This window comes from Erithacus rubecula (genome assembly GCF_903797595.1).
Source record: "Erithacus rubecula genome assembly, contig: SUPER_Z_unloc_6, whole genome shotgun sequence".
Classification (NCBI taxonomy): domain Eukaryota; kingdom Metazoa; phylum Chordata; class Aves; order Passeriformes; family Muscicapidae; genus Erithacus; species Erithacus rubecula.
Window position 1 is genome coordinate 80,269 of NW_027635650.1, and position 72,089 is coordinate 152,357.

Consider the following 72,089-nt stretch of genomic DNA (forward strand, 5'->3'; position numbering starts at 1 on the left):
CAGGGCCTTTGATCATAGGGGATGAATCTGTTGAATAAATGTTGAGGAAATTTTAATAAATGCTGAAGAAATTTTTATCCAGTCTTTGTCCCTCTGACAGATTATATAATTTGCAGGTAGCACCTGAATAGGAAATGTGGAAAAGATCCTGACAGTGATGCAGGGTCTGAATGAATGTTAAAATACAATCAGAAACTTTATTTGCTGAAAACAGCTACCCTGCAAAAAGCCATGGGATAACATGACAGCTGGTGGTTCCCCTTGGCAGAATAGGGAGGGATTTGGTTCAGGAATTCACAATAGAAAAACCAATGTCCTTACCAGAGACATAGATCATACTCTATAGTTGAAGCCCAAGGACTCCACACCTCGTGATCTGTTCCCAGTGTGTTTAACAGGAAACAGTGTTATCCCTGAGGATAGCCTTACCCCTGAAGGGAGCTGGGAGCATAGAAGAAACCAAGTGCAACAAAAGAGCAAGAGAGTACTTAGGAATCAATGACACACATTTGGTGAGAGTCTGAAAACCAGAACTGCACAATCAGGTACAACGTGCTGCTCAGTGTTACTGCTGGGGCTAAACAAGCCTCCACAAGGAAATATGTAGCACGGTGTGTTATGGTTACTTGGTGTTCAGATGTAGCTCATCCACAAGACCTTGCCTTAGTCTTATGTTCCCATAAATTATTTCTGTTATGGAAAGCTACCAGCAGATATCAGGTCAGCTTCAGAAGCAAGACAAACTCTCAGAAACTGCAGCATGCCCAAGCACCCCATCTGTTAATACACCAAAGAATGAAAGACATGTTTGTTTACAACCTGGGGACTCTTAGACACAGTATCCTTGGAAACCACACAATATTATTGGAAACTGATATTTAATAGTAAATAAAAGAGTACAAAAAAGGACCACCTGATAGTTTCAAAAGGAATGACAACTGCAGCTCATCCACCCAGAAGTTGACATAAGCACCCTGGTAGACAAAGTTATTTTTCAGACAGTCTGAGCTTGGTCAAGGGAGTAGCATGCCAGGTAGGAGTCAGCAGAGCAGTGTCAGTGACCTCAGTAATTCACCATGAAATGCCAGAGGACCAGCCAGAAAAAGACAGTTTTCATCAGTGTGACACAGGCTGCTTATAAGTTACTCCACAGGAAAAAAAAAAACAAAACAAAAAAAACCAAACAGTTTTAGAAGCCCCCTGCTTAATAGGGTCCTTGGAGGCTTTTGGCAGGAGGAAACACAAGCTGATAGCACTGAGCCAGTACTCACCTGTGAGTCAAGAGCACATTTTGTCACACAGCTACAGCAGAAGCATCTGCTGGGGGAAGTGCACAGTCTGCATTTCAGAGGCAATTGCATTCAGTCCTTACTGCCTTCTGGCTGTCAGCACTCAGCTTCAGCAGAGCTGCTGGCCCTGCAGCTACCCAATGTTCCATGGTGCCTTCAGTCTCGGGAAGTGGGTCACCAGCCATGGGGGAAAGCAGCAACAGCCTGAAGGATTAGGAAGCAGAGGGCAGATAGCTACAGCAAATGAAGTCACACTTGATATTTGCTGTAGCTGCTTGCATCCAAAAAGGCTCAGACAGGACTGGGAAGGATGTGTTTACACACAGCCAGCCAGAAACAAGGAATAAAAATCATTACGTGTGTGAAGCCCCTACAGCATAGCTCTGTTGCCATGAAACAGGGGAAATGTTCCAAATTCTGGTCACACAAAATTTCTGGGAGTGATGGAGAATGAGGGAGCAATTACAAACAATTAGGTGCTGAGAAATGCAAACTGATAATCCCACTCTTTTTAATTTTCACTTCCTTTGTGTTATCCTAGACAAGAATAAAGAATAAAGAATATAGGGATTTTAGTTTGGGATAGCATTTTAGAAAGAAAAGCACAGAAACACTCTTCTTCATCAACAAACAATGATGATCTGTGTGCCTCTGAGCAGTTGGTTCTGAGCAGATAACTTGTAGGGAGGCATTTCCAATAAAGTTATTTATCCAAATTTTAACCAAACTTGGAAGGAAAATTAATCTCTGAGGTTTTAACCTAAGTTTCTGATGGTGTTTGAAGATAGGGAACTGGTTAGTTTCCCTTCAGGGAAAAAGAAGATATATTAGATGTTTAAACACTCATTTCAAAGAGACCCTCCCAATTAATTCTAGTGACAATGAAAAACCTGATCTCAGTCTTGTGGAGAACTGTGTCCTGCTGAAAATTACAGGAGTATTTAGTTGCTGCTGGGGCACCACACTATTGCCCTGGCAAGGCCTTTCAGCTCAAGTTCTTTGCTCTCTTTCCCCACCCAGAGCCCCAGTCTTCTTTCCAAGCTGTTCAATCATATACTGTCTAAAGTCCAACCTGTCATCTTTGCTGTCATCCACTCACTCCTAATTTGGAGTCAAATATTTCACCCTTACAATTGTAGTTTGTGAACATGAGGTAGTGCAGAGACAGTAAAGGGAGGTAAAATCCTCCTACACGTTTTCCCATTAGGACAGATTGCTTGGAGAAAACCAAGTTGCTTTGAGCTTCATTTTCAGCTCAGGTTCCTGCTTTGGTCCAAACTACATCTGGCACTCCTGTAGTTTCCAAAAGACAAACTGCATTTTTGCAGCTAGGTAGGGTCAATTTTAACATTTGAAAGTTAAGGTAGAAAGGAAGGACACTCCTTCTTGCCATTCAATGGGTGTAGGAGCCTTTTCTGATTCTGTTAGGCTTGGTGAGAGATCCTGTGGAAGCCTTGGACTTGCACACATATTGGCATTTTCCATAGTCACAGATGCAGGGTTTGTTGGTCTACCAGGAAGTTTGGTTCCTCAGTGTTCACTGAAGGGCTGAAACAGCCCGTGCAGTTAGAACTCTTGGTGCTCAGTCTGCAAGCACCACAAATGACTCTGAGGGGCAAATCACAAGCATGCCACTAATCGATTCCTAGAACCAGCACTTACAAGACCACCTTCAGTTTTCTAAACTTCTGGACTTAGGTTAAGATAACATCTGGAAACAAATAACATGATACAAAATATCTGAAGGAAGCATGTGTTTTGCCTCAATAAAATTAGTGCACACTTTGGCAAAACTATTGACTTTTGGAAGTTGGGAATTCAAAATGTCTGTTCAAGTTCCTGGTATTTGCCACACATTAATCTAATGAGTTGCTGGTGAAATAAACCATTAGAAAAGCCCTTGTTAAATTGCATCAAAGTAAATGGTTATCTAAAATAGATACCACAGGGAGGTTCTTAATTAGTCTGTTGTCAGCTGAGACTGGAAATGCTTGCAGCAGCATGAGGCTAATTAATTTCTCATTCTGCCACATTGCAGCTTCCTGTCAAAGCAAAGGTACAATTCAAAACACACCAATGGCTGGTTGCCCCTTTTCAGAGACCATGACAGCAGCAGAGGAGCGTTCTGGATTGGCCTGTACTCACTTCCCATAAGGAAATGAGTCTAGGGGATATCCAAGCCAGGTGACTGTGCCTGGGATAAGCTGTCTGTCTAAAAAAGGAGTCTCTGAGGCCCATATTCTATTGCTTCAGCTGAACATTGCTTCCTGGATGGAAAATGAAAATTAGTCTTGGGAGGAGAACATTTGGAATCAACTGGAAGCCCCAAGGATGTGCTTATGTAAGGGTCTTTATCCTGTGTCAGGGTGACACTGAACAAGTTGTGCCCATCTGCCTGTAGTGTGGGCACAGACCTCTGACAGCTGTCCTGGTGAAATAGGACTTCTGGGAACAGGCCAGCTAAAGAGACAGTGCCCACACTCCCTGGTGACCCAAAATGCCACCGGAATCTGAAGAATCAGTTGCACTTTGCAGGAAGGAGCAAAAAGTTAGAAAATTTTTACTACCCTGTCTTTCCTACCACCATGCCAATGAAAAATGTATTCTTTGGTGGAAGTGATTTAAACAGTTTTGCCTGTGCTTTGGACAGTATTTCACCTCTACCTGCAGACCAAAAAATAACCTGCCATGTGGCCTTCTTTGCTGGCTGGAGATCCCTTGCAGATGACATAGGGCACCTGAGGCTGATAACTGGATGTAGAGATGGGGCCTCAACCTGGGAATGGCTGGTGATGGGCTGTGCAGGGCCAGTAACAGCAAGCACATTGGGTAAATATTCTGCAGCAGCCTCTAAACCCAGTGTCCCTGGGACAAGGTGAGGAGTGTCCCTGCTCACACAGAGCTGGCCCAAGTGGCCAGCACTGCCTCTGCTCCAGGTGGAGTGCAGGGGAAATGAGCTGGGCAGAGGAACAGGTCTGGCCCTTCTGAGCCTGTGCTCAAGGCTTGGCACCAGCCCCTCACTCCTGTGGGATGGCTGGAGACCTTCAGATGCTCTGCTCCTCCTCTGCAATGTTTGTAGCTGTTTTTACAGCATCCTTCCCTGTTTCTTCAGAGACACAGGTCTGTTCTAGGGAAAGGGAGTGAAAAGCAGTGTATTTACACCCACACTTGCAATCAGGAGCCATTTGATACCTATCCCCTGATATCAGCATGCAAGGTTTTTAGCAACTCTAAATGTTGCAAGCACTCCAAGAATACAGCACTCCAAGTATATATACAATTTTACTGCACCTCTGCATCAAATGCCTTTGAAACACAAGAACACCCTACTACACTGAAATGTGCGTCATGCTGGCAAAGTCCTCTCCCATCACTGTCCTTCACCCTTTGTGATTACATACCTCCTCATGTAGTAAACACCAGTAAACACAAAGCATTCACAGAGTTGTGTTCCCAGCACAATGAACATACAACCTTTCCCTGACACAGTACAGCACTATGACTGACTCATGGTTGTTGTCATCTCACCATCTGTGATGGCTCAGGTAGATAAAGGATACTTATGGGTGCAGCTTATGGGAAAAGGGAAACAAGTTCATGGAAAGGAAATATTACCATCTGTAAAGCTGCCCCATAAGCTGCTTAACTAGTTGGTAGGGCACTAAGGTTAATCAAATACACATTTAGCCACTCTTATGAATGAGGTCTGTACAAGTCATTTCTTAATTTTCAGACACGGGTGGCATGCAAGGGCCATGGTGATGTAAATGTATTTTTCTTTGCACAACAGAGTATCGGATTTTTCCCCACTTCATCACATAGGCCTTACCACTACTATCACTCCTACCCATTCATTGCATTGTCCATGGAGGAAAACAGCAAGGTCTTCCTAAAAACTATTTCTGCATATTCTTCCCCATAACTCCTCATGGAGGGTACCTATGGCCACAAACTCAAACACTGTTTCCTCTAAAGTCAGTCTTCAGCAACATGTTCACAGTGTTGGAAGGAAGCCTGGACAGACTTCTGTCACTCCTTGGCCTCCGGTGCACCCAAAAGACAAATTAAAAAAAAGAAGTTTTACAGTGTATATGTGCTTTGGTCTGATCCACAGCTGTGCTTATTGCTAGGTACTGATCACAGCAGAGCTGGCAGATACCTATCTCATAGCTCACCTCTCTGCCCTGGTCTTTAGAGAGGCTCTGACAGCTCTTCACAGCAGCCAGCAGCAGCAGCTAGCTGGGCTGAGGTGAGATGTCCCTGAAGCAGTGTCTGTGGCCCCACAGCTGCTGGAGGGGTTGAGAAACCTCCTCTCAGATATTTGGCTTGCTGGGCAGCAGAGGATGAAGCAGCACGTATTTCCTGAGGGCAGAAAGAAGTGGGGCTGCCAGGGAAATGCTGAGAGTGAGGGGCTACCACTGGACTGCAACAAGCCACTCCTGGTGCCTGCAGCCATGTGATGGCTGATCACCTGCTGGAGCAGATGGTTAGGGAAGCCATCGTCATTTCAGAGGTATTAGACAGGCTTCCTCCTAGAAAAAAAACAACAGGTTTCATGTTATTCAAGAACACAGCTGACCTGTGATTTATTTGCACACTTTTTGTCCCATTGTACACTTTTCCCAAGAGAATTCCTTGTGTACCAAGCAGGTTTTGCTCATTCAAAGAGAACTGCTTGCATCCTCATCTCCAGTAAAAAAACGCTTTGCCTATCTCTCTCCAGCGCCCCTGCACACTGTGATGAGAGAGTGCTCAGTCTGGGCATGCACACACGTTTACACTCATTCATTATTTTCTCTGCCATAAAAAAATCACAGAATGGTGCAAGTTGGAAGAAACTTATAATCAAGCAGGGTGGAGACTGCACCACCCCTGTGGGCAACCTGCCCTAGTGTTTGGTCATCCTCACAATGAAAAAGTGTATTCTGAAGTTCAGAGGGAACCTCCCGTGTTTCAGTTTCTTCTTGCTGCCTCTGGTCCTGTCATTGGGCACCACTGGAAGGAGCTGTGCTCCTTCTTTGTGTCTTCTCTGTGACCTCCCTTCATGCACTCATAGTCATTTGATGAGATCCCTCTGAACCTTCTTTCTTCAGGCTGAACAGCCCCATCTCCCTCAGCCTTTCCTCACAGCAGAGGTGCTCCAATCCCTCAGTCATCCTAATGACCCTTCCATTCAAGGGTCCATTGAAGAATGGATTCTCTGCAATATGTTCATGGCTCTGTTCTGCTGAGGAGTGCAGAACTGGATAAAGTACTCTAGGGATATCCCCACCAGCTCTGAGTAGAAGAGCGGTATCACCTCCCAGCTGGCTGGCAATACTCCTAACATAGCCTAGGTCATCATTCTCCTTCTTTACCACAAAGGCACACTGCTGTCTTTTGCTTAGCTTGGTGTCTCCCAGAACCCCCATGTCCTATTCTGTCAAGCTGCTTTCCATCTGGGCAATACCTAGCATATATACATTTTTCTCCCCACATGCAGGATTTGCCATTACTCCTTGCTGAATTTCATTAGGTTCCTGTCAGCCCATTTCTCAAGGCTGTTGACATCCCTATGATAACAACATGACTCTCTGATATCAGCTGCTCCTCCTAGTTTAATGTTCTCTGAAAAATTCCTGATTGTGAGCTCTGTCTCATCACCCAGATCATTAATGAAGATTGTTGAAGGACCCAGTACCCCCTGGGGTACACTGCTAGTCACTGGCACCCAGCTAGGTGTTGCACCACAATCATCAGCATTTGGGTCTGCCCATTTGAGCAGTTTTCAGTGCAGCTCACTGACTGCTCACCTAAACCGTACAACAAGCGCCTGTCTAGGAGGATCTCATGGGAGACAGTGCCAAAAGCCTTACTAAAGTCCAAGCAGACAGTCGCCATGCTCTCCTCAGCCAGCAGGCCAGCTGTTTCACTGCAGGCTATCAGACTGATCAAGTATGTCTTCCTTCTTTGTGAGTCCATGCTGACTGCTTCTGATTATTTTCTTGTCACTCCTATGCCTGGAAATGTTTTCCTGGATAAGCTGCTATGTCTTAGCAAAGGTGAAGATGCGACGTGAAGATTTCATTTCTTCTTTCATATCCACAGCATAGGATGATTTTTTTTTTTTTAAATACATATTTGCATTGTTTAAATGAGCTACAGACTTTGATGATATCCCCATTTAATTTTCTTCAAGTTTAATTGGCTTGGGAAGTTCCAGTCTTCCAGAGCCTGCAAGGAACATGCATAGTCTTTTGATCAGTTCCCTTAGTTTTATACTAAATTTTTCTAAACAGACAGGAAGGATGACAGCAAGCTTCACAGAAAGAATTAGTCATTGCAAGTACCCTAATACATGGTCATGATTATGCTTAAAACTGCTTAAAAAATGTTCCAGCATATCAAAAATTATTAGCTTCTTCAGCAGAGGTAGGTCAAGACAACCTATTTTCCCTTCCTCTTTCTCCACAGAGAAGCAACTCAATTACAGACCCCTTCAAGAAGTGTTTGCTAAGTTCTCTGGGACAAAGCAAGCTACCCAATATTCACCACTGTGCACACCACACAGTACTTGTGGGTGACTCCCCTGAGTTTATTGCATCTTTTGCGAGCAATTTTCGATACAAGAAATAAAGTATATTTAATCAGAAGCCTCCCAAAGGGAAAGAGCACATCAGGCAGAGCGATGCAGCTAGATAAATTTCCCAGTGAATTATATTGGCTAATTTATTGCCTGATGCCGTGACTCATACAGCAGCCTGTACCTCTTCCACAGCAATCCTGCTAAGTCCCCGAGGTCACCTCAAGACGGATGCATGACTCACTACCAGGGTTTCTGAATCCCACTCCTGGTGTGATGGCTCAGTGACAAAACACAAGCCCTTCAGGCATCTGATATTTCTCTTTTGCCCCCTGTTTATTGATCAGATGCTCTCATCAGCAAAGTCTTTCCGCATCCGGCCAATTGGCCAGCAAGCTGAAGTCAAGCACGAATGTTTGTCTACAAAGAGCAAGACCCAGGGGCTTGAGTGAACAGTCAGAGACCAAAAATCTTCCCTAAGGTGAACTTCTTGTGCATGAGGACATGAAGACACAGAGAACTTTTGAAAGCAGTCCAGAGGCATGGAAGAGGCATCAGAAGTGGCTACACAGTCAACCCAAGAAATAAAAATAAGGTAATTATGGTATGTGAAGCTAGGTAAACAACAAGCATTATTGAATAGAGAAAAAAATCTTTTAACACAGATAAGTGAGGATCATAGCACATAGTTTCACATTACAAAAAAAAAAAAAAAAAAAAAAAAAAGTCAAGTATTTCCTTTTGTATATGCTGCCAAGAAAACACAATGTACTAAAAGGCCTGGAGATGGATGTTGCGCATTCAGCATCCACTTTCAGAAAGGAGCACTTGTTGCAGACAGGAAGAACTTCTGTGAGGCAGCTCTTGAGCAGGTTTGAAGTGCTTGCCAGTGACCTCAGCAGAATGACTGTCTCCTCAAGCTGATGGGGTGGCTGAAATATGTGCACAAGTACATTAATGTAAAAGCTTGAAACTTGAGTATCCCAATCCACACAGAACTTGCTAGCAAAACAAGCCCCACGTTCCATATCCAAATTACAGATAGGACTTACATGATCCCATACTCAAAATAGCATTAAGTTTTAGTGTTGCCTCAGAGCTTGGAAGGTGAAAATTTGAGTCTAATTTTACCTATGATGTTATTAAGGGCTTGTGGAGTTCTTGCATAGTATAGCTGAGATCTTATACCTACGCCAGCTCACAATTGTAATGTATTAATTCAAAACTCCATCTGTCAGAGCTTTTAACTTTAGGATACTAAAAAATATGGTACACACATTTTTCCATGGATTTTACAGTCTGCCTGGTCAGAGAAAGACTTTCTTCTTGCAAAAAGCCATTGACTGAAGCAGACAATCATATCAGCAAAACAGTAGGTTCAGAGACAGGGTTTAAGAAAGAAGTACCAGGAAAAATTACCTGCCATTCAACTGGTACCCTTTTCACCACATCCATCTTGGTCCATCCTTTTCTGATCTCTATCTTCAAACATACATTAAAAACCAAAGGAATGTAATACATCTTATGCAGCTTATCCAAACAGATGTTTTGGTTGCTACATGGTAATTAAGAACGGTCAAAGAAAACGTACTGCTCTGATGGCATGACTAGAAAGCTGGAAACAACGGATGAGAGAAGGCTGAGATACTCAGCAACTTTTTTCATTGTCAGTCTTTCTTCCCACACCTCTTGAATGGACGGACAGCAAGGTGGAGGCTGGGTGAGAAAAATGCTTTACTCCTTAAGAGATCAGGTTCCTGATGGCCTGAGCAACCAGAACATGCATGTATCCACTGAGATGCATCCCAAAAAGTCCTGAGAGAATTGGCTAATGGAGTTGCCAAATCACTATCCACTGTATTTATAAAGTCATGGCAGTCAGGAGAAATCCCTAGTGACTGGAAATAGAGAGTGGAATAGACTGGAATAGAGTGACTATATCTGTGGACAAGGGAAGGACTGTGAATGTAATTTATCTTCTGTAAAGCCTTTGACATGGTCCCTCATAGCATCCTGTTCTTTATATTGGAGAGAGATGGATTTGATGAGTGGACTTTTAGATGGATAAGGAATTGGTTGGACAGTGGCATGCAGAGGATAATGGTCAACAGCTCAGAGACTCAATGGACATCAGGACACCAGTGACAAGGATAGTCTGTCCCTCAGGGGTTGGTATTGGGACCACTGTTATTTAATATCTCATTAATGACACAGTATTGCATGCACCCACTGCAAATTTGCAGTTGACACCAAGGTAAGTGGTGTGGTTGACATTCCTGAAGGACAGGATGTCATCCAGAGGAATATGGGTGAGATGGAGAAGTGGGCCCACAGGAATCTCATGAGGTTCAACAATTCCCTCAGCCTTTCATTACAGAAAAGGTGCTCCATAGCTCTTATCCTGGTGACCTTACTCCTTACTCATGCCAACAGGTCCATGTCCTTCCTGAGCTGTGACCCCAGAGCTGGATGCAGTGTTCCAGGTGGGGTCTCACCAGAGCAGAGCAGAGGGGCAGAATCCCCTCCCTTCCCTGCTGCCCACACTGCTTTGGATGCAGCCCAGGATGTGTTTGGTTTTCTGGGCTGGGAGTGCTCATGGCTGGGTCATGCCCAGCCTTTCATCCACCAGCATCCCCCAGTCTTCCAGCAGGGCTGCTTTCAATGTGTTCATTCCCCAGCCTGTGTTGATATTGGGAGTAGGCTGATCCACATGCAGCATCTTGTACTTAGTCATGTTAAACCTCAGGAGATTCCCATGGGCTCAGTTCTCAAACTTGTCCAGGTCCCTCTGGATGGCATCCTGGCCTTCGGGTGTGTCAACAGCCCTACTCAAACCACTCCAAGCAGGTTGGCTGCAAACTTGTCTCTCCATCACTATCGATCACTTAGGAAGACATTAAACAGTACTTGTCTCAAGGCAGATCCCTAAGGGACACCATCTATTACCAGTCTCCATGTGAAGACTGAGTGATTGACCACTACCCTCTGGGTGCTACTATTCAACCCATTCCATATCCATTGGACAGCCCACCCACCAATCCTTCTCTACACAATTTAGAGAGCTACTCGGTAGCTTTTAATAGCAAAGTCATTCCAGGGAGGCTGAGAGATCAGTAGTTCCCAGAGTTCTCTTTCCTTCATTTTTTAAAGGTGGGTCCAATATTTCCTCTCTTCCAGTCACTTGGGACTTCACCTGACTGCCAGGATGTTTCATGTACCATGGAGAGTGGCTTGGCAATTATGTCAGCTAATTCCCTTGGGACTCTGAGAAGTATCTGTCGTGGTTTAACTCCAGCCAGCATCCAAGTCCCAGCAGCCACTCACTCACCACCCTCCACCACTGGAAGAAGTGAGAGAATCAGAAGGGTAAAAGGTAGAAAAGTCAGGTTGAGATATAGACAGTTTAATACGGACACTAAAGTCTATGCATGCAAGCAAATCAAAACAAGGAATGAATTCAGTGCTTCCCACGGGCACGCCCGTGTTCAGCCATCCCCAGGACAGCAGGGTCCCGTCACACCTGACAGCGACCTGGGCAGACAAACATCATCACTCCAAATGCCCCACCTTTTCTCCTTCTTCCCCCCACTTTATGTACTAAACATGGTGTCACATCGTCTGGAAATCCCTTTGATCAGTTTGGGTCACCTGTCCCAGCTGTTTCTCCTTCCAGCCTGCCGTGTACTCCCAGCTTCCTTATCAGCATGGAAGTACAGAAAGCAGAGACAGCCTTGGCTCTGTGTAAGCCCTGCTCAGCACTAACAAAAACATCTCTGTATTATCAACACTGTGTACAAAACAATTCCATAACACTGCCCCATACCAGACACTGTAAAGATAAATTAACTCTATCCAGCACAGCATCTCACCAGATCCCATAGATACACATGTTCAAGTTCTTTAGGTGATCATAAACCTGATCTATTACACGGAGAACACTTCTTTCCTTCAGTTCTTCCTGCTACCCATCCACTCAAGAGGGGGGAAGACAGGTTGCCGTTGAAAAGTGAGGTAAAAATGTGGTTGAGTACCTAATTTCTGTGTACAGCACCAGAACAGAAACATACTTCGCCTTAAAGGAGTAATTTTTTTTTTTTCTCTAGTTATGAACAGGATGGAAAATTCAACCATTTGCATTGTTGCTCAGTTGTGTTAAGTGGCACTTCCTGGTCTCTCGATTTCTAGTTTGGAAAGACAATTTTAACAATTGTGGCATGCTTTCCTGGAATTGGGTGATTGTTTTCCCTTTCTATCCCCTCCTGCTGGAAGCATACAATCTTGTCTTGAAATCACTCACAAAGGGACAAATTGAAGACATTTAGTTCCACCTTTGTCCTGACATTTTCTGTGTTTTTCTGTCCACTAACAGCATTCTGTTCCAAAGTAGATGTTCCCTCTTCCATCTCAGTAAGCCTGTCGCTTAAATTTGAAGGGCCATTTTTACTCCTGTTAGATATTCTGACATGTACTTCAGCTCTAACAGCAATTTTCCTCTCCACAAATGCCACTAATATTTACATTTCTGTGTCCTTTTTCTATCTCTGAAGGACTGTTGATGAATGCAGCTTCAGGTAATTGCTTTTCCCAGGCATCATAATTTGTTTCTCAACAAAAGAACAATTTCCAATTTTTTTAAAAACTATTTAAATGCACTAGGGGAGGTGAAGGAAGGTCAGGGAGCAGGAACAGTGACTTTCATGGCATTAGTAACCAACATACCCATTACTTCATAACTCACACTTTACAACATTTTAGTTATGTGGGACAGGCTTGATTAAGGTTAATTACTTCCTTTCATCCAGAATCTAGATGATGGATAAAAAAAAAAAAAAGCATTATTCATTCCAACATGAGGACATAAAAGCTGTGTATCTGAGTAACAGCAGATGGAAAGAAACCTCAAATTTTCACTCTGGAAAATAGGAGTTGAGAACGGTACTGTCATTTCTCATGCTACTATTTTGCAGAGTGGCAAAAGTAGAAGTTAACTTGTGCTGGATAGAAGGTTTTGGTTTTTAAATCTTTCAGTCAAGAAAGGTATTTGCAACAGAAATCAAAACATTTCTGTTTCAGCCCACTCTGCAACAGGTGAGAGGTTCAGTGTGAATTTTCCTAGACAATTTTCTAGAGGACAAGTTGAAACAATGGTTGTGGTCCATTACAAACTTTTAATCTCAAACACAGGCCATTTCCACTGACTTAAAAACTCTCTCCATTGTGTACTTCTACTCCCATTTTTACCCATCCTTCAAATGAAACAGTAAATACTTTAAGTTGAAGCTGCATTAGGTGTCCTGTAAGGCAGGAATTGCTCCCACTTACAAAATTATACTCTTGAAATTGCTCTCTGCAAGGCAAGTTGGAAATCTACAACACAGAGGTGTTCCATTGATGTTGTAGTGCAGGGATGGTAAATAAAACCCATACTTTTCATGATCTGACAAACTGCTAAGTGTTTTCTAAATTGGCTTCTCCGAGCTTCCCAAGTTCATAGGATGAGGAAAACGAATCATGTTAATGAGAAAACTTAAATAAACCATGACTTCACAATTTTAGTTCAGAGTGTCCTTTTCTGTTACCTTAATTTTCTTGGAAGCCTTCTGGTATGACTCCTTTTTATCTCCCAGTATCTCTACCTCAGGTGAAAGTACTTAGTCTTTTGTATCACTGGCAACCTGCCTGAAGATGCTGCTGCCTTTCCACATTCCCACCTATTTGAGATCCTTTTCTATACTTATTCAGCTGGTGGTGCTTACTTCAAATTACCATCATCGAAGTGCATCAAATCACAGGGACAGAACGTCACCATCACAGTCGGCAGGCCATGGATACCAAGGGAACCCCAACACCTATGTTCATTCTTGGGGAGGGAATAACATCAGGAGAAGCTTTATCCCTAAGGGCCACCTTCAGGATGAAATCCAGCTGCCACAGAGCATCTCCTGAAGCTTTACTCTCCACTGGTGCCTAACTTGGGAGAAGACTCCAGGCAGGACTGCTGTCTGCCCGGGAGAGGATTTACTTCGCAAGCCCCGTCCTCACCGAAGAAGAGGCTTTAGGTGCAGGGGCCCGTGCGCAGGATGCACATGCCGGCTTCCCGAGGAAGGACGCCCATCGGGGGTGCGCTCCCCTTCTCCCGAGAGGGAAAAGCTGCCCGGGAAGGCGGCAGCGGCCGCCCGAGCAGCGGTGGCCATCAGGTAGGGGCAGCCCCGCCGAGCGCCCGCGCTGGCCCCGCAGCATCCCGCGCCGGGCGGTGCGCGTACTCACGGCTGTGCGGGGCTCCGGCGGGGCCGGGCGAGGACGAGGAGGAGGAGGAGGTTGAGGCCGGGCAGGTGAACCCTCGCGGTAGCTGTCTCCCCGGCCGCTGCTGCTGGAAGTCCGGTCTCTGCACCCCCGGCCTCGGGCAGGCTCTGAGCCCCCCGCGCCCGCCGGCAGCGTGGGAGGGAGCGGCGGGGCCACAGCCGGGCGAGGCGCTCCGACCGGCTCCGGGGAGCGAGGGAGCGAGCGCGGGAGGGAGGGAGCGAGGGAGGAGGCAGGAGGCAGGACAGCTCCCGGCCCCGGCCCGCCCTCCGTCTGCGGCTCTGCCGAGTGGAAGCCGAGCGGCGCCGGCTGTCGGGGTCCTCCGCGCCTCGCTGCCCGGGAAACTTCGGAAGCTCGCCGGGGAGCGGCTGCCCACTGCCCCGAGGGGCGCTCCGGGGGACGGCGGTGTCCCCGTGCGCACCAGCTGGATGGCGCGGACCCTGCGACCCGACGACATCAACCCCCGCACGGGGCTGGTGGTGGCTCTGGTCAGCGTCTTTCTGGTGTTCGGCTTCATGTTCACCGTGTCCGGCATCAAGGGAGAGACCCTGGGGGACATCCCGCTGCTAGCCATCGGGCCGGCCATCTGCCTGCCGGGCATCGCCGCCATCGCCCTCACCAGAAAGACCGACGGCTGCACCAAATGTCCTGAGAACATGCGTCCGTGCTGCAAGGAGGTCAAGGACCGGGATGTCATGGAGCTGCTAAGGACCCCCTCGGACCTGGAGTCTGGCAAGGGAAGTTGTGACGAGCTGGCCAGAAAAGCTTACCGCAAGGACAGGAGAGGGCTGAGGGGAGAGGACACCGTGTTCATCTGCACCTCCGGCACCACCGCCGCTGCCACGGCAGAGTGCAAGAACCTCGCCAGAAAGGTGGAGCAGGAGGAGATGCTGAAATACCTGGAGAGCTGTTACCCAGAGATGCCAGAGAATGTGTTCGTAGGAGATGGCTCCACATACAGTGCCTTGGAGAAGAAGAGCTCTTCTCCCAGCAGGGACAGCACTCCTTGCCCTGACATTGAAGACAACATTTTTGTGGCTCCTAAAGATAGTATCATTGTCTGCTCTTACAAGGATAACAGCCCTTATGACAGGTACTGTTGTTACATAAACCCCACTGGAGTCAATTCAGACCAGGAGACCATTGTGTGAAAGATGCATACTTTATATATATGTATGTATACAAAAACTGCAATGTCAGCTTCTTGATAGGGGATAATATAGCTGACTGCATGGGACAATCCTGATACTATTTCAATTTAAAGTGGTATGTGACTGATACTCAAACCTTTTGTGCCTGAAGTACGCTTTCTGTCAGTAAACAAGCATGTTTAAAGGTTAAAGAATTCAATTTTTCATTTTTGGAAAAAAAGAAATTGCATTTTAATACTATTTGCTCTCTTTCTCTCCCTTTGGTTTTTCTGCTGCATATTGTACCCAAGCACACTGGCACCAGGGCAGCAGTAGCTGTCAGCTGAGATCAAGAGCTGTATGAAACTCTGGAGCTCTATGGGAAAGAATGTTGTGCTCAGTGGTGGAATAAGTTTTTTAAATACTGTTACTTCATTTTGGGAGGGATTGAGAGATGTCAGCACGAACTCTAACATCTGACTGATGTCAGGGAGTATAGAAGTAATTTGTCTCCCTTTGTCCTGGCAGGATTTTGTTTTCCTTTGTGTAAAGGAATAGATGTCCTGACCCCATGAGCTCTTCTGAAAGTCTCCTAGAAACCAGATAGGCTCAGGAGAGTTTTTGAAGACTAGCCCATCATCAATAGTACAAGCATAGACGTGTTAGCTTAATTTTCCACTGGTCTTGAGTTCACTGGAATGTTTCTAACACTTCTGGATTTTAGATACGTACTTGACATGGAGAATTCAACATGAAAACAACACAGTTCTTGCAGAGACTAGGAGTAGATGTCAGTGAACTCAGGTCTTTAAAATATATTTCAGTACCTCAAAAATTTCTTCAGGAATAGACTTCTGTGTGTTATGTATAGAGTGGGATCTGACTCTTCTGAAAATGCCATTTTCTTGTGCCTTTTCTAAAATGACAGATATTTCTGTATGGGGAATGCATGGTGACAGTCCACTCAGGGGTCTCAAAGCCATGCTTTGCTGGGAGAAGGATCTGACTGACAGATGGTTTTTTCACAGCTTATGGATACATAGCAAGAAAATGTGAAGTGAGTAGTGAAGATTAACCATTCAAACTCAGAGCCTGCAGTTTACATACTGAAATACAAATCCTGGCTATTCTGCCCAACTCTAAGTTGCATGTTCCATACTGTGCATAGACATCTTACCTGACCTCTACAGTGTAGGTATCAGAGATGTGGTATAACAGAATGTGCATGGTAAGCAGCTGCTCTGAGTGTTCAGGTCTTAGGGTAATGGTTGCTAAAGCATAGAGTAATTTGCTAGCATCTCACAAAGCCCCAGTTCCTATAAGTAAATTCCCAGAATGCCAAAAAGTTCCTCTGTGATTAAAGTCTTAATAGCTATTCCTACTTAGCTGGTTTTTGTCAATCATAAGTTGTACCAGAGAAACATACTGAGTTACCAGAGTAGGAAATAAGAAAAGCAGCCTTTTGTTTATAGCAACCTGAGTTGTTCTGTAGAAAATTTAAAGGGAATTTTGCACTTAAATGAGGCTTTCCATGCCCATGGAATTGTCTGGAAAGTGAATGTAAATTTTATACATATACTTATGTGTGTATTTGTTTGTTTGTTGAGAAACCTATGTCAAATTGTAACAGACAACCAGTCTCTGAAGATGTTTCCAGAAGAAGGAAACAATTTTCCAGCTAGCATGGTGTCTTTCAGACCAAACCCTTTGGCCAAGTTTTGGTGGGACTTCTGGATACTATTAGGATAAATTCAGAAAACAGTAGCTAGTTGAAGGTTAATCACCTATTCAGGCAAAAACTCTGAATTGGTGGTTCCAGGCAGCTCTGCTGCTCAGGCATGCAGGAACAGTACTGCGGTAATAAATGAACACCTACAGACTGTGCAGCCTAGGTTTTGTCCGAGAGTAGAGGAACTCCACCAAAACACACCCTCTCCTGACATGTTCAACTTCCACATAAAAGCACTCAGTTGTTTTCAGCAGTTTGCCTCCTGCTTAGGCTTACTCACTGCAGGATCTTGTTCCTCAATGTACAGAGCAACTCTTTAATGGCACCAGGAAGTCTTATTTCCTGGCCTCCAAAGCCAACAGCTAAAATAACTGCTGATGAACATGATGGCAAATAGGGTCTTTTGCTTTCTGCTTCTAACCAGAGCAGGCGAGGGTCTCATTGCATGCCCAGGGGTGCTCATCATTCCTGGAGATCAGACCCACCATGAGAAAACAGGCTACTGGGTCCTGCCTGCTGCCTTTGACAGGGTTGTGAGTAATCGCTTGCTTTGCATAAGAGAGCAAGGCACCAGCCTGCTGGGAACCTAGATTTGTACAGTTCTGCAAATATATATATAGGCAGCAGTCAAGTTTTTCCATTTTGTCTAGGATTAGATGTTCTCTCTCAAAAGTTACACAGGCTTTTTCAAGAGAAGACAGCAAACTTTAGTGACAAATGGAGTAGTAAATATATAACTTCATATACAGACATGCAGATCTGAGTCATGTGCTTTATTCCATTCTTAGTGTAAAAACATGAGAATTCTTGTATTCAAGCAAAGTTTAATTGGAGGGAAAACTTCCCACAATACAGAAAATGTGTGTTTAAAATTTGATATTGTCATCTCTCCATTCATTCAGCTATGATTTCAAAATAAAATATAATTTTAAGCAATATTTCTAGGCTAATATACCATAATCCTCTATTTTTTTAATTGAAGTGTGAGAATTTGAAATTAGAGAAATAAATTAGTGCTGCCTCTGAAACCTCTTTCTTTTTCTTTCTTTTTCTTTCTTTTTCTTTCTTTTTTTTTTCTTGCTGGTTTCATAGAGAATAAAATGGAAATTAAGTTTGCCATTTTAAAAATATGAATTTTTAAATTTGAAAATGAAAGGGTTTCATTTTGTTGTTGTTGTTGTTGGGGAGGTTAGGTGTTAAGGTTCATTTTTTGTTTGTTTTTGTTGTTTTGGGAGTTTTGTGGTTCTGTTGGTTTGTGTTTTTTTAATAAAGTGACATTTTTATAGTTTTGCCAGTAGAAATCTAATGCATACTTGATCACAGACATCATGACAGTATTTTCAAATTTTTTATGCAGATAGCATGCCCAGATAAGAGAGCACCTGGGACTTTATTTTCGTTCAGCTCATGCGGACACTAGAACTTCTGGTACCAGTGCTGATCTTAGAACAAGCAGGAATAATCACTTAGCTTTTCAGAGGCAGCTTCTAATCTGAATTTGGCTTCAGAATACCACAGCTTGGGTTGTGGTTCCAAGCTGTGACCAGAGATAAGAGCATCTTTCTGTTCTTGCTGCTTTAAAAAACCTCTAGGTTAAAGTCCCACTTCTCTCCTCAATGCTCTCTTCCAAACAATGCATGAAGCTGTAGGGGAGCTCAGTTTCGGGGATAAATGTCTTGGGGGATAAATGTCTTGTGAACCATATATTGCTTGCTCCTAAAGTATGGGTGGGAGAGTGTATAAAGTATTTAATGGAAAACAGCAGTTTGGACATTTAGAGAAGTTCCTAAGACATATAAACTTTATTTTTGCAATAGCATTTATCATAGTGCTACAGCATAGTTTATTGTCTTTTAAGAGACAATGTGGTATGCGGATCAACAAGAGGCAATCTTGTGTTGCTTTGTAGAAATTTCTGTTGTCACAAGCAGCATTTTTACAGTCATACTAGCTGATCACTACAAAGTCTTTAAAAGACAATTTTAAGTTTTAATCAGCATGCAATTTGTCCTCCTGAGTGCAAAACAATACCTGGTCGTTTTGGCTTGGAACTGAATAAGCAAGAGGTGAGTGTGCTCAGTGCGCCCTTCTGGACTGGTATTGTATTCTTGATCTGCGTTCTGCAGAAATGTCATACTCTTGCAGAGGCAGTTCCTCCCCCTCTGATCCAAACTCTCTGCAGTTCTGGCTCCAGTAGCTATTCATTATGTTGTAATTACCAGAGCAACAGCTACTGTGACCCCCTCTCACCATCTCTGCCACTACCAGACTTTGCAGAGTGAGTTCCTGTGTTTGGCCAGGGTGGTAGAATTTGACACTACATCATCCATCCAGTCTAAGCTGTTATGTTGAGACATTCAATATATCGTCAGTTCTTGCAGCACAAGCTTGGGATTTTGCCATGGGTTAGAAGTGGGTGACTGTCATGCTACCAAGCACTGCCAATCTGATTTTTATGTGCATGTAGGGACTAACCTATTTACTTGCAGAGCACAGTCAGCACACAGAACCTTGGCTCTCAGCATGTTGCCAGTAAAGCCATGGCATAGGAAACTTTTGAGTCGTGAAAGGTTTCTGTCCATGCTTCTAATATAAATTGTATTAAAACTTGTAGAGGAGTTTCCTAATAAGTAGGCTAGATGTGTTCTCTGGACATGTGGCATAGGGCATCAGCTGCAAAGTAGCTCATGCTGAGCCCGTTTCCACTCTGCAGCCAGTCTGAACATGCAATCCCTACAGGGAGAGGTGTTGGTGGGTTTGCTCCTTCTCTGGTGAAATGTCCTCTTTCATGTCTCAAAACCACAGAGTGAATTGAGAAGTCCCTCTTCAATTACCTTGGCAAACTTTTATATGTAAGCATTGCCTTTAATTTAGGAGTCCTATCGATGTTAGATGTCTTTACCAGACATAGAGATTCAGCTTTCACTAGTTTTTAAATCTTTGTGTATTTTGTGTTCAGAACAGTTGCATGGATTAGTCTTGTGTCAAATACACAGAAGTGTTTATGCTTAATGTTTTTACTTACAAACTGCACCCTGGATGGGGGTGTGTATATATGCTATACATATGTCTGCAAGGCAGGTAACAGAATGCACAATCATAGCAACACAGTAATTTGAGATCTCCTCAGAGGTGGTTTTCCAACACCTTACCCAGCTTTTCTGCCTCAAATCTATTGCTGCAATTTAAAATTCCTTCTGTTTTTTAGGAGAAAAAACTTCTAAGAACAACTCTGTTGTGGCTCTTCAAGAACACACAGTTCTTTCAACAGAGTTAAGACATTCCATGTCTGTGTTTCAGTATGGCCCCTGTGTAATCCTGGCAACCGAAATCTGAATTTTTCCAATGCTTTGCATTCAAGCATTTCCCCAAACCACTGGTGTTTCACCAACGAACCTCTAGTCAATTCTGGAAGATAGATTTTTTTTCAACCTCAAGTGTCCTTTTCACTCCTCAAAGGAGTGAAAAAGGGTCAGACATCTTGAAAATCTGGCTCTGTACTCTCACATCTTCTAGTGAGAGTAGAACAGGACAGGTCTTCATAAAAGCAAAAACAGACCAATAAGGCATCATACACAGTATTTCATTACTTTGTCAGGTTAGCTGTGTAGAATTCTGGTCACAAAAGCAGAATGTTAAGCACTGTTCTATGTGTATTCTATCTTAGCTTACCCAGATGGCTCCTCAGGTAGGGAAAGGATGTGTTTTCCTGCCTGAAGGCATGAAAAGAACTACAGGAAAAAAATTGCTATATAGTGGGGATCCGATTTTAGATCTCATCAAAACACTGATTTTCACACCACTGTATTTGAGTATGAAATGCAGTGATAATGCAATTGTGCACAGTCATGAACATAAGGATGCTTCTGCACAAGCTTCATATTTGGTACTCACTGGTAGGAAGTACTTAATTTGTTGCTGTTGAAATCCAAGGCAAATTGCACAAAGGTGTAACACTAAACATTTTATGTGCAGCTTCCAGGTCAAACTTAGTGCTGTACAAAAACTATTGAATCCAATTTTTGGAATTCAGTTCCAGAAAGGATTGCATATGTGTTTAAGACATAGAGCAGTGGAAAGATGGTGTACAAATAAGAAAGTGGGGTGGGTTGTTTTGCTGTGTGAACCAGAGAACTGTGTTTACTAGGCTGTGGGACATTAAATAATATCACATATATTCATGGGTGTTCTTTGGAAGGCTTCAGTCATTAGGGTTCCCACACAAACAAATTCTAAACACCCACTCTGTCCCATTTCAAACCCTGGCAGTTTTATATCTCTTAATCTGAAAGTGCATTTAAATTTAAACCAAAATTTACATTAGGAGGAAAGGCAATTTCCCCATATTTTATTTGGAGAGAACATTTTATTGCAAAATATTTTATCTTCAAATTCCAATTTAGAATGTAAAAAAAAACTACAGTGCAATGTTTTATACTGAAGCAGGGAAGAATTGGGAGAGGAATTAGGAGGAAACGGTGCTTATTAGCTAAAAAGCAGATGGTACTCAGCTGGAGTATAATCAGAACAATCTTGCATAGCCTTGTCTTTTTACAGGTTTGAAAGGATAGCCCCAGAAAGACACTCTTTTAAAAACCAAAGATTCCTACTTTTGAGGTAAATTCAGATGGAAGGTCTATTAATTTTTAAGGGTCTGAGTAGGTGGGAGAGATGTTCTACAAGTTGGGGAAATCTTATACTAATCATACATTGATCTTTAAGGGACGCTGCATCCTTCAACTTCCCAATTGGGCTCAACACTCTCTCCATTGCTTGCAAAGGACACCTGATTTCACTTCACTTTTATTTAAACTAATTGATTTATTTCATTTGACTGATTTTCTGTACAAGGAAGCAGTTAACTTTTCTGTTTGCAAATAAAAAAGAAAAAAAAAAACCACCCCTCAGAATTGGAGACCCCCTAAACACACCAATAACAAGCTAAGTAAAATATGTTTGCTACCTAATCTTGGGGATAAAGAATAACTTCTTGGTGGCAAAACACAGTCTTTTTCCAATGCCCATGGTTTGAATAAAATCTGGGAAGTTTTACACTTGGAAATACATTAATGAATTTTTGGCTTTACTTGTAATTTTTTTAAATATTGTGATTATTCAGTCTGTTCCTCAATATTCAAGTTGAAACAATATAGTGAAGGTTTATCAATCTAATAAAAGACTTTCATAAGTCAGTTTTTGTGTTGTGTGATTTTTTTTTTTTTTTAGTGTTCTTGCCTGCATTCTCACTGCTAGGTAGCTGGAGCTGCAGTAAACAATAATCAGAATGCACAGTCTTTCTATGAAATCACCACATCATGAATAGAGTCTTAGCATCCTCTGTATTACCTTGCACCACTGTAGAAAATGAATGGCCACTGTGTAAAATGATCTATAAATTATATATCACCTTCACTTCTTCAGCTCTATTATTGCAATTGCTTTCCCATTTTCTGGCATAGATAAAATCACCAAGAAAAGATAGAACGCTTCACATACTTCTAGTATATAGTGCCATTTCAGAAAAGAATGCTTGCTAGATTAGTTGACTGGCTCCAAATTTGGGACGTGAATCTCTGAGGATTTAAAGTATCTCACAGATAAGCACTCTTCTGGTTATCATACTTCAGCTTTACCAGCTGGTAAATGCTTTCCTGCAGCTGAAACATGGCCGTTGCCATTGACTACATCTGTCAAAATGCCTGACATTACTCTTAAAATGCTTGCCAGTTGACTGAGGACACTTCTGTTTGTATCTGTAATGTTCACTACCATACTTCTATCTTCTGAAGTCAGTCCCATCATCATAGTCTTCAGACAAACTGACATTAATAAGGACTATTGCTTGAAGTTGCAGGAAAGACATGACAGATTCAACAGTCTGTAGAAAGTAATTCTCATTCTGGAGATGCTCTGTTCAAGGAGAGGATCAGGAAGTAACAATAAAACTGAAGTAGGCTGACCCAGGTGCTCTTCAGGCTGTGCCTCTTTTATAGAAAACTACCAGGCTCTAAACTGCCTGAAGTCAGCAAGAGTCTCTGCTATCTTCAGCATAACCTGAATATTACCCAAGGACTTGTCAGTGGTTAAAGCTGTCAATACAGCAAGCTTGCTGTTAGTCACTCATCACTCATTTTTATTTAGAAGATTTTAAACTGATAAGATGCTTTTAAAAAGTCTTTTAATTCTATAGACAACATTAAAATAAAGCAGAAGAGTTAAAACTGAAATACTATGGACAAAACACATACTTTCACATCCACATTTGATAAGGATATGCATCTTTTTAATAAAACATAAGCAAATACAAATATCATTAAGATAATGTAAACTAATACATCATGAAGTACTAAAACAGAGCAGAGAGTTTCACAATTTCTAGATAGCAATTGGATGAAGGAAATGGTTGTATTAGAGGATATCTCTGGGCTAATGATAACTGAAAGGTTTGTTCTGCTAAGATTGCAAAACAAGTACTTATACTATACCTTCTAATACAAAATTTTAAAAAGAAGAATGGAATTTTTAAGCTTAGAAAAATATGAAACAAATTAAAAATTTGGCTGGACATTATATTGGGATCTCATGTGCCAAAATATGATGTGTCTATGCCCCTTGCTGCAATTTTTATTCCATTCAAGTTGCATATACATTCTGAGACATACACAGACTCAGAATTCCATATATCTTTTCTGTGTAGCTAAAAAAAAATCTCCAACAATTTGAATGTGTTTAATTTTCTGCCTCTCTTAGGCATTCCAGAAAAATCTATCATTACTGCTGCCTTTACTTCTCACAGAAGATGAAAAAAGATCATAATATGACAGTCCTATCACTATCACACAGCACATATTTGGAATTAAAGGTTCTAGCTATGTAGCTACATAGGAACATGAACAAGTAGTCAACTGCTTGGTTTAACTACACAAATTTATTTAGGGTAAGGGAGCAGAATAAGCAGGAGTAAGGGGTGCTATATCACTCAAAGTCCTTCCTTTTCATCTCCTCCCCTTTAGCTTTATCCAGCCTAGTTCACGTTATGGTGGAAATGCTTTGACACTTGACATTCTCTGTCTCTCCGTTTCATTTACTCTGTTAGATTGCTAGCCAGTTGAACTAGAATGGGCTAAACTCTCCAAAATAGATTAGCCCCAAAAGGTAAGTCTTTAAATACAGCCAACACCATCAATGCTCATGGAATCACGCTCATCTAGAGATTACTCCACTTATAGTGTTGGTTCTCTCTTTACAGGAAATGCTGGCTCAGGAATGACCTTTCCTAAACTGTGTCCTAAATTACACAGTGGCTCAAGGGCTGCCTGATTTCACTGACAGACAACTATCAGCAATAGTAGGTTCACTGCCACTTTTGTCAAAGGAACAACATCAACTAATGTTAAGAGTTGTTTTTCAGAGAAGTCCCAGAGCAGCCAAAGACAGAGCAGCTGTAGTGAACTTTATCCTGTTTAGCAACAGCACATAAGGTCTTGCATTCCTCTCCCAAGATTTTCAGGTCTCTGCAGCAAGATGGCAGATGTCACTAGGAAATGGCTGTATAGAAACACACCAGACTTTTTTTCTTAATTCTTCTTTCTATGCTCCAGACAGTAAGGATGAAATGGAAGTAGGAGTACAAATTCTTGTTTCAACTTGTATCCACTATAATTTCTCTGCTCCATCCTCCTCTTTTGATGGATCTTACTTCCTCACACAATACACACCTCATTTTTCCCTTTCACAGCACAAAACCAACCATGCCCCAGGGTTTATGATATCACTAAACAGTAACACTACGCTGTCTCCTTTCCTGGGGGAGCACCTCACAGGCTGGAATGTCCCAGCAGCTTATTTTGAAGTCATGGTGGCTGTTGGCTGAGAATTTCCCATCAAAATCACATCAAGAAGAAACACTGGGAGCTACCTTCTGCTCTGGTAGCTGCTGGGCCATTTCTATGTATTACTCCATAAAACAGGCATTTTGCTTTTTTTGTATTTTCAAAGCCACTGCTGAGAGGAGCATCTGTAAATAGAGCCTGAGCTCATACATTCACAAGGCCAAAGGGGTGTATTATCTCTTTTCTAATTTTCTAATTCAGCAGGATGACCTGTAAGACTGAAAGCAGAAGGGATAGGGGAGTTAATGAGTGACTAGGAAGCAGGACTTCAGGGAGGACCACCGGGAAGAACACCTGGTATTGGACTATACGAAACTCTGTTCCCATCTTGAGGAGTCCCAGGAGTGCTGGTGACTGCCTGCTGGGTGACTGAGGCTTTCTTACCTTCAAGCCAGTATGTGACCATGTCTCCTTTCCCCTAAGGAAGAATATTAGTCACAGGGTTACAACACTGGCATTTATGAAATAATTTTGTTACTACAACTCAAACAAGTCCCAAAAGGAGAAACATGTGCATGTCAGCCACTTTACATTGAGGAAAAATGAGGCATAAAACTTTTCCATAAAAGATAATAGCAGTAATATCAATTAAAACAATTTTTTGAAGTCCCATCCAAAACTGGATCCACAAGCATGCTAATTCTCTTGTGGAACTCATGATGATTTGTGATGTCTCTGAAGGACCTTTTTTGATTTCAAGCAGTTGTGACAGTGAATGTGCCATGGAAGACTTCCAGGCTTGACTAAGTCCTTCATCTCTGACCTACCAGGTTTGTCCCATGAACAAGTCCATGGAATTGATCCTGGCTTAAAATCTGAACATGCTCTCTTCAAGTATGGGAATTAGTCTAACGAAAGCACTGTGAGATACAGAGGACTAAAAGATATAGGGGACTGCATGGGTTAAAATTCAGGGACTCCAGAGTACTTTCACACTCTCCTCTCTGAAAAGCTGAGTATAAATGTTGCATACACACCTTGACTTGTAAATTCCCACGGTATACTAACACATACTCTCCAATCTGGTCCAACAGCTGGTATGCACTTGAACTGCACTGTATTTTAAGAGCTGGAAAGAAAGAGAAAGTCCATATTAGCAAACAATTTATACATCTAAGAGAGATCCATCTCTAATAATGTGTTAAAAATTTCAAGACTCATTAATGAACTCCCCCTTGGGTATTTTTTTCAAGTCTTTGTTTTCATTCCTTGTTATTTGTTATTCAAAATGTTTGCACACAAGCTCCAGTATCCTGGCCTATTTGTGAGAGCATCTCAGGACAAATATGGGTCTGTCAACAAACACTACTTCTGCACCTAATATTTTTGCATTCCTTGCAGTTGTCTATCTGTGCTACTGATGAGTATCCTTTTCATTTGGTGAAGAAAACTATACACAGTTCTACCTCCTAGTCAATAAAGAGCCAGGTCTTTCTCAGCATATTTAGTTTTCAGCAAAGTCTAAACAATAAAGAAATAGCCATCTTTGCTCTGACTCCAGAATGAAACCTGTAAATTAAGACAGTGGGAATAAATTATATTCACCAAAATTTTTAAAAATTTACAAGAAGATTTTTTCACCTATAATGTTCTGTGACACAGAGCCAATCATTATGCTTCTTTGCTTAAAAAACATCCCAGATGATAGCAGTACTGGCTAAGATTGTCTAACTGATTTTTGTTAAATTAGAAAATGACAGTTATATAACATCCACTTTTATTTGTTTAAGCACTGCCTGCAGTATCAACATATGTAGATACATATCTCAGAAATATCCTTTGCAGTAGATGCATTATATTTCAACTTGTTATCTTGCTTGAGAAAAAGACACTAGCACTCAGATTCCTGGTGATAGCAATTTTTAATGCACATTGCTAGTAATCAATTTATTTCAAAGCAATCATCTTAGGGTCAAAACTTGGTAATGTAATTTGAGGTCCTCAGATGTATGTAGCCAAAAAAAAAAGAGGAAAAGAAAATAAAGGCTTGAAAGATAAATGTTCTTCTTCATTTCAAAGTCTGTAGTGTTGATGCACCATCTGAGAAAGAGACTGACATACAGAACAAAAGATAATTCATGAATGATGGAAGCAGATTTTGGAGGTATTAGTTGTAAAGGAGTTCAGAAAAGATGACACAATGAGCATGAAAGGAGTTAATTGGGAGACTGACAGAAAGAAAATGAAGTTATAGGTGTTCCATCCAGGTTAGCATTTGCTTTGGAAAAATAAAAATGGTGAGAAGGAATGGATGCTTGTGATTCTCAAAGCCTTTCAAAATTTTCAAATCCATCATTTAGAACCATTTCCCTGCCTTTCTGCCTTGCTTCTAGTGAATCATGATAGATGTTGAAAGCATTGTTTTTTACCACGAAATTAAACTTGAAGAATCTTGAGTGTGCCTAGTTAATTTAAAACAGATTGCAGTATGAGCCATAAAACAACTCAGCTTCGTTTCATGAAGGAAAAGAAACAAGACATCACAGTTCTGTGACATTGAATCGCTCAGTCTTTTTTTTTTCCTTTCAGTTCATCTAGATCAGCTAAAGTATTTCAGAATCTGAGGCTCCAAATATTCATACTGGCTAAAGACGAAGTTTGCTAAGTAAACTTGGAGCTCTGTTATCTCTTAGGAAGAGGTGGTGAGAATATCCCCACAACATTTCTGTTTAAACTGTTTTCTAGAGGACACATACATCATTTTCTATACTGCTTAGACACAGACACAGCTCCCATGGTGTTCTACTCTTTCTTGTGCTTTCCATTAGAAAAAATTATCAGCAATAAAAGAGGAGTAATTAAAATATTTTTGCAATAAATCCAGCTGGGTGCCAGGAACAAATAGAAATAGTGAAAAAAGCCACCTGCCTCTCATTCTGTTTTATTCCTACCTTTTTTTTTACTGTAGAGAACACCAAGGCCACAAAAATCCCTTTCTGAGACTTGAGAAATAAGGGGATCTTGTTACAAAAATGGTTGTAGAGAATATCACTCAAATAATTTGTCCCTAGGCAGACTGGACCCAGAAATCAAAAGCCTCTTGATTGGATTCAGAATCATTTGAATAGGTCAAGTCTCAAGACTCATCCCAACATTTTAAAATAACTAATTCAGGGATGATTAAAATCCCACCTGCAGTTTGTTCCTTATTACCTTCACTAGTAGATTCCATCCTGGAAGCTGTGTTCACAGTATCTCCAAATAAACAGTACCGTGGCATTTTGGTTCCAACAATTCCAGCTACAACTGCCCCTGTTAGGAAAAGGAAAACAAGGTATTTTATGTTTATAAATCACATAATCAGTTATGCACCTAGTGGCTGTTTCCTACCCCATCTTAAGTCTAATTTGTTAACCAGATAAAGTCTAAGTGTCTAAGTATGGTCCTTACATGGATTACAAATCTGTCTTAAAAGTGATTAAAGACATAGATTATATGACTTTTTGTTAAGATAATGTACGCTGATTAGTTAGTTGGCAGAAGCTGGCCTGCACAGGACATGTCCAACTCTGTCTATTAAGAAAGAATTGCAATCATACATCAGATTAAATCAGGGACCTAAGATTCTGAGAGTAAAGGCTAGATCAGAGTGTCAAGAAACAACTCACTGTTTTGAGAACAGCTGATAGGGAAAAGTAAGGGACACAGAATGGCAGTTCTAACATCAGCAAGGGCACAGGGGCTTTGGGATGTTTCCAATGTTGTATTCAAAACTGGGTACCAATACCCCATGTGTCCAATAAATTATTCTGTTGGGATGATCTCTATGTTTGTTCCACTGCATATCAAAAAATTAACTTCATTTTTAATGGAGAGGAAATGGCCACTACAAAGGGATTTCTAAGGCCAGAGGAAGACTTTTTCAGCTATCTCAACATACCTGAATGTATTCCTGCTCTTATCTTTAGGAGGGTACTGGGCTTGTGAGGGATCTTAAAAGTCTTGCAGACATCCAGAAGGTCTAAAGCCATGCTTGCAATCTCACCAGCATGAAGGATCCCATTCTCCTTGGGTACTCCTGACACCACCATATCTTAAAACAACAATGCAACTGTGTTAACCTTTGACATTACACATAGATTTGCTAAAGTAAGCTGCCTACAATAAAAAAAAACTTAAAAGAAATAAATAAGTCTTATTCATTCATATCCCAAGGCACAGTTGTGCCTGCTGAGCAAAAAGCCAGAAACAAAAGAAGGCTAGAGAAATGGCTCAAGAATGGAATTACCTTACGTAAGAAAAATGTTATATTTCCTTCTTATTTTTACATAAGATTTACTCCCTCTAATCCTTTCTTGCTTCATTCTCCCCTCCACTGAGAATGCCTAAAGTGGGACAGACTGTTCAGTATCTTTTGTTATTGGGCAGATATTGGACAATATTTGTCATTGGGCAATGACTCCCATTAGGCATTGTCCTAAGCATCCTGCACTATGCTTTAAAAACTGATGATTGGTTCTTTGGGTCTTAGAGTGCTGAGCTGGACAACCATGACTGTGAGAATGATAAACTCCCACTAAACCCCGAATTTATGTGGGATTTGCTGCTCTAGTTTGATCCCTGTAAATCTATAATATCTGATGGGATTCATTCCACAGTACTCAAATAACAGGTGAAGTCATTGTAAGATCTCTCAAAATGTTTTTTGAATGGCCATGGAAATCTGGAGAAGTTCCAGTTTTACTGGAAGCTGGCCAATAGTGTCCAAATTTTCAAGAATGGCAAGAGGGATGACCCTGAAAACTACAGGCCTGTCACTTTCACTTCAATGCCTAGCCGAATTTCAGAAAAAATTTCCCTGTGAGGTAATGAAAAATATCTGAAGGACAACACAGCCATTTGTCACAGCCAGCAAGGCTTCATGAGTGGAAAGCCCTGATCATCAATTGTGATTTCCTTTTATGATAGGACAACCCACCCTAGTGATCAAGGGAAGACAGTTGATGTAATCTTCTTGGATTTCAGTAAAGCCTTTGATACTCCCTCTCCCAGGATCCTTCTGGACAAACTGTCCAGCTCAGAGCTAGATAAACACATCATGGGATGGGTGAGCAACTGGCTCAGGGGTCAGGCACAAAGAGTTACAGTGAATGGGGTGACACCAGACTGGTGACCTATCAGTGTGGGGTTCCACAGGGCTCCATCCTCAGCCCTGTGCTCTTCAACAGCTTCATAAATGGCTTGGACTGGAAGGGATACCAAGTCTAAATTCTGATGCTACTAAATTCCTCACAAGCAGAAAGAGCCTGCTAAGAGACCTTGAGAAATTTGAGGACTGGGCAATCACCAGCTTCATGTTTAAGAAGAAGTGTTAGATTCTGCTCCTGGGATGGGACAACCCTGGATGAAAAGACTGACTGGGAAAGAAGAGGCTGGAAGCAGAAATGAGTACAGGAAAGGGTCCTGGGGGTCCTGATTGAAGTTGAGCATGAGCCAGCAGTGCCCTGGCACCAGCAGGACCAAGAGTGTCCTGGGGAGCATCAGGCACAGCAGCACAGCTGGGCAAGGGAGGGGATTGTCCTGATCAGTCTCATGTCCAGTGCTGGGGGCAGCTCTGGGTGCCACAACACAAAAAAGACATTGAGCTGTCAGAGAGTGTCCAAAGGAGGCCATGAGGGTGTGAAGGGTTTAGAGTGGAAGCCGTGTGAGGAGTGGCTGATGGCACTTGGTCTGTTCAGCCTGGAGGAGACTGAGGAGAGACCTCACTGTAGTCACAGATTCTTGTGAGGGGAACAGGAGGGGCAGACACTGATCCCTGTTCTCTGGTGACAGGGACAGGACCTGGGGAATGGCCTGAAGTTGTGCCAGGGGATGTTTAGGTTGGGTATCACGAGAAGGTTTTTCACCCAGAGGGTGGTCGGATACTGAAACAGGCTCCCCAGGGAAGTGGTCACAGCACCAAGTCTGACACAGCTCAAGAAGTTTTTGGACAATGTTCTCAGAAACATGGTAGGACTCTTGAAGATGGTTCTGTGCAGGGCCAGGAGTTCGATTCTATGATCCTTATGGAGGGCATTTGTTCAGGAATTTTATGCTCAAGAATGTGTTCAATAGCTCCACAGAGAAAAAAAGAGTGGGCTTTTATTCTCCCATATGTCTTATAGGAATTCTGTCTGTCTCACCTAAAAGCCCAGTTAGATGTCCTTAGTTTTTATGGAACTCAACTTTAATCACTGTCTATCCCCCCTAGATTGCCATGGTAGCAAATATAAAGACATTTTCCTACAAACTCAATGAGAAGAGGAAGTCAAGCCCCTATAGTCTTAGAAGAAAGATTGCTGTTATGGTCTTTGCAAAAAAGACAGATAAAAAAGATTAGGGTATGACATCTATGATCCCATGTAGAAGGTAATTTTTTTAGTTGTGTTCCTGTGATACAGAAGTTTCCAACTGGGATTAATCTGATGCCAAGACTTAGAGTTAGACCTCACTAGTCACAGGAACCAAATAAACAGCAGCGGTATTTTACTCAATTAATTTGTCCCATTCACACCACTTATCAATCATACAGATGATTAAAGGAATGCAGGAAAATGTTCCTAAAACACTAGGGGTCTGGTAGCATTCACATCCTAATTGTTTTATTGGGTCTTCACAGTGGTAAGAAACTTCCCAAATCTCCTTGAGCTGTTCCTCCTTGTCATCAAAGAGTCTCAGTCTTGGTGCCCTAGGCCCATCATTGTCCACAGCTTAAGGAACTTACAGGCATCTCCTATTGTCTCCACCTTATAGACATCATAGTTATCTATGATTTCATCGAAAGTGGTATAAAGCTTGTTCAAGAGATCTACTACTTGGTACGGGGTGCTGCTGCTGGACAGCTCGGTGAAACCAACAATGTCACTGTTAAAACACAACAGAAAGAGTACAATCATCCACTGTCCTAATCACTGCTGATTAGTAATCTTAAACACACTGCAAAAAATTTCTCAATGCAATTACATCAGTCTTCTCTTTTCAATAATTCTTTTGCAAATATTCTTACTGGATAGCTTTGTCTTCATTCATTTAAATTTACAAAAGAGTCCTTCCATTTGAAAGGACAGACTGACCTAAGTCTTTTTGCTTAGCAATGCAGTAAAGCACTTTTACAGGTAGACTTTAACCTGTAACAGACTAAGCAGTATTCTATACGTATAAGTGAAAAAAAGAGAACTTGATATCTGTTAATTTATGACAAGAGAAGTCATGCTATTTATATGTTGCCTTCTGCACATATAAAGAATTAAAACTAATTAAACCCAGGTGAACTCTAAGGATAGACAAATTTTCTTTACACAGGCTAAAAGGTGGATTTTTTACTTAGACCTATCTTATGAAACATACATTCATGCATGTGTAACATATGTAAAGTGACGTGCTACTGTTTGTTGGAACTCCAGAGTAATGTAATTTTTAAGTAATTATAATGAAAAATAGGGAGATGTGGGAATTTTGAAGATACTCTTTAGCAGAGCTACCTGTTACAATAGGTGGCAGTTTAGACAAATTCTGTACTCAGTTAGGAGCTTCAACTCCACTAGAAACCTAGAAGTTTCCTCTGTAGGATACAGTTCTAGTCCTATCTTTCATTTTTATTTACCTGAAGAAGATGGTGGCACTTGAGTAACTCTGAGCTTGTGCAGGTTTTCCCTGCCTGAGATCATCTGCTACTTGCTTCGGCAGCATACCTGTTGTAGAAAGTAGAGCATTGTAATCTTTTTACGTGGATAAAAGAACACATTAAACATAATGTGCTTGTTTAAAAGCACAAAAATTGTTCACAAATGCAAAATATTATGAAGGCGAAAATGGACTTTGGCATCAAAATCTGCTTTGCTATAATGTGAGAATTTACCATAAATCTCACTGATAACCCATGCAAATTTTTCACATGTTCCATAACTTTAAGACCAAACAAGCCAGTATCTATACATTCCAAGAAAAAGTAAGGTTAGATTTTAATGGTGTGATCTAGGATTTTACTAATTCCTTCTTTGTCAACTCTTTGCTACTGCTCTCTACTTGTGTTAGGTTTGTTTACTATCATTTTCCAGTTTTGTTTTGTTTTTTAAATCATCTTTGTTCCCCCTATTTTGCACTTTCACATCCCTTTGTTTTTTCCTCTCTTATATGCTATTCCCATCTCTTTAAGCCTTTTTTTCTTACAGAATTTTGGAACACACACTGTCAAAAGCAACCAGCTACAATTCCACAACATTTATGAGTATGTAAAAGGCCTGCCACACATGCAAAATCAGAGCACTATGAATTTTGGGCCATAACTCTCAGATGAGCATACTGATCTCTAGGGGGGAAATACAGTACAGAATATAGCTATACAGAAAGTAGCTAAATATCTTTCCAGATTTTTATGAAAAAAAGTATATTCATTCCTTGCTAGCTAAACATTACCTATTAAATAATCACTTATCAAATGGTTCTTGTTTGTAGTTAGACAGCTGAGATAAAATTATTATTGAGAAAAATATCCAGTATTTTTTTCTTTATAACTTACTATACAACAGATGATCAGTCTTCTGTTTTTCATGCATTAAATCCTGGGTTCTCTCAGCAACTAGTATCTCCAGATGTTTGTTATATTTCTCCATCTAAATAACAGAGAATTTTATAAAATTTATTAAAAATCAATCTTTTTACTGAAACAAATGTCTAGTTGGATAAGATTTAAGTATTTGAATGATTCTGCTTTGAAAACATTCAGAGATAAAAAAAGGCACAAGTCTAAGATACCTAACAGTTTTTTACAAAATCCAAAGATTAGATTTCTCCTTAGGTAATTTTATGAATCTAGACTTGAGGTTGTTGCTTACACACAAGACAGCAGAAGGCAATTTCAGTCTTTTCAAATTTCATTGCAAACTTTAGGGTCCAAATCCAATGCAGAGAGCAGCCTACAGACATGGATAAAAAGCTTAACAAAACAAGGTCTCAATCTTTTATCAAAATCCCACAATGCTCTTTCATAAAAAATCTTACTATGCTAATCTATGCTTTGCTGTTTGAATCTCTCCTCTATGTGAGACAATAGTCTGTGGAGCCAGGAATATTCTCTGCTGATGAGCTTCAGATACATTCCTCAAAATTATTTATAAACATGCTATTTGTAGCATGAAGGTATTCTATATCCCTGGTACTATAAGACCACTGAGCCACAGGAAAGTGGGAATATAGTTTACAAACAACATTTGACAGACAAAGAAAATGTTCAGCCCAAAAAGAAGTTGAAAAAACTAAAAAACTGGATGAGAAGGAAAGCTGGGTTTCAAACTGAACTGCAGTTACAGTCAGCCCGACAGAACGAAACAAATAGTAGTGGATTTTTTCACCAAGCAAGGGGAATAAGATTTAAAAAAACAACCCTGAAGGACTGAGGCAAAAGTTATTGAAAGTGAGCAGAACGGGTTGGATTAAAAAGCTAAATTTACCAGAGTCATCATCATGTCGACAGGGCTAACAGGATTCATCTTGTACAACATTTTCTTGACTTGTTCAAATGTAGGCCTTTGGGATGGATTATTTCTTCTGCACCTTTCAATTAACTGCAGAAGAGAAAGACAGTGAGCAAAGTAAACAGCCTTTTATTATTCCAAGCACAAGCAGTATTTTAAGTTAATACTTCTGTTCTCTTGGTGCCAACTGGCTGTGAAGCTCTACCTGCAAAAGTGTCAGAGATGTACTGAAGCCTCTGGAGTTCTACCGGTTTTTGCTGAATGAAGGATATTAGTTCATGAAAATTCTGCAGTAGGAAAGCATGAGTAAGATACACAGTTCTTTCTGCTGAACACTCCTTAAGCTCTTGTGCTGTATGGGAGTGTTACGCTCTTTGAGTCACATACTGGTTTCAGAGGACTTGCCTGTACATAAATTTCACAAAAAATTAAGAGCTGAAGTACGCCTTAGGAAAGTTAAGGTCTGATTAAAAACCAGTGCTGCTAAGGAGAAATTTTTTTACATTTATGTTTCTACAAACCAGCAAGGGTAAATTATACTGTGCTTAAACTGAAATGAGAATGATCCTATCTTGTTCTGATTTAATTAAACTGGGAGGGAGTGTACTTTATTGAGACTATTGAAGAGAAAACCTTGTTGCATAAGAAACAAACCAAACTCGTAATTTGCCTGAGACAGACTTCATTATGTGAAAACCCTCTGTCAGTAAGCTAGATATTACTAACATAAAATATGTATGGAATTCAACACTTTATAATAAAACAAAATTGCACAAAAATCAATTATTGAATATTAAAAACATAATCTATTATACCAGCAGTAGGAGGGGACAACTGAATCTTTCACTGCCACTATGAGAGGTTTTTTATTAAGGATGTTAACTATTATAATTTTGACTTGTTTGAGGTGTACTTCTTGATTTCCAGGTCATTTATATTTATCAAAAGTAATGTTGCCATAAAACTTCTATGATGTATTGTAAATTCACTTCAATAAATTATTTTAGTACACAATATTGTATTTTACTCACCTCTATATAATCTCTAGGACATGGGCAAGAATTCCCAGCCTTTCCTGAAATTAATTCTGCCAAAGGTGGGCACCAAGAATATTCAGCTGAATGTGCATCATCTTTCTAAAGAAAAGGGGATTAAACAATGTTTATACAAGTGTTGTTTCTCATGACAGCCACTGAAAATATATTATTATTATCAACATCACTTTTATAACATCTTCTCTATCACCTCTAAGTCAGCTTTTTTTTTTTTTTTTTTTTTTTTTTTTTTCATAAGAGCACAAGGGAAAAGAAAGGATAAAAAATATATAACCCAGTCTAAAATGGGTCACCTTGTCTAAAAGTTTTTTCAAGGCTGGCAGGCCTTAATCTCAATGTATATATGACATAAACAATTTTTGAAACAAATGAATACCTGGCAAAATATTGCGAAAATTTTAAGAGAACACAAGGACTGTATTAGTCTATTATCACAAACTGTCAGAACTGGAAAAATAGTAGTATCAAGTCTTTATTGTTACAATCTTGTTAAACAAATTACTTCAGAGAGAATGTGGTTATGTATCCAGACCATCTGTTTGCAATTTCAAGGCACATTCTTTTTGTGTTTGCTATTTATCGGTGAACAAAAGACATATTCAAAACAGATATTTTCCTTATGCAGAGCAACTAATTTGCTTTTCCAGGTTATTCTTATTATTGTAAGATTCCACAAAAAAGGGCCTGTAAACGACAGGAAAAGGAAGAAGCAAGAGAAAAAATAAGATATTAATACATTCATTCTCCCTGCATCCACCTAGTCATTAAGCCTCACAAAACTAATTGAAAGGAAGTTTTGGAGCTACACTATTTTTATCATATGCTCTCCTTCAAAGCTCTGAAAGGGAAAACTGGTAGATCTACAAGGAAACCCTGATTGCAAGTTCCATGGAAATTGAACTGGCACCCATAAAATCATGAGGAAAATACATGGTCAAAAAGTAACTCTAAGATTCAGTAACTCAAAGTTTGGTTTGTGTCTTCAGTAGAAACAGAATCAAAGTTTTCAAGCAAATTCTATAGATAGTTCATCTTTACTTACTGCCAGAAAGTCACTCCTTGTGGCAATTTCTAGTAAAATTATGGCATAACTGCAGAATAAAAATGAAGAAAAATTGTAATGCAATAACAGTTAATTTAATCGGTGACTTCTTTTCATTATTTCTTATTCTTCCCCATTCTATGACTGAAATCCCAGTATCTCAAAAACAAAGGATGGCAATGGTGCTGCTACTTGTTACTATTGTGTTTTCAGAGATTTGCTACTGAATGTTCTTTGCATTTCTCTCTCATGGTTATAATCCCAGAGATGTTTGAGTTTGATGGTCAGCAAAGCAACTTTCTCTGTAAGAATTAATGGAATCCAGAGGTGATAGGTGCAGGTTTATGTACATGATTCCTAACAGTTAAACACAGATGTCTGATTTTTGCTCCAATCAAAGGTCAGGAGCAGGTTCATAGGAATCACCAGTGGGAGGAGTGGCTTTTTCTCAGCCACTGAAAAGATCACTGTTCTAGAAAATGTCCATAAAGTCTGTGTTGACACACTGTGTCCAGAGAAGATATTTTATAGTAAGCATTTCTGCTTGTTCCTTCTGAATTATATTTTTGTGATCATTATCTTCCTCAGTTGAACTAAGGTCAAACACATTCCTCAAGGATGAAGAATGGAAAAAGACAGTGAAAACAGAGAATTCAGTCTTTTCTCTGAACTCATTGGAGATCTTTCAGAATAGTGATCTCTCAGAAGCAAGCACCTGCTCCAGACAGCAATCTAGATAAAGATGCCTGTATATAATGAGACTGTAATAATTTACCCCTACATGCCTCTCAGCTTAGTAACATTTACTTGTTTGGAGAATATTGATTTTCAGTCTGTTGTGAAGCCAATGGTTGCACTGTTCTGTAAGAAATTCTGCTGGTAACAGGGTATGTTTATCTATCTTTCAGCCCACTTGTGGACCACCATTGGAAAATAAAATTACGCATATAAAACATGATGAATAATTTAGAAATTATTATGATGAGATTTTTATATTAATTTTGTGCTGATTTGGTAGGAGAAAGCAAATCAGTCCTGGTGAGGCAGTAAAGCTGAAACAGATTTTCAAGGACAGCAATTAGATTATAGTAAGTCTGATGAAGCAGTATTGATTTAATTCATCTTCAGCCACACTACCCAATAAAATTAACTTATCCACTGTGGATAGAGAAATTCACATGATGATTACAAATCAAGAAGAACCAATCTAGGAGAAACTGTGACTGAAAACAGCCTCTTCAGCTCAAAACAGGAGCTATGTTCATGCTTCTGTTCTCATTTCCATTTTAGCTTTCCCATCTGACCAACACTTTCCATAGAGAACTTTAAAAGCAAGTGATTCATCTGGAAGAGCACACTAAATCACAAGTCCCACTCCTGCAGTTTCTACTCATTTTTTATTTGGGCCTCACTTTCAGGAATATTAATGAAATTTCTGCACAGATGAAAACTGAGGATTTCAATACTCGATCAGTGCTGCCTGGCCAGTGAGTCCAAATACATGTATCAGAAAGGCTTACTTCCTGCTCATATCATCAAACACAAAATTTTTTAAAATGCAAATTCTGAAGAACAGCCCAGATAAGAAGACAATGTTTTTAATTTTAAAGGGTGTTTCTCCAACTTCCCCGTCTGCATGTTGCTCTTCTCCCTTTTTTGGTGTTATCTCTCACTGCTTTTACCCTTTTTTTTAACCAAGACATTAATAACTGCAGTGCCACAAAAGAAGGTGTGGATTTTGTAGGTGTGGGTGGGATAGCAAGATAAATCCAGGAAATAGTCACTCAGTCTGTCAAAAGTTTATTGTAGACATATATGATGTGAGCAAATCAGATCTAAAGACTTTTCAAAGGGGAATCCTTGGCAAGAAATACCTTTAGGAGGCAAAGTTGCCTGCAAATTCAAATGATGATACCTACCCAGAACAGGAGGAAAGTGAGAACAACAAGCCAAGGAAACATTTTTGGGATGCATTTTGGCTGCAGGGAAATGGTAAGTTGGAATCTATAAGACAACCCTAAAATTCTTGCTTAGTTGGAGCACAGCTCTTTCAAAGTCTACTTGCAAAAGTACAGAGCAACATAGGAGAAATGACTGTAGCCAGAAGTACCACCAACACAATCTCAAACTGCCTTAGCTGGGCTATTTTGGAGCAAATTCTAAGGACACATTGAAGCCTATAGGCAGAAATACTACAGAGACTTCAAATTCTTGCACAGTAAATCTGATAGAATAGGTAAAAATTAATGATGTTCAAGCACGTTGTATATGCAGACTTTATTTACAATTGTGTTCCCACTTATCTGAAAAGTGGTTGGATAGAAGCAATCACCACTAGCAGGGAAAGCCACAGGAAAGCAATCTTCTATAAAGGTTTTCAAAAGGAAAGGAATGGAGCTATTTTCTGGTGTATCCATTTTTTCCCCCTTCTCTTTATTTTTCCTCTGTAAACCAAATATCATCAACATGTATATGCCCCCAAATAATTGTATTGACATTCAGTTATAGAACTACAGGATGCATATGTGCATTATGACATCCTAGAACACTGATGCTATTAACTTTTAAGGTATTGCCATTGCTGAAAATAATCTATTTTTCATAAGGCATAACAACAGAGAAAAGGATAATTAGATAATAGCAGATCTTCATGCCTTTTTATCTTACTAGTCAAGTGGCTCCTTATAAATCATTGGGTCAGCTCTGTTTTTAAATAATGTCGGTGAATTCAGTATTTGATTATCTACCTTGAAGACCCTGTGATATCTATGCTGCTTTATATTCCAGGATCAATCCTTTTAAAAATACAATCAAACATGTACCTGGAGTGACAACAGACTTATGCCAAGCCAACAGTCATTAAGGAATACTCAAGATTACTTAAAGCTGAAAACTCACTACCTGTAGACATCTGACATCGAATTGGGTTCAAAATCTGAAAGAGTATGTATTTCAGGAGCTGTGTAAATCAAATGCTGCTGGGATGAACTTGATTCATCAGGAGAATCTTCTTTTCTGTATGACTGCAAACCATAATCTAAAATGGAAGAAAACAGGAAAACTATTCAGTGGACACTTCCCTGAAATATGTACAGAAGTACACAGTAACACAGCTAGTCTAAAGAAATTAATTTTCTCTATTCTAAATGCACATTTTAGTCTAGATATAGTGGGGTTGAATGGTCTTTCCCCACTAAACTATTGCAAATACAGCATCTGGAAAACCAAATATTTGGGCAAGTCTGAATGACAGCAGGAAAACTAAGCTATGTGATCCACCACAATCAGAATTATTTTATGATTTTATCAAATTATTTTCAGATAATAGTCTCACCTCAGTGCAAGAGTTAGCATGTAAATACAGGTTTCTGTTTTACTTTGTCCCTTGCTCCTTATCTCTGGAGGCAGGTTGCTCAAGTAATTACTAGTTAGACAGACTAACAACTGAAAATCAGATGGTGGGCGTTACTTGAACACCACTAGCCTCAGAACAAAGGCAGCATAGATGTGAAACATCTTTACATCTATACTTCTAGCCTAATATAGAAGGAATTCTTAGCATATGACTCAGAATCAGGAAGAAGGAGGAAAAAACAACTGACTTCTGTTTTCTTTCTTACGTAAACAGCACTCTTCTGAGTGTGTGGAAAGTCTGGATGCGGACATCTGGTTTTATCTGGAGTGACCTCTAATTAAGATGTTCCTAGGAATTGAATCTTTATGTGGAGATCACTTTCAAAATAGCTCCCATATTTGTTATTTGTGAGGTCTGTTTGACATTATTGCATCCAGATAAACCATGAAGATTTGAAAAAGCTACAGTTTGATACAGAAAAAAATCAAAACAGTAGTTGCTGAATGATTTCACAGATATCTTGTTTAATTGAGAGGAGCTGAGCTAAGGTTATGCAGTTGATGTAATATAACTATGCTTAATTTTTATGTTTTTCTCCAGCATAGGCTCCAAGCAGAGTAGACAGCTCTGAAGGCAGAAGGATACTGAAGGAGTTGGAGAAGCAGGCCTGGCCTCATGTAGGAGCCTTAGTCATAGGATATACCACTGTAAAACACATCTGCTGCTGCTGCTTTTAGGACGGCTATAGGTTACAGAGTATGATCACTACTTGGGCAAAAAGTAGAAGAGATGATAATTGCCTTAATTCCCTCTGGAAGCTGCAAACTAAACTAGACTCTCCAGTGGTTTTCTTGTCCCCACAGGCTGTCTTCTTGTACCAAGAGCAGACCTGACCTGTAGCTCCATCTCTGAGGAAACACAATTGAGTGCTGTGAACAAGACTTGAAAGCACTGCGTTGAGACTGCTTTTCTCCATTAAACTACCTTGTGCTTACCAATCAGTCAGCATTACTACATCTCTTTACACCATTGTCCATGCCTCAAGCTTCTCTCTCTACCAAAATACAGAACAAGGCAGAGTTTCTGCTCAGATATTGATAGACTGAAAAAATTGTAGGATTTGAACTATGCATCCATGGCATGTACTACATGACTTGATAATGTAACATGAAGCTTGCTTCAGCATAAAGTGCTGCTAGTGAAGTCTGGTACAGTCAGCAATTTCACAAGAAATGTCAACATGAAAGCACTTTGAAAGAGTGTTCTGCATGAAATCTGTATTTAGGGGATTAGCTGGACAGTTTTGAAAGTTTTTTCTAGCTTTCTCTTTACCTGCAATTTTACAAACCCACCGGTCATCTATCACACAGTTATTAGACTTCAACCGTCCATGATACATTTTGTGGTGGTGGAGATAAGCCATTCCTTGAGCAATATCAGTAGCAAAAGAAAACCTGAAAGTCAAAAGTCAGTGAGCTAGTATTTTCACTTTCACTCAAGGATGGCTCCAAAGCCTACTAAAGCTTACAGAAACTATAGCTTTCAAATTGTGTCCCCATGCTCATTTTTCCAAAACACTTAAGGTGACTGTTTGAAAACCTGTATCTCTCTGAGCTCACAGGCCAAGACCATGAAGTTTCTTATAAAAATCGTCAGTACTTTTTTATCCTAGGGAGTGCTTTCACATGTTTACAAGTGAAACACTTTTATTATCTTGCTTGCTTTATTTGGAAGGCTTCCTCCTCGAAAACCATTTTTCTTTGCTGAAGGCAAGCATATAGCAGAAGCAGAAAGGAGATGTCAAGATTGATCTCAAAAACAATGTCACTGCCTTTGTGAAGGCTTGACATTGACAATGTGAGCTCATTTCCTATACTGGAAAGAATAATAAACCACTTGTAGGTACGCTAACCATTTCACCAATATATCTTCACAAACAAAGATGTAGTGGGGTTTAGTTAAATAGGGATACCTAAGATATTTGGGGACTAAGTAAAGTTATATGGCAAAAAAGGGTTTAAAAATAGTTTTGCAGTATAACTAGAAAAAGAGTTGAAAACTCACTGGCTTAGTATTGCAAGGACTAAACATATGATTTCTCAAAATGCCCCAAAGGCAAGTTGGACTGGATATTCTTATTTCCTCCCTCCCATCCATGGGTTTTTTACCTGAAACCCCAGTTCAAAGGAATATCTTCATTAAGGAGCACATCGTTCAGGCTGCCTTTGGGGCAGTACTCTGTGACAATGGCAACATTTGGAACTTCTATGCAACCTCCAATGAATTTGCAAAGATTGGGATGATCAAGTTCCCTGTGAAAATCAACAAAAAATCACAGCTCGATGGTAATTTTCCCAGATTGCTGTCCTGGTTTTGTTGCACAACTGGAAAACCAAGTGCCTTGTCTCACAATGTAGAGAAAAAGTAAAACAGACATAGGAAAATTTTGATCTTTGTTCTCTTTCAAACAAAGTTCAAAAGAAAGTGGAATATGAATTTAAAATCATATTTGGAAAGATTTTTAAGCCCTAAAAATGAGTACAAAAATGGAACAACATACAGTTCTAAGATTTCACTTCTTACCTCACTTGCTTTACTTCTTTACGTATGGTTTTAGACAATGTAAATGCCTTCTTCATTATTTTCTTTATGGCCACTGTTCTACCATCACTGAAACAGAATGAAATGCTGGTTGCAGTTTTAGGGCAACTTCAGAAGCCAGCAATGCTACAAAAATGGGCTGCAAATAGTTTGCAAAAGGGAACAGCTTCACATCTCTACAGATGAGGAAGAGAATTCAAGCATGTCTACATGTGGTTGTAAATCTGAATCTAAGACAAGTAACAGGATCCTGTTTATTTTGATAAAGGAACCATTAGTGATTATATTCAATCAATCTTGATATGTGGACAACATCTGGAATGTGACTCAGTTGAGGCAGTTGAGGCAGTCTGACGATGGAGTAGCAGCAGAGGAAGTATCAATCTACAGAAACACATACAGCCACCTTCCAGCTATCCATTACTTCTGGCTGCTGTTCTGCAGACCCTTCATTGACATTTAACATACTTTTGTACTCATGGAGTTGATCATTCTCAGCAAAGAAGCAGCTGAGTTTAGTATAGAGCAAAGCAATTTTCCTTTTCAGAGTAAAGGAACTCAGTGGAGATATCTGCAGGAATTTCATTGATGACTACCATATAAATACAGAGTACGAGGTGTCTAGTGTAGCACTTGTATGAGACTGAATTCCCCCATTCTTACATTTTTCACTCTTGATAAATGTTTTTGACTTTGAGTCATCTGAGGAAGGTGATGATGATGATTATAATGTCACCATCCAGAAAGAAGCAAAAAATATCAATGCTGAACACAGTATTTCATCAATGAAGTGGCTGTGATTTTCCACAATTTGTGCTGAAGGCACTTTCTCCCCCAGCCAATGATACTAAGTAAGCTTCTTTATCCTGAAAAGCACAGATCCCTCCCTGTGTATTCAAGTGATAAGTACTCCTTCCAGTTTTGCACATGTTCTTTTCCTACCCATTAATTTTATCACTTCTATAAAAAATTGCTTTTTGGATGGCAGGATATATCTATATCATTTGTCCTTATAGTTACATGATATGCACCTTTATATTTTGGTTCAGAGGTAAAATGCTCTGAACCATGAATCGTGCCAGCTGGTTAAGGGACACGATTTCTCATGTGCTACTGTAGAGGATGCCCTTTTTTAGAGCAAAGAACCTAGTTTGCTCTGCCTGCATTTTAGAATAAAGGGTTTTATAAAAGTCTTGGTTACATTTGAACAGCAAGGGCCATTCAATAACAGATGCAGGACATCTTATGTACCAACAATCTTTTAACAAGACCCTAAGAGAAAAGGAGAAATGAGTCAACCAAGCCAAAAGCCTGGCATGTAAAATACGACACAGTCAATATGCAGTATAGAAGTCAGATGAATGATCTTAACTTACCAGATTAGGCCTAACAAGATAAATTCAAGCTTTTTCACTGCCTATCAATGCAAAGTAGCAAGAACCAGAAATCAAGCTGGAACTAATATAGTAGATATCGCAGTACATGAGTAAAATATTGACTTACTATCTCCCAGTCTGGGTGAAGTATTTCCCCCTGGACATGTTGGCAGCTGCTGTGCAGGAGCTCAGAGCAGTAACACAACTGATGCTGGAGTCACTGGGTGCTGGGGGAGCACTCATCATGCTTCCTGTAGCTGTCTGTATAATGCAATCTAAATGGGATGTGGGATGAGAAAAGGCACATGAAGGTTCCTATTTATGCACAGGTGGAGACTCCAGAGGTAGAACATTAGGGAAGCCTCAAAATCTTTGCATCTCATCTACTCTTGTTAATACTTAAGAGAGAAAGCCATTGCTTGGAATGCGACTGCTGCATAAAAAGTTAACAATTTCAAAGATGATTCATTGGCAGAGATATGTCTCACTAATCCTCAGGATTTCATGCACTTTGCATTTCTCTGCTCTTGAGATGATTAGCCCTTGCTGCTACATAGAAGCTGAGGACAGAACCCAGGGAAGGAGAGTAAACCCTGTGCCATACTTTAACAAGTCTATTTGAAGCTCCTAGAAGACTGTAAAGTACAGGAATGTGGGAAGTGATTCTGACACCAGAGAGAAGTCAGAGAAGAGCAACAATACAGTAAGAGGAAAACAAATCCCAGTGATGTTCAATGTACATTTTTTAATGTCTGTTGACCAGCTCACAGTAAAAATAAAGACTTCAAAACTAATTCAATGAACGACATATCATGTAAAAATCTCCAATTAAAATCCAGATTTAGCCAATTACTCTCAGAATTGCTGAGACCTCTTAACTCTCCCTAGTAGAAATATCTTGCTGAGGAAGTTCAACATCTCACCTTGAATCAGGACTGCCATGTTCCCACACCATAGTATTATCCATATGCAGTTCAAAATTGCATTGACATTTGAAGCTTTCTACTGCATTCCACCCAGAAATACATTACAGATACCTGAGATAGCTTTGAGAATAAGACTGCATATATATCTGTATTTCCATACATAGTGCAATACACTAAAAAAAGAAGTTATCTTTAAAAAATAAAGCTAATTTTTCATAGTGAGTGCTACATATGGTGTGTAAAGGATGTGCTTTCATTTAGATATCTGTGCATTTCAGGATACTGTGGGTAGATCTGAACAACTCTATCTAGAGAAGACATACTGTCTGCAACCTTATAACATTATCAGTCCTCATTAACTTGTTAATCATCACTCTTAGAGTAATAGTCTCAAACAGTATTGCTGCTTTGCAGGGTTTTTTTCACAACAGCTACATCTTTCCTCTTGGAGTATTCTAAGTAATTTTAATCAGTAATTTTTTTTTTGATCATGCTTCTAATTTGCCTCAGTGTTTTCCTATTGCTTTCCCTCACATGTGATGTTATGGCATTTTCTAATTTACTATCAGCTGAAAATTTTGCTTGTGTTACTTTTTGCTGTATTGAAAAACACTTTTCTCCACTTCTGTTTTCTCAAATCTGGATTAAAATTAATTTTGGTTCCTGTAACCAAATTGATTCCCAAGACAAAATCTCTTATTTACCATAACAAGGATATTTTATCAAAAGTATACAGAAATTAATGTTCAAGTCTAAGGGTGAAAAGTATCTCTACTATTATCACAAGAACATCTTGACTTTGGCAACCCAACAGAACACAGGCGAAGCAGACACCAGTGAGCAATTTCTCCCAGAGGCTGAAAATGAGAGTGTGTACAATCAGCAGGGCAGAGTTGTATAGATTTACCTTTCTGAGGATCTAGGTATTGTTTTCCTTCTGAATACTAAATCAACGAACAGCAAAGCAAATAGTCTATATGTATCTTAAGTACAGCAAAATAAAACATATAACACCTGAATTTATTCTTAACTTGTTTAATTAGAACAAATTAAATAATATTTTATAACCAGAAGATAAAATAGAAAAATCCCCTCCAAACCTCTGGCCAAAATTAATTTTTTATTTTTTAATTTTTTTTCAGCAAGTCTGCCACAGACAGCATACAATGAGAGAAGTTAAGATAGTGCTATATCCCTCAATATATTTGTGCAATTCCAGGGCAACTTAATGAGATGAATGATACAGAAAGGTATATCCACTGAAGAAATTGCAATTTATTTCATCCAATTCCTGAGTTTATCTGTTCATTTTGGGATAGGCTTGTCTTTTTCAATTAACAACATAAATAAAAAGAAAGAAACTATCTGAAATAACTTTTTCATCTAAAGTTCTGATAAACAAAAATATGAGTGTGCACCTCACAGAAGTTACAGAGATGAAGTATTGGATACATCTTTCAAAAACAGCTTCACTTTTTGCAAGACCATTAAAATATGAACAATATAATTAAGATTATTTCTCAAAATTAATAAGGAAATTGATCACACTTTCAAAATTACAAGTTACTAACCTTGTTTGATGCTGGTGAAGTCTATAATCCAGCTTTCATCCCAAAACATCTTTTGCTTCTGATATTGAAACCACTACAAAAGTAAAAAAAAAATCATTTCTAATGCAGCCCTCCTGTCTTTGAAGGAATTGAATCAGCGATTATTTTTATAAAATATGAGAATTTAAAAGTATCCAAACTAAATCTGAAGTGCAAACATTTAACATATATCTTACAGTAACTTTAGAACCAGAAGCATTAATAACAGGCTTAGAAGAAAACAGTATCTAATAAATACATCAAAAACTGTACAGGCTATATTCCAGGACTAATTACATGTCATATTTTGCATTGTCTACAGACTCTCCATTATTGTCAACATGTATGCACTTACATTTCATCCTGATCATCAGATGAAGGGCTTACATTGTGTCATCTCATGGAAGTGCCCTATGTTATGGAAGTGCACGACAAGAACACACTTCATCCCAATCCTGAGATAAGGAGCAACGTATCTTTTGTCTTGGAATAGAATTAGCCCATGTCCTACAAATTAGCCCATATTATCTCAAATACTCTATCATAAAGAATATTAGGTAGGGATTCTGTGGCTACTTTGTAAAGAAGGCATTGAGCTAATAGCTGATTTTTTTGGTAGAGCTGGCATACAAAACTAACATTTACAAAGTGTAAATACATGCTTTCAAATTAGATAAAATCATGCAGTTGTTGACTACAGTCAATGCCAAAATGTCAAATCCAAGCAGCATTTTACCATCATTATACTATTTTTTAGTGTGAAATTTAATATTAGGACTGATGCATTCATAAAAACAGGTAACAAAAGCCCAGATAATGGACAAGGAACAGGTTGTGCAGATTGTGTTGATATATTGGTTGAAATGGTGAAAAATACAGATCTCACTGAATCAAAATTAAGTCATCCCATTTATTTCAAAAGGCTTCTGAGGAAAGAAACCTACATTTTATCTAGCAAAGGTGTGACTATACAAAGATGTATTAGCAAGAAATAAATACTAGGCTTGCTTCCTTTGACACTAATATTAAAGTATTAAAGTATTAAAGAAGGCATTCGTTTCCCAGCTAGTTCCTTTTACATTATATCAATTCCTGAATTAGATAAAATAATCTTTCCTATCATATTACAGTAAAATAACCAATAAACCAACAAAACTTAAAAACCTCATGATGATGCTGCTATTGAAGAAGTTAGCAGGAATATGTTTACAGAAATGAAAGAAGGAAAAAAATCAAACTACTCCAAACCTACAGAGAAACAGCAGAAATAATAGATTAATTTTGCTATAAGAACTTCGAATAAACAGATGCAAGGACATGAATCTCCATCGTTCTTTCTAAAAAGACAGTTATCTAAAACTGTCTAAACTTCTCATCTGCCCAATTGAATATTTCTATTAGCTCATGTGGTTTTACTGGATAGTTGCTATAGTTATTGTCACAACTTCCTTGTGGATCATGAATGCTCAGTTAGCTTTCAACAGGGCTTCTGTTCCTAACTCACAAAGTCACACAGTGAGGCACAGAAAGACAAATATAACGTGATTCAGGACTCCCTTAGAGCCTCAATTTGTGGGCCATCAGCTTTCTCCTACTCATTCCCTCCCTGTGAAGCTACCTACCTCAGGTGTTCACTGCAATTGCAGCATCAGATGGGAAGAGAAGGAATCCCTGAGACAATCCTTGTAGTTTTACAGGATATATGGGCCAACGTTTAAATAAATTACCCATTATGAACATAGTCAAGAAAATTACTCTAATACTGTCATATTCACCTGCTAAATCTCTGCTATGAAACTCAGAAATGCATTTTTTTCAAGATGCAGACACATAAGGAATGTAGATCCTCTTTCCCAGAAGTTCTCTTAAGGAATAAACCATAATGTCATTCCCTCTTTATACAGACATTTTCATTCAAAGATACCCAAAACTACTTCTCCAATATTGATACACTCTTCTCATTCCCTTTTGGCTTAGCCTGCTATGATAATTGATAACCATTATGCAAAATTAATGATTTTGAACTAAACCAAGCTGGTTCTTATACTAAGAAAATGAACCTATTTAAAAAAATCAACTGACCAAAAGAGAAAAAAAAAATTATCTTCTCCCCATGTTTCTTTTGAGAATATCCCAGTTTGAATGTTTTGCTTTTAAAGTTTTATTTGGACTCTGAGATTTAATGGCCTCTTGTGGAGATAGTCCCTTCATGAATTTATCTAATTTGTTCTTGAAATCTTTTATAATTCTGGCCTCCATAGGGTTTTGTAGCCTTTAATTTCAGAACAGAGTTTATTGTGACTGAAAAGTAATCTTATTTTATTGGCATGCCCTACTCCCCATTGTGTGGAAAATCTTATTTTCCTTTACCATAATCTACCCATACCCCTGTTACATTCCATCTCAGTCTTCTAACTTAAAGGATGAAAAACCCTAGTACAATGTGCCTTCCCTCATAAGGAAGATTTAAAAGTTGCTTCCCTTCTTTCTGCTTTTTTCCAACCGCACAGTTGCTGGAGGCAGAAGAAAATCACTCCCTCTACTAATGGAGAGCTCCACTCTGTCTAATAAAATCATGGAAAAGAAAGGAAATTAAAGAGTAGAGAACAGGTATACTTACAATGACTGTCAAAATAAAGCCAGTGCAGACTAAACATATTGGTAAGGCAATTGCTATCCTAACATCAACAGAAAGAGGGCATTCCCCACAGTCTGCTGGACAGATAGAGCAGCCTTCTTCTTCCTCACAAAAGCCATCTCCACAGACTGATTAGAAAACAAAACACACATCAGAAAATTTTCATCCATCCACAAGACTGTATTCAGATTTAAACATGTGGTTCTTGACCTGGGAAACCTCAGAGTCCCAGAGAGAATACATTTCGAAGAATTCAGAGATACCATCCCAGCAACTTAAAGAACAATTTGAAGCTCTGAAATAACACAGCTTCTCTTAGATCAGGTTAAATGTTAATTACATCTGAGGTTTTGACATGTTTTGTATATAAACCACTTCATCACTATTGTGTTTCTCATTATACATGCTTTTTTTTTCTGAAACTAAAGGTTCTTCAAGGCCAGTATTTTCTTTTGCATTCTTTGTATTAACACAGCACCTGTGGTCCCCAGAAACCAGGGACCCTTTCTCAGCAGCAGAAGAAGACACTGGAGACTGCAGAAAAAAATCTTGCAACCCACACTTCAAGTATTTCCTTTACTTTACTACAAGGTCTTAGATAAATTATCAGCAATATTAGATGTAATTTAAAACAAAAGTCTTAAATAACAAATGTCCTTCTCCCATGTCTTGAATGGTCTTTCAATTTTATCTCTGTAACTAAACTAATATCATGCTATACTTCAGACTTGAGAGGTGAGCTGAAAGTATTATTCTGTCATTATGTAATTTTTTTTAATAAAAAAAAAAAAGAAAAAAAAATCCACTGCTCAGTAATAATTCTGTTTCAGACTCATTAATTCCAATATAATACCAAGATAATAACAGAAGTCACTTTCTGTCTCAGGGGTAGAGTTGCATTTTTTGAAATTTCTTCTCTGATATATTGTCAGTTTCCTGGAAAATTCAGCTGCAGTTGTTTTGAAATGAGTAGAAAATTCTATAGATAAATACTTCTATTCACATTGGAGTTGCTTTATGTTTCTTTTTTTTTCTTACCAAAACATTGCAAAATATATTCTCACACTTCCAGAAGAGCAGCTAACAAGAGTATAGTGATGACACTTTGTTTTAGCCAATAACTTTCTTCAGGTTGTGTGTTTCATTTATTAAACAAGTCCACTTTTAAAATTTTACATCACCAAGAGAATTGCTACAGTTATTTCTGCTTCCCTTTGTACAGGTATACTAAAGAGAATGAAAGACTGATGCCCTTGGGAGCAATTTTTAATGTGAACAAGAGAACCAAAATGGATTTCTACCTTTCCAATATGTTTAAGACTAGTCTGCACCCCTTCAGAGGAAAAGTGTCCAGATCCTCAGAACACTAGCTGGAGGAATATTCTCACATTCCTATGAACCCCAGACAAGCCTTGTAGTACCTGAAGCCATTGGTCACGATATTTGACTCTACTTATTTGACAAGAGTGGCTTTCTACTGCTCTAGATTAACACAACTGTTAAAAGCTCAAACATTTTTTCAGACTTTAGTGTTATGTGAAGAAGAATTTCAGGAAGACATTTGTGCATTTTCAAAGGTAGGCAGGGGTATGAGTTGCTTTTGCTCTTGGTGACTATGCATAAATGATAAAAACATTGAGATTTACAGTCAATAAATAGTTACCTCACATTTTCATTTTATATCATACCTACTGCAGGAAGGACTGTGGTTTTTGCTTCCAGAGCAGCTTGGATTCTCCCAACTCTGATGTGTGCAATGAGAGAAGTCACACCCACGTGAACTAAAACAACCTGTGAAACAAGTAAAAAAGAACAGCAAGCATCAAAACTTCACTTGCATACAGTAGGCATTTATAAGAAGAACTGGCCAACTGGGGTATCCTTCAGAAGAATTTGTGCATTTTTTTCAAAATCAGGAGACAGCTCTTGTGAGATTCTCCTCACCAGGTAGGGCTATCAGTCCTGTGCATTCTGCCATGCAAGCTTTCCTGCTGTTTCTTTCAGGCAGAAGCTCCCTAATGGTCATATGAACCTGCATCAGTCCAGTCAGTAGTGAAATGCATTTTCAATGTGGGTCTCAAATGGAAAGATTATGCTATTCATTTTCCTCCCATTCCCCACTCCTTCCACTAACTACCTAATTTGTAAAGGTGATACTTCCAAGTCAAGCCACTTAGGAATTGATAGTTCTCAGCCATATGCATAGTTTAGACAATTGCACATACATACAAAAGAAAAGGGGAACATGTTCATGAACTGCATTAAATTACTAGCAAGAAAGCTCCAAAAAGAGCAAATCAGGTGAAATCCTATATGCAATAAATATACTTTACCTTGGCAGTCCAGTTTCTTTGGCTCATTTTGCCAGCAGTAGACAAAGTGTGAGTAAATATCTGACCATCATCTGGGATCCAGGGACCACATATTCCTCCTTTAGCCTTTAGTAGACATATTGGTTATGTCAGTATACCAAAACACAATGAAAGTCCTAGGTCCTCCTCTTTTACTTTCTTAAAATTACTCATGTTCTCTAACAGCAAATCAAGTTCTATTTTATAACTAAAACTATCAAAATGCCACAGCACAAGCCACATTGTTCTGTGACAAAACAACAGAGAAGCAATCCTTCCTATATTTAATTAAAATGTCACATGTATTGTTATTTCCTAAAACGTGAGGCCCATCAGTGTACTCACGGAACGAGTGATCTTATGAAGCTGGTTCATTTTCTGGATTTGCTGTTCTAGAACCAGAACCAGAATCATATTCCGCTTTAAATATTTTTCTCAAGGGGTTTTACTGAAGTGTCACTTTCTGTACAGCAGCTTTTTTTCTTTTTTCTTTAATGAGGAAGGGAGGCACTGCTTCAGGACCTGTTTGCAGAGCATTTCTCAATAAAGCTATTAAGATGTAAACTTCCTACAACAGCAAACACAGAGGATTAATTTTGGCTGTCCAAAGATCTTGTAGTTTTTTGTTTACTTGAAGGGATTAAGCCTGTCTACTAACTCCAGATAGTTCTTCAGACACTTCTTTCAAAGTACTGTAAGTAATAAACCAAATCAAAAGAAATGGAGCACATTAACCAAAATAAAATGTTTTAGAACACATGACACTGGAAAAATTAAACAATGAAAACCCAAACTCTTCTCAAACAATTGGAAAAAACTTACTCTGAAGTGTATGCTCAACCTTATGCAGTGATATTCAACTGTGTGGCAGTCAAACAGCTCAGACTTCCTTTAAGCAGAAACTCAAATATTTTGAGTATTGTGAAGAAACCAAATTATGCATGTTGGTGAACATACTTTTGCCATTTCCACACCATAATTCCATGAAGAACTAATCGTGAAAATAGAAATAATAGTGGGATATTTAAGTTTTTTACCATGGTTCTAGACAAAAATTTTCATGTCATGTTCCAGCAGGAATTCCTCTTTTAAATCAAAGTCCTGGTGCCATCAAAGGCTTTCAGGGAATCATTAATAAAATAAGTCCTTAAGAACAGACTGCCAAGAAGTAGACTAGAGCTGTTGTGGAATTGTTAGACCTTCCCACAGAAGGGCATACAAAACAGCTGCAAGATGTGTAGGCTGGGCTTCCTGTTACATCACCTTTGATCACAACGAATGTGTCACATTTACAGAAGGGAGATTAACTAAAAAAACTGGGCAGCTGCATGGAAGATCTTATGCAGGGTAAAGCTTACCTCAGAGATGAAAAAAAAGAAGTAATGGCGTTCCAAACCGTATTTTTAGAATCAGAACTTTTAAGTTATTATTCAAAGAGGGACAGAGTAAGCAGACAGGCTAAGAATGGATCTTGCATTCACGCCATGAACAAATTTTGCTATCCTCTATTTGGATTCCTTTTATTGCTCTGATATAATGAAGAAAAATCACTCCATCTTAGGACACAAGTCCTGAAGTTTCAGTTCTCCAAGTCATAGACAGTGACACTCACCCCCCTCAAATCCAGGAAATCAAGCAAATTATTCTCTGCAAAGCAGAGAATATGGAATACTTCCAACTGACAAATTGCCCTGCTTGTTTTAGAATTCAGTGATCTATTTTTCTTTCTCTGTTGGTTGCACAGTGGTCCAAGTCAGGTAAACTGACATGGATGGAAAGGTCCCACTAATGAGAGATTCTGAATACTGCCTTGCAGCCTCAGCATCCATTGCAAAAGAAACTCTAAAACTGACAGACATTACCACAGTGGTTTTAGTGAACCATAATTTGTGAATATATAGTGAACTATATAAATTTGGTCTACTTGTAATCACAGAAATACTTAACAAACTTGAACCTGCTTATTACAATGACGTCTCATCCAGTAGCAAGATCAGAGCACATGATGCTGCACCATCACACTAACCATGAAGGCCAAAGGGCAGGAATGAATGTTGGCATGGTAGACACAGCAGTTGTCCCCATTTGCATCTTTCCATCTGACAGGACATTCATGCTCTTCACAGAATTCCTTTGCAGCAGTAACATTGCTAACCAAGTAGGAGAGAGGCAAAACTTTTACACTCATTCCTCATCCACAAAAATTTCAACAAACACATGAGAGCTTGTTCTTTATCCTGCACAGAGAAATTGTCAGCAAAAACATATGCAGTGAAATAAGCACTGTTTAACCATTTCTTTCTTTTATTTGTCTTCTGGTTGAAATGTTCCTAGAGCACTGGAGATTGTTGTCACCTGGAACTCTGCCTACTGCCATGCACTAGGGACTTCTAGCAGATACTCTGCTGCAAGCAGAGACCAACCTTCACTTCTCTTTCCAGCCTGACCTGGTGACATTACTTGCACTTCTTCATCTGGCACAGAAAAAGACACTATTAGAAAATTACTTAATTAAGTTGGCATGTAATTCCATAATGTATTTTCTTTAGGCCTCCTTTTCAAAATGTATCTGGTATTCTGTATTTTTTATTCAATAACTTCATCATGACTTCACCCAATTACACTGATGCCCATACTGAGACTCACCAGCCTTTGGTATATGTGGATCAGCCACTGTAACCTTTAGTGCTAGTTAACCAGATAACCTAGTCAAAACGAGATGCAAATTTGATCCTTTTGAAAAACTGCAGCATAGACTTGTCCCTCCTTTTATAAAATATTTGCTCTATGTTTATGTATAGATGTTTTATGTATAAAATATGTCTCTATGTTTAAGGTATGCATAAGCACACAAAAAGCAGACTTTTACAAAATTCTTACTAATTTGAGTGACTGGGTCTCCAAGAGAAGACTAGAAAAATCAGATTCATGCCAAGCAGTGAAAAAACCTGCTTCATGGTTATGTCATCAGAACTATTAGTAGACATACATTTCAGAAAATGTGATAAACAAAATTTAAGTAGTTTTTAAACATACTACATAGATGACAAAACAAACAAACAAACAAACAACTTTGCTGTTGCAAATAGATTATGGATCATCTTTCAATATGAAATAAAATAACTCCAGATAACAGCTTTTATAAATTGACTTTGCAATGTGAACACTCGTGAAGAGAAAAATGTTTCTAAACATCTCTTAGAAAACAGCACAGAAAATGGGGCTCCATCCTCTGTCCTAAGTGTTCCTATGAAGGGATGGAGAATTGCTACTTACAGACAAAAGTATGAAATCAGAGTGTGTTACCTCTGGACTTATAGATCTAGATCTGTAGATCTGGAGTTGCACCCCTACATACTCTCTACTGCTGATGTCCACAGTCACCAACACACTGTGTGAGCTGACATACAAGCTTTTGAATGATTTTAATTCCACAGAAATCAAGCAATGTTGACCACTGAATTAAATGGATTCAGGGCTGGACAAGCCCTTTGTCAAATCCATGTTGTGCACTTGAATCATACTAATGACTGAAATGAGTGCAAAATACAAAAAGCCTGTGAGTCATGCTTAAACATTAGCTATAAATTCAATGTGTAGAGAAGGCAAGAAGTGATGCTCAGAGTTGCACTGTGACAGTAGTCATGTGCCCTGTCTCTGACCTAGCAGGTAAACATGCCAGGATGGCTGGTCTGAGAGCAAAGGGAAAAAAAGCAGGGCAAATGGATCTATGAGAGATCTCAAAGATGGAAGGAATTAATGAAGAGTCCCAGAGTGTCTGTTCCAATTACACCACAGAATATTTACATATAAAATCCTCATAGGATCATGACAGTACTTTTATAAGAAGTAATACCTGTGGGAAAGGATTCCATTTTGGACAGCATATTGATAAAAACTGTCTGAAGCAAAGACTGAATAGGTGACATTGAAGGATTCCCCACTCACAGCCTTTTCTGGAGGCCTTTGTACCCATGTCATCTCCAGTCCTAGAAACAGCACAACCATGGGTCAGAATATTTGCTATACTTTTTTACTTAAAAGATACATACAAATGTAAAACTTTCTCTGTAGTGCTTTTCATCTATTCATAGGATCATAGAGGGGTTTGGATTGGAAGGTACCTTAAAGATGATCCAGTTCCTCCTCCCCTGCCATGGTTAGGACACCTTCCAACAGACCAGGTTGCTCAAACCCCACCAAACCTGGCTTTGAACACTTTCATGGATGGGGCATTCTCAGTGTCTCTGGGCAGCCTGTTCCAGTGCTTCACAGCCCTCTCAGTAACCCATTGAGTATTGTCCAATTACATTTCATGAGCCAAAAAGAGTCATGCATTTTTAGTGGCTGTACTGGTAAACATAAATGTACATTAATTGAAGAAAAGATCAAGAAGTTGAAGAAACACAACAAAAATTCTGCTCATCTTATGTAAACCAACTTTATTTCCAGCATATGGCATTGATGCTTGTTCTGGTATATTTGATTTCATCTTTTGATTGGGCAATATTGCTCTTCATTCTCAGCTGCTTTCATTGAGACACATCTTATTATGGAAGAGGAACAGACAATCCTACTACACACAAAATTCAGTCAAAATCCTTAAATTCACGAAGCATAAATTATAATTATTAATAATTATATTATATATATAATTATATTAATAATTTTATATATAATCACCTACCTTTTTGTCTATTGTTGGATGAAGGTTTTAATTTGCACCACATCAAATACTTACATAATGCAACTACGTAATTCAGTTTGTCAGGAAGTATTAAATTCCTTCTGCAGAGGACTGGTAAACCTGCCTTACAAGAGATCTCCTTTTTTTTTTTCCTTGTTGTTTTGTTATGACCTCTTCTCTTACTTATACTTGTTTTAACAAGGATGTTCTTCACTTGCACTGTACTGAAACCACAATTTTCCCCCTAATTTACTCTCAGATTTAACTAGACAAATTGTAAAATAACCTCTTTATTTCTAATCTCCCTTGAAAAGTAAAAACTCATCTTAATTGCTAACACTAAGTGAAAAACTATAATACAAAGATAAAAAAAAAGCTAGAGTGATTCCTACTAAAAGGTAAGAGCATCGAGCTTCAAAGAACATGTGAGAATGAAGACAAAAGGTCAGCACAAATTTCAGTTAAATTATTTTTTACTTCCTTATAAAGGTCTCACAAAGGTAAACCAAACCTTCTTTCAATGACAGTTACTCCCACATATAAAAGCTTTGAAGATCTTTTGTTAATTCCACAGCAATGAGGCTACAGTATATGTGTTTGGCTTTGCTTCTAGCAATGCCCAGAAAATGGCAAAGAAAACCTAAAAAGAAAGGCAGGATAAGCTTGAAGTCCGTTCTAAAAGTGATTGTAATGGGTATACATTAATTAAGCAACCTATTAATGATAGTTTCCCATGCACTTAGCAAAAATAGCTTTAAACAAGGCATCTGTAGTGCTAAACAGGCTTTTTCAATGTTAAATCAATAGTAAATTCATACAGGGATAAAAGTTGAAATGATCTAGAAAGTCTTTGAACTTCATCGTTCCAACAGAATTAATTGGAGAATGTTTAACTGTAACATTGAACTAAGAGTGTGACACAGCAGTATATTTTCTGGAGTATTTTAATAGAATCATCTTCTGAGGTTTCTTGTTTTTTTTCTAAAAACCCTATTGAACTATTGCTTCTGGTCCTACCTTTCACAACATAAGCAAATTGTTCCTTCACACCAGTTATTTATTTATTATAAGATCACAGAAGAGTTGAATTTGGAAGGCATGTATAGAAACCATTTAGTCCAAGCCTGTGTTGTTAAAGGCAGGGTCATCTCAAGGATGTTTCTCTAGCCTTTGTCTAGTCAGGTTTTGAAAATCCCCAAGAAAGGCTCGAAGGTTTTTTTAGGAACTCATGGAACAGTTTTGAGCAAGGTGGAAAATCATGACATAGAATCAGTGATTTTGCTTACTAAGCACAGTACACTACACATGAACTGACACTGCAAGGTTTCAGCAAGTAGATTTGCTACAATGCAGCACTGTCTCTACTTTGTTAGGATTACGTTCCATTTGGCTTTTTAATGAAAAAGAAAATGTTTTCAGTTTCTCTCTGGGCAAACGGATACAGCTGTTGTTATTACTTTTTCTGTTGGAACAACATATACTGGACAAATAATTATTCTGAAGTATCTTTTAGTTGCATTATTTCACTTATTTCTCTAGGAAGAGAGGTTGTCACTGATTTAGATACATTTCACCATAGATAACATATGTCATAAGTAAACTATTATTATTATTATTATTATGAATACTTTGATTTTGGGGTTTCAGCCATTCCCCAAGCCATACCATCTTTACGACTCACTCACCTCCACAGTCCAGCATGTTATACTCATCTGGCTTTTCCAGGGGCCAACAGTCATAGTCTTTGTTATCTAAATCATGCCACCCCTCCACTAACATCACCTGACAGGAAAAAAAAAAAAAAAAAACAACAAAAAAACCTGTGAGAAGAGGGAAAGGTAATCGTTCTACAAAAATAAAAAAAATGCAGAAACATAAAAACACAGGCTGGCATAATTTGACCTATCCAACTCCTGTAGGAAAAAAAAATAATTCCATACAAACACAACCAGTATGTTATATTGATCTGTCTTGAAACTGGTATGAAAGAGTTAGGGGACTTAACTAATTTTTATCTTCCAAAATGGTTCTTTAAAGAGACCAGGTTATTCCAGGACCATACACAGAGAGACAGTTTAATTAAAGAGATTTTTCTCTTTGCTTTTAGAATGGCACTCCCCCCACTCCAAACTGCTGAGTTTTCTTTAATTTTTATACCTAAAATCTCTGAATGATTTTTTTTTTTTATACTTTCAATAATACAATACAAATTTTAGCCATGTGAATGTTAATATACTCAATAACACATAAAAGAAGGATTAGATAAGCCTATTACAGGTAGAATGCAGCATCATAATAGAATACAGATTGAATTACAACAATAATAATGAGGTATACATTATATAGATTTAATACATTGTAACAGATTATATTAATCATGTATTAAAAATACACTTTAGGGTGTATATGAACATATCAGAATACTCTGTGACAATGCACTCTGGGCTCATTCTATTTCTAGTAAAAGACAATAGTTTCTACTCATACAATCTGGTACTGTTTTTCTATATATTATTAAAGCATATTAATCTATTATTATGCAATTGCTTATCACAACACAACGTGAATGGAATAAAACAGAATGACACAATTGATTTTTCCAATATATCTTCCATTAATCTTGGTTTCTAAATTACTAAAATAAAAATCAACTACCTAGTATAAATGGCTGTTTCACTGTAATAATCCATACACAGTTCTTTCTGTACGCACAGATCAGAGGAATAAATTCTGGTAAGCAGATCTAGGTAGACCTACCAATAAACTGAGGAGGCTTCGGAGCTCTACAGCTGGTGATTTGACAGCTCCCATGCTCCCTAATATGCACCCAGCTCACCAAGCACCAGAGCTGCTTCTGATGTTGCTGTTGCTTCTGAATTAGATACCCTTACCTAGGAAGGGGGTTGCTAGGCAAGCTAATCCTGGCAACTCCAGCTGCTGCAGCTGTTCTGCCTCCTCCTTTCCTCCTCTTCCACTTCATGGTGGAAACACCTCTCTACACCTCTCCTGAAACCCTTCAAAAACCCCCCTCTTGTTGTAGGGGCAGTCCCTCTCTCCTGAAATATGTGCCCCTTCCCGCTTAAAACTAGAAAACCAACCGGGGATATTTTCTTGCAGTGCCTTGTCAAATATGAGCACCATCTGACCTTTAGGCAGATTAATTGATTGATGCTGTGGATATAAACACAGACACATAGCCGAGCCCAAAGAAGGAGACACAGATAAACACCATGGCAAACAAAGGCTACCAATCTAAGATGAACAGTAAGGCTGACCAGTTGACCAGCTTCCTGAGCTTTCTTCCAACCAGAATCGTATGAGACTCTGTGATCTCAGTCTCTCAGTCCCTGGAGGCACAGAACAACTTCTATCCCAAGTATCCTGCCACATACACAGGTGCAACATACTTCTGTGCAGCCATGAACATCTATGGTTGCTGCAACCCTGCCAATACAAATCTTCAGTTGTGATTCAGCTCTTCTGAATATTTCTTTATGCTGCCTCTTGAACTCTGCCTCTCAGCCCCATTTGATATTAAGAATCTTAGTCAAACTGCTCGAACTATTTCTTGCACCCAAATGGCATGCAAAAAACTGCAATGTGTGCCCAAATAACCTTGAAAGAGTTGTAGATGAATTAAAAAATCTGTTCGGCTTCAATCATTAAAAAGAAAGCTATTTGTATAAACTAATGTTTATATCTCATGTTTATTTTGTCTTCCTATGCTTCACTACGACAATTTCACCCAAGAGATAGGTTTCACTACGTGGAAGTCTTTTAGAGAATTTCAGCATGCCACTTTTTTTAACTTCCCCCCCCCCCCCCCCGCCAATTATCTACATAAAATAACCCACTTATATTAACACCTTGTAAAGGTTTTATTGGCCCTGTGTTTTAGAATATCTTTGCTTGATAAGGAATTTGCTAGCAGGGAAGTTTAGGATTATAACTTGTTAGATACTTCAGAAGCCAAAAGATTGCCGGACTGATCCTATTTTCTTTAACTGGAGTGACAAATATGCAGTACTTTTATAGCTACTTGTCTCTCACTTCATTCAGAATTCCTGGAGAATGGCCACATGTACTTGGGAATCATGGATAAAAGATGGACAGACAGGAATGGCTGGCAATTGCATGATTTAACAATCTATCCCAGCTACTTCATCTGATTTAACAATGTATCCCAGCTCCTTGAGATACACATTACCACCTCTGCATGTAAACAGAGAGGTGCTGGAAATTTTAAAAACAAAACCATTGCAATATAAATGTATAAACCTTGGAAAAAAGAAAGGATTGTCAGCTCAGTGAGCACTATATTCTTCAGCTCTATCCACAACTCTCTGTATATAAAAGAAATCAGAAAAATATTTTAATGAACTGCTCATCTTAATAATATTTGCTTTACATTTGTTGCTTTTACTGTTTATAAGTTATATGCAGTAACATAATTGCATTAATATCTTAGCATTCCATCACACCACAGATGAGTCTATTATCAAAGCCAGACTCAATCTAGCATAGATTAAGTGAATTCTATGTACTGTTGCTTGACTTACTTAGTGCAGTAACACTGAGTTCTTTGGCTTCTTCTCTTCAAAGGATCTCTTAATAAAAAAAAAAAAAAAAAAAAAAACCAAAAAAAACCCCAAAATAACCACAACCTAGGTTAATTCCTACTGATTGAAATTAAATTATCAAATCACTTTATGTTTACAGATGCACTTCTATTATGTTGGCTGGACTCAGATGGTCGCTTAAGCTACATCATTTCCATTTCAGTAATTAACACAATAATAACTTCTACTATGAAATAAACAGGGAAAATAAAGATACTTCAAAAATTTATGACCAAGAAAACTTTAGATATTGTTGAAAACATGCATTCTTGTTAATGTTTCAAAACTCAAATAACTTAAATACAAATTTGCAATATTTGTAACAAATAATAACAATGGATACAATATTGATGAGCAAAAGTTGCCACCTACATTCTTTCAAGTATTTTACAGTAGTAAGTCAAAATGAAAACTAATGTGACAAAAACTTCAGATATCCTTGAAAAATATTTACTTATTATGATATTTGAATTTTCCAAGTGGTTCTTGTCTTGGAAGCAAAATGAGGTTATCAAGTTAAAAACAGACAAACAAACAAACAAAAAACCCAACAAAAAACCCTCCTAAAATCCCAACCAAACAACCAAACAACAAAACCAAACAATTCCCTAAAAGCAACAAATCCAAAAAAACCCTAACCTCCTCCTGCCAAAAAACCAAACCAAAACAAAAAGACAAACAAACAAAAAAAACCAACCCAAAAAACAAAAACAAAAAACCAAAACCAAACAAACCAAAAACCCCAAACAAAAACACTACAAAAGCCACTACTCGGGTTTATTTGACATTTAAAAATTATGGCGTTCCAAAGACACCATTTATCAGATTCATGAGGGCTGTGCTGTGATTTGTGAAATCAATAGCTAAAGCTGTATTTTTTAGCATATGAAACTCCATACAGAGTATGTTCATCCCGTGCAAGGGTTGGCATCCATGCTACACCGCTCCAGCTTCCTAGCATCTACAGCAATGTAATATTATCCATGCTATTCTCATCCTAGAGTGGTAGATCCGAGATCATTTTAAACGACACGGAGCCCGAGTGCCTTCCTTGCCGGGAGGAGCGCAGTTTGCCCTTCCCGCGCGTTCGCTGGGCACGGCCAGAGCACTCTGACAGTGCTCTCTGGTGGCTTCCTTGCAGCACAGCGGCAGGCAGGCTCCCACTGCGCCCGGTCTGGCGCAAGGACAGCTTCCTCTGGATGCACCCGCTACGCCCAGTGCCTCAAGGGAAGCCTCAGCTAGATGTGCCCACAGAGCGCGGTGCAAGAAAAGTCCTCTCCTGACGCACAAACTGTCGAAATGGAGTACAGCTTATGTATTTTCAGCCTGCAGAGAAAGGGTTTTGCTGACCTATGTAATGTAGCCCTACAGACAAAGGCTGTTGACTTTTGCCTTGTAAATCCACACTGAAGCAAACAATTGCATGAGCCAAAAGAGGCCTTTTAGCATAGGCTTCTGGTTCTCTCCTCGTGGTGCTGGTCTTCCAAGCTTTCTGCTGCTTATGAGATGAACTGGACAACTGGATCAAAAGCCTGATCTGGTTGCAACTGCTATAATGACAATGATTGCTAGTACTGTGGATTACCTTAAAAAGATTGTGGTTTTTTTCCTCCCACCCTTTATTTTTCACTCAACATTCTTGTTGCAAACACTTATTCAACCAACACACATGTGAGCTCATATGGTTCAGTGAGATTTACACCTCATCTGAGCCTGGATTAGCAAGTTTGAAAACACCACATTTTCTCCAGAATCATGGATAATTTAATTAAAAGACTAAACTTTTTAATAAGTTTTATAGTACATTAGTAGCTTCAGAGGTACTGAGTGCCCTCAATCTGCTGGGAGATCTGAACAGGTGACAAAGTGTGGGTCTGAAGAAATGCTGGAGACAAGTAAGCAAGATCCTGAGCTTTGTACACACACCATCACTTAACTTTGTAGTATCTCTTCATCTCTCTAATGCATTTTTCCAAATATTGAAAGTTTGAGAGAATTTTGAAGAAAGAGGTCGCAAGCCGAAAAAAAATGGTAATCATACATTTAAAAAAAAAAAAAAAAAAAAAAGAAGTGATGACATTGGTTTTCAAGGATGTGAAAGGTTAATGTTAGGTGATTAATCTTTGATGACAGTTTAGTTACAGCAGAAGTAGCAGCTACATACATAAAGGAACAGAGCATGGAGGCAGTACAATAAAGCAAAACAGATAAACATATAAAAAGGTAACTATAGTGAGTAAAAACTACAGCAAAGAAACTGCATATTCTGATGACCACCCACAGTGTTGTACATACTTCAGAAACTCAGAGAAACATCAAAAAACCAAGTGGCATTAACTGCTTAAGGTGGCAGGTAGTCTTCCCCCCACTCCAGGTTACTGGGAATAGTGAACAAACGTATGCTTTTATAGATGCATTCCTCAGGTTCATTCTAGTTCATGAGACATCATAGGAAGGCTTGTTCGGTTGCTGCACTGTGGGTTTGAACTGGCACTAAATAAGCCTAAATATTTGATTTATTTCAAAAAATGTCAGAAAGTACATCAAAACTTGAAATGAAAACTTCCTCTAGGCTGTATGAAGACTGTCACCTAGGATATGTCTTGACTTGAAGAAGAAGCGTTTTTCTTTAAGATTATTCTCTGTTTAGAGGATTCACCAGTACATGAGCTATTGTGGAAAAAAACCCCCAATATTCTAGAATTTTCATCATATAAAACAACATGTAATTTTCCTTCTTCTGAAGAGAAGATAGAACAATGATAATGTAGAATTCTACTAGGAAAATAATCACAGGTAGAAAATTAACAGGTAACAGTGATTATTTCATTAAGTGAAAATATTGGTGTTGTTAGTTATTTGATGTAATATATGAATGAAAGCCTCTAAAGAGACAGGATAAGAAAAAATGAACTCTCCATTCTCAGATAAGCCACTAAGAACTTAATTTTCAAAGTAATCCAGGTTAAACTTCAGAAACTCCCAGCCTAAGTACATAACTTAGTATAGATTTCTGCAGAAAGGACTTTCCTGAACAAACTTGCATGTTCTTCTGTGTGACTGTAACATATCATGACAATGCTGGAGTTTTTCAAAGGGCATTCAGCAAGTCGGAGAATGCAAGAATGGATTTTAATTTGTCAGGATGACTGCCTGGGAGGCTTAAGAAGAGTGGGTCCCAGTTCAGCACAGAATAATGTGTGTTTTTCAGCTGAGCAGAACATTACTGATGTTCTCAAATTCCTCCAATCTTTCAGTCCTCCCACACAGGCAGAAACATTACAGATGTCTGCAGTGCTAAAGAACAGAAATGTCAGCTGCTCTTAAGATCAACTGGAGGACCTGGGTAATAGTGACAGACAGCAGCTGAGGAACAATTCTGTTCTTAGCCTGCATCATGGTCTTAAGATACACTGATCATTCCACTGGTAGTATAGCGGCATTCAACTGAAATTTGCCTTTTTTCTTAATGAGTTTTTTCTGTCCTCCTCACTTCTCACTGTATTAGTCATTCCTATTTCCAGAACACTTCAATGATTTTTTAATTTGCTCGTATTTTTATGTAAAATTAGCACTGAACGTCTATGGACATTCCACACAGCCCTTCTCTCCACCAGAAGGATGTCCTCATAAGCCACAATTGCTTCCACATTTCCAAGAGGTCACGAGATCAGGAATTCCTGAGAGACACTGAGAGATCACTGAGACAGGGTGTATCTTAACTGAGGGAACATTTCCCCTTATTGATCATCTCTTTGGACCAATCCAAAAAGAAAAGAGATACCGACCATTTCCCTTCCTCAAGTCATGATCATTTCTGCACATGCCAGGCTATAGAGATGTTTGCCTAACCTGTTTTTAATAGCCTTCAGGAATGGAACCTCTCTCCTTTCCTTTGTGGTAATACAAGGCTTCACTACCCTTGCTTGATAGAAGGGTTTCTCTATAGCCCCAGCAGATTCTATCTTGCTTTAATTTCGGTTCAACACTTATCCCAGCTACACAAAGAACAGTCAGATTGTCCTGTATCCTTTTTACATGCTCAAAGTCTCCACTGCTCTGGTTTCTGCCAGTTACTATGTATCAAGATGCCTTACACAAATGTATTCTCTCATTTCTTCACAAGGAAAAAGGATCATCCTAGTTTCTGTAACACAATACAGGAATAGAGGCAGATTAAAAAAATAAAAATAAAAAGCAAAACAGATATTTCAACTGCAGAATTCACACTTTGTCCTTGGATTTTTGTATGTAAACAAGTGATTGCTAGTGCAGCCTAGGATCACTCTCATTCTGTAATTAAAATAAATGTCAGTTACAGAGAGAAATAAAAATCAGTCTTTCTTTAACAGCATAGTCTTTCGGCTGATGGAGACTTTGTTTCAATGAGCTTTTTTAATCTGTGACTCAAGCTACTGAACCTGAAAAATTCTTCTGCTACTCTGGATTCTATGGTTCTTTGGGTAGATTACTTTTGCTGCTGATGTCAGACATGTCTTTCTTCCATCAGAAAACACTAGGAAGCCAGGAACCTCTTCCCTCAGAGAACAATGCATCACTTGCACTGTAGCTTTGACACAAGAAGTAGTGGCTCAAATAGTGACAGAAAGAAAGAGACAGAAAAGAATACTGGTTATATTTTAAACCAAATACATGATGACCAGTTAGGAATACCTGAATACCTGTTAGGAATAAAATTAGGTATCCTTTGTAGCCACATGCAACTACCATCTGGTCAGCCTCACTTTAACTGAAATCCCTGGCATATGTCTTTGCTTTTCCCAATGACATGCTAGTTCCAGAATGGAAAACTTGAGAACCTACTGCAAGGAAAAATGTGGGCATATGAAGTCACATTTATAATAAGGATTTTTATTTTCTAATGATTTCAACTTTATATTGTTTCTTCTCCTGTTTTTTGATATCCCTCTCCCTTCAGAGAGTACACTCCAAAGTGGAATCCTTAATGATTTCTAGTGCCATCTGGTTGGCAAGAAGCATCAGATGATTCTACCATAAAGTATTTCAGTGCTCTGCTCTATACTAGTTAGGAGTTGAGTTGTATCTTCTCATCTTATACATTTCTTCCACATCCCTCACTTCCTTTATAATTTAGTTATTTTCAAATAATTCCCTGGATTTTAAAATTCCAAAATGAGATTCACAAAGACATAAAAGCATCCAGACCCGATTCCCTCTGAATCTCCACATGTCTTTCTGACACTTAGTTCTGAAAAAAATCTCATTTTTATGCATTATGTGTAAAGCAAGTAATAAAAAGAAAACACAATCCTAGCATGGGTTATAAGTGATTATGTTCCCTGAGCACGCCCCTCCATCCTGGAAGCTACCTGCCTGATTTCAGAGCCAACACAGACAGTGCAGCTCTCCAGCCACAAAGCCACACGTAATTGTGTTACCCGAGAAGTCTTTGCAGGGACACCTCACCTTTCTCCAGGATCTGCTTTTAGGCGTGACTCTCACACTTGATTTCTGCCAGAGTTATATTGCACCTATATTGCCCGCACCTGGCCAGGAACCTGTTGAGCTTAATCCTAATTCTGACCACGTGGATTTGGCTTCCTGGTTTGACCTTGAATTTACCTCATCACTGTGTATTCATCTGCTAACCTCCACTTGTGGCTGGAGACTATCTACAGAGCTGTCATGATTGCCCTCCTCTAGCAGTAGAGACTGTCTCTTTTTGGGGTGACGGTACTCTGCCTGCCTTGCTGCCTGGATCTCCCTCCCTCGTGAAGCACTCTGTCCTTGATCAATGACAAGGTTACCTCAGCTATAATGCTGGGGGGGGGAAAATTCAGAAGCATTAAAAATAAATAAATAAATGAAATCTTCAGGAGTAAGTATGCAATAAAATCTAATTCTAGCCAGAAAGGAAAATGTAAATACTTTGCTAAAAACCTCCCAGATATCCCTCTTACAGTATCTTTTGCAAACTATTTTTAATTGCAAATATAGATTTTTGTAAAGCACTTACTCTTTACAAACAAGAAAATATTTTAATTTCTGTTTCAGTAGCAAATTATCAAAACAGGACAGAACTCTATGCATCATTAACTTGAAATATGGAGGTTATCATTATCTTTGGATTATCAGTGGTTTCAGTAGTAGTTTAAAATTAACAGTACTATAACTGATTTAGTTTGATATCCAGTTTCACATTACACCCCTGCTTCAAAGTATCTCTTTCAGACCGGCTGTGGTTTTAGATACTTTTATAAAATATATATTGGCACTTTAATTTTTTACCACTGATAAGTTTCTGTTAATGCTTGACCATGACCAAGTGTTGTATTAGATCACAATATCACTCTTTCACTAGTCATTAAAATGATGAGGCATATCTTCTCCTCATGCCCCAGGTGCTAATTCTGTTAAGAGGAGATGACCTTTAACTTACATATATTTTGTTCTCACTACTTCAGTGAGAAGGAAAACCTACCTTATTAGTCTTTATATACCATGGAAGCTGCATAAGCTGCTCATATTTTATGGAAAAGTTTAGAGATGAAAGTAACACATTTGGAAGAACAATATACAAAATTCTTAGCCCTCCAAGTGTGAAGTAGGATAAATCTCTTACCATTGTCAAACAGGTAAAAAAAACAGGCTATCTGCAGACAGGGTAGGTGAACTAGACATGCCATACAGGAAAACCAGGAAAGAAACTGCTCTTTTCTCAGCTACTGAAGTTTTGCTTCCCAGGGATCATGAGATTTGCTCATTTTTCTTTTTGCATGTAAACACCTGGGTTGTAAGGACTAATTTGTGTGGACCCTGAAATGCAACTAATGCTAAAGTACTCTGCATTTAAGGGGAGAAAGGATGCATGGGAACCTGCATCAGGAGGGTACTCCTGCACTTCTATGTTGGTGAGAAAAGGATACCATATTAAATGGTGACCTAAGAGAAACTCATTAGGAAGACTGTCATAGGATATCTTAGGGTCTTCTTTTCCTCTTTCATTTGAGCACAAGGATGCTTTTCATCTCTTGTTATTTCTGATGCAGGCTAGGGCATGTTTCAAGGCAATCTCCACACTTCATGAAGGGTTAATGAAAAGACTATTTTTATCACATGACTATTAGCAAATCTGTCCAGGTCTCCTGCCTCCCTCAGGGTCAAATTCTCCCCTGAAAGTGTTCTGATTATGTAAGACATTTAAATTGTGGTTCCATTGGGAAGCTGTGGCTAGCATAAAGCTGATGAGAAAATTGCTTCTGTGACTCTGGGTAAACAGAAGAAGATCATTCTCTTAAGTAAACCAGTGTATATTTTTGTTTCCTCTGAGGTATCAGTGGTTTAATAAATACCCAACACATAAGTTTCATTCTAAAACCAGTTTACACCTTGTGCTGCTTCAATGCTCCCTCCATCCTCCCCATCAAATCAGAGACAGTAAGATTCTACGAAATAGCTACATTTCTATGTTGTGTACTCTGACTGGGATCATCATGACTAGGATCAAAACCTGATCTTTCTAGTCCCACAGAGTCCCACATACTCTCTTATCTCTTAATGGAGTCCAAGATTACCTTCAGTTCCAACCATGAAATTAACATGACCTATCAGCAGCAGCATCATTTTACACCATTACTCTATGTCCATAGCATGCAGTCACTGTGCCAGACTTTAACCTTCTCAAGAAGCAACATTTCTCACCCTAATCCTATCTGTCTGGGAGGCACCTTTGCTTAAAGAAGCAGTAACGATATATAAGAAAATCATATAATCCACTCACACCACATATAGGTCATTGTAATGCATGTTTTGTAATTGTGTGCAGAAACCTGAGTTTTGCTAAGTCTGTCCAGCAAAAGTTTTGAGGTATAAATGTTGTAGCCTGGGAAGAAGAAAGAAGCAAAGAAAATTAATTTTAGAGTTGTCATTTGAATGGCCAGTAGTTCCACAGGTTATATGCATTCTAGAGGAATTGGAATAGCAGAAATATTTGTGGCTAAAGGAGTAGAGTACTCAGGGCAGCAAGCAAAGCAAGGAGTAGCAGAAGGATCACAGAGCAGAGCTGTTAGAAGAAAGGTTTACCTGGCATCTTACAGTGAGCAAGCTCTTGTACCTCTCTGTTGAACAAATGTGTTTCACTAGATTTTCGGGTTGAAAATGACCTTGATGTGATGTAGACTCCTCCAAGTGCTCTGGTCTGTTGGCTCCTTTTTTCTGATTGGTAATCCTGATTGTGAAATGAAACCAAATGAGAGACAATAGAATTGCTAAATGCTGCTGGCACAACAGAGTGCAAAAAGGTCTTGCGATTTTTTAAGTACTGGGAGTGGCAATGAGAATTTATGCAGGACAGCCCTTGATAGGCAAGCAAGGAAGAAAGTAGAGGGGCAGAGTTCACTGGCCCCCCCAATAAATGGTGCCAGCCAGCAGTTTGGTCTGCTTCAGCTGAGAAAGACCAAAGAACCTTAAAGGAAAAATGAATTTTCATAGGAGTGAATGAGGGAGTGCTATTCATAATCATGAAATATGATTTGTACACAACGTATTTACTCTTCATTAGATGTGTGAAAGGAAAAATGACAGGAGCCAAGCATGTCTGGATTTACCCTGTGATGCCATTAAACATATCATCTCTCTCTTACATGAGAATGGACACCAGCATTTGTTACTGCTGCCTTCTGTAGTGAATGCAGTCTCCCATTCTCTCAGGGTGTGCTGAATGAATTGTCTTGTCTGAGAACTTCAAGAAATACCGAATAAGACAAGTGTTGATACAACAGCTGTCACGTGAACTGCCAGATTTTAAGCAAGCTGTATTATTTATGTTCTAAGCAATGCAAAAGAGCAATCACATTTCTACCTGATAGGCAGAGAAAAATCAAAACGGTGAATAAAGATGGCAACGATCATAGTGGGAAACTCTGGTAATGCAACATTTTTACAGACATAATTTTTTCAATTTTCATTAATGATATTTTGAGTGTTCAAAACCTTTGATTTAGCCAGGGTAAGTTTTAATATTCGTAACATAGTTTATTTTGTGGCATTCTCATTAGCCAAAATGTTGCTCTCCTACTACCATTTTAGTCAATTCAAGAATACATATATTTAACTACTTTAGTCCTAGCATGCCAGGAATCACAAACATAATTCTGTACATGTGACATTCATTTACTCCATTCTGTCTTTGGGACAAATCATGTCCCACTTGTTAAAAGTAACAATACTCATGGTTACAGCCATATAAAACAAACATCTCCAAGAAGGTTAATTTATTAGAAAAAAAAATTCATTCTGTTTTCATCATAATATTGAATGAAAGAAAATTGATATAAAGAGCAAATTATTAAAAAAATGTATTATAATAGATTTATAGGATTCAGATAAATCAGAATGATGAAACATCTCAGTTTGCATATCTCTCTATTGGGCCAATGTGAGCTTACAAGCCTTCACCTAGTGCTGGCTTCAGAAATGTTGTCTGAATTTCCCCTTCCTTACTAGACTACATCAGGCATTCAGCACAAAAAAATATTTCAAGCATCTGCATTCACAATTGTTTCCTACTCCATGAGCTAATCAGCTTTGTCAGAATTGTCCCAGATGCATCACTATATCACTAGAAATACTTAATGACTTTCTAAATTCTGTTTTTATGATTAGCTGGACTTCATTATTCTGCTAAAAAATGGGGGAAATATAGCCTATCACAATTGCCAGGATTTACTAATTAATTCTGAGCATTTTTTCACTCTTTCAAAATGCGATTAGAAGTACCTCTAAAATTCACTTGCCAGTATTTTTATAACTCAAAAGTCTTTTCTTTAAAAACATAATACATTTTTAAAACACCTCAATTTTTGGCTCAGGTCTCATGAATTTCACTCACATCTTCTTTGTAAACTGTTCATTTAGCTGGGAAAAAGAGCAAGAAAAAAGAGACTTAACCTGCTTAATAGATTGTCAGCAGCACCGACTCTAAGTGCCATTCTCTGCAGAAATTAGGAAAATGAGTTCTAGGAGAGGAGGACTAGTGGAAGGGATATACATGTCTGACTTTCTCTTTTATGGAAAGTGAATTTACAGGGAAGTGCTGGGGTACATAAAAAAATGAGGGTAATTTCAGTAATTAGATGAGGCAGGAAGGTGGCAACCCTTTATTATTTGCTTTGAAGTTCCTAGGGTATCAGAGTGAAAACAAACAGATGAACCACTTTGTCCCCAGAGTGAAAAAAAAAAAACAAAAAAACAACCAAAACCAGAACAGACTCAGACTCATCACTTTTAATTAGAGAAAACAACAGTACTTGGAAAGTGTGGTAATTTGGCCACTATTGAAGCTGTGTTATGGCATGCTACACCTCTCTACAAGGCAACTTCAGTGACAGTAGTCCAGTTCTACTAAATCCCTCCTGAAACCATGCCAAGGGGGCAGTTTACTGCACTCATGCAGACACTTAGTATAAACTTACTCATCATGATTACTTAAATTAGAACTTTTAAATGCCTGATGCTGATTTACCATGAGTAGACCTCAATGCTCGTGCAAAGGAAGCTTACGACTTATCTGCATATACAGGCTTGCCTCTTTTTTTGCAACTAACTAATATTTCAATCTCTAGGACTGCCATTTCTAAAACTCAAGTTTAAGAATTTCATATCCTAGTCTCAGTTGAGGGCTCTGCTACAGTTTATAACTAAGGAAAGTCTTTAAACATGAACAGACCAAAACTCATTAGGGAAAAGAAACAGAGAGGTGGGAAATAACACATACAGAGGCTGTTACCATGACTCAGGTGACTGAAAAAAAAAATTGCTCCAAGGACACCAGTGAAAACCTAAAGGAAACTGGCATCCTTATTAGTACAGATTTTGAATGAGCTGCACCCAAGACTTTCTGCAACCTGAAAATGCAGACAGCATAGCACTAATATAATAGGCTAGCCCACCAGAGAAACAATTCCAACTCTGTCCTAGACCTGCTCTGTGTTACAGTAATTTGCTGTAATTTGCTCTTCAACTTTCTCATTTTTGAAAAAAGGCTGCAGGGTAATGACTAAATCACAAACTAGACATTAGGAAAAAAAATATGTTACAAAGGTTTGATTGCTGCTGAGCTGCATTAGCCGCTCAGTTGTGAGACATATTTTATAACTGTAAAATGTATTTACAGACTGAAGTTTTTAAAATTCATATGAAAACTTTAATATTCAACATACATCTTACAAGAAAATGTTCAGGTTAGAAATCCTCATGAATTGTAAAAAAAAGACTATTTGACTCTTGATTTTACTCTGTGGAAGCTATGTGCAACAACACATCCAGAATTAATCATGCTATAGAGCAAGAATAGCAATAAGAATAAAAGGGACTCCTTGTAGGCACGTGCATACATGTTTATAGACAGATGCTGCAAGGTGGCATTAAGTAATTTTTGGTATGCAGTACAACACATTTGTTCCTTTTCTAAAAAACTAAAATGCCAGAGATTCTTAGCAAAAGTTTCTACTTCTT

The 72,089-nt window shown here is 38.9% G+C and overlaps 2 protein-coding genes and 1 long non-coding RNA gene across 3 annotated transcripts; 1 reads left to right on the forward strand and 2 right to left on the reverse strand.

Moving 5' to 3' along the window:
* Positions 1–7,842: 7,842 nt before the first annotated feature.
* LOC306815066 lies at positions 7,843–9,416 on the reverse strand. Its single transcript, XR_013777308.1, has 2 exons — positions 9,258–9,416; positions 7,843–8,415 (listed from the first exon to the last, which is right to left on the reverse strand). It is a non-coding gene; the product is annotated as an uncharacterized lncRNA (long non-coding RNA).
* A 3,825-nt stretch (positions 9,417–13,241) lies between these two features.
* On the forward strand, positions 13,242–17,849 carry TMEM215 (transmembrane protein 215). Its single transcript, XM_079331678.1, has one exon. The coding sequence runs from the start codon at positions 13,932–13,934 to the stop codon at positions 15,300–15,302; it is 1,371 nt and encodes a 456-aa protein (XP_079187804.1). The 5' UTR covers positions 13,242–13,931; the 3' UTR covers positions 15,303–17,849.
* A 6,104-nt stretch (positions 17,850–23,953) lies between these two features.
* LOC306815059 (atrial natriuretic peptide receptor 2-like) lies at positions 23,954–50,663 on the reverse strand. Its single transcript, XM_079331666.1, has 17 exons — positions 50,625–50,663; positions 46,281–46,353; positions 43,911–44,058; positions 42,390–42,476; positions 41,975–42,118; positions 41,139–41,260; positions 39,353–39,488; positions 36,452–36,500; positions 35,386–35,490; positions 34,331–34,444; positions 33,400–33,493; positions 32,485–32,572; positions 31,606–31,745; positions 28,783–28,935; positions 28,056–28,154; positions 25,880–25,971; positions 23,954–25,320 (listed from the first exon to the last, which is right to left on the reverse strand). Exons 2-17 carry the CDS (start codon positions 46,327–46,329, stop codon positions 25,171–25,173), a joined length of 1,770 nt encoding a protein of 589 aa, XP_079187792.1. The 5' UTR covers positions 46,330–46,353; positions 50,625–50,663; the 3' UTR covers positions 23,954–25,170.
* Between the last annotated feature and the right edge of the window lie 21,426 nt (positions 50,664–72,089).

Coding starts and splice junctions, on each gene's coding strand:
- LOC306815059 (XM_079331666.1), bottom strand. CDS start 46,329: ATGTTTTGGGATGAAAGCTGGATTATAGACTTCACCAGCATCAAACAA. Junction 36,501..39,352: donor TCGATGTCAGATGTCTACAG/GTAGTGAGTTTT, acceptor TTTATTCTGCAG/TTATGCCATAATTTTACTAG. Junction 31,746..32,484: donor AGTGCCACCATCTTCTTCAG/GTAAATAAAAAT, acceptor GTGTTTTAACAG/TGACATTGTTGGTTTCACCG.
- TMEM215 (XM_079331678.1), top strand. CDS start 13,932: ATGCACATGCCGGCTTCCCGAGGAAGGACGCCCATCGGGGGTGCGCTC.